Source organism: Mercurialis annua, linkage group LG7, assembly GCF_937616625.2.
Source record: "Mercurialis annua linkage group LG7, ddMerAnnu1.2, whole genome shotgun sequence".
In the NCBI taxonomy this organism is placed as follows: domain Eukaryota; kingdom Viridiplantae; phylum Streptophyta; class Magnoliopsida; order Malpighiales; family Euphorbiaceae; genus Mercurialis; species Mercurialis annua.
Genome location: NC_065576.1, coordinates 44,673,888 through 44,745,976, shown reverse-complemented (window position 1 = coordinate 44,745,976; position 72,089 = coordinate 44,673,888). Strand labels below are relative to the sequence as shown.

The 72,089-nt window shown below is 33.3% G+C and overlaps 5 protein-coding genes and 1 long non-coding RNA gene across 7 annotated transcripts; 4 read left to right on the top strand and 2 right to left on the bottom strand.

Moving 5' to 3' along the window:
- Window positions 1–7,515: 7,515 nt before the first annotated feature.
- Window positions 7,516–8,049, bottom strand: LOC126657244 (uncharacterized). Its single transcript, XM_050351907.1, has one exon. It carries the CDS (start codon window positions 8,047–8,049, stop codon window positions 7,516–7,518), a length of 534 nt encoding a protein of 177 aa, XP_050207864.1.
- Window positions 8,050–29,696: 21,647 nt separating this feature from the next.
- On the top strand, window positions 29,697–33,546 carry LOC126657404 (glucose-6-phosphate 1-dehydrogenase 1, chloroplastic). 2 transcript variants are annotated; one of them, XM_050352081.2, is made up of 10 exons: window positions 29,697–30,062; window positions 30,917–31,113; window positions 31,202–31,296; window positions 31,381–31,495; window positions 31,629–31,834; window positions 31,911–32,060; window positions 32,155–32,275; window positions 32,355–32,584; window positions 32,698–32,898; window positions 32,975–33,546. In XM_050352081.2, exons 1-10 carry the CDS (start codon window positions 29,852–29,854, stop codon window positions 33,228–33,230), a joined length of 1,782 nt encoding a protein of 593 aa, XP_050208038.1. In that variant the 5' UTR covers window positions 29,697–29,851; the 3' UTR covers window positions 33,231–33,546. The 2 variants fall into 2 exon arrangements, with proteins under 2 accessions (XP_050208038.1, XP_050208039.1); XM_050352082.2 differs by having other exon boundaries at window positions 29,698–30,062; window positions 30,920–31,113.
- Window positions 33,547–44,705: 11,159 nt separating this feature from the next.
- Window positions 44,706–48,742, top strand: LOC126657405 (transcriptional regulator STERILE APETALA). The gene is made up of 2 exons (XM_050352083.1): window positions 44,706–45,088; window positions 47,215–48,742. The coding sequence occupies exons 1-2, from the start codon at window positions 44,849–44,851 to the stop codon at window positions 48,340–48,342; spliced, it is 1,368 nt and encodes a 455-aa protein (XP_050208040.1). The 5' UTR covers window positions 44,706–44,848; the 3' UTR covers window positions 48,343–48,742.
- Window positions 48,743–55,178: 6,436 nt separating this feature from the next.
- On the top strand, window positions 55,179–57,011 carry LOC126657243 (pectinesterase PPME1-like). The gene is made up of 4 exons (XM_050351906.1): window positions 55,179–55,685; window positions 56,163–56,366; window positions 56,517–56,758; window positions 56,852–57,011. Exons 1-4 carry the CDS (start codon window positions 55,179–55,181, stop codon window positions 57,009–57,011), a joined length of 1,113 nt encoding a protein of 370 aa, XP_050207863.1.
- A 5,041-nt stretch (window positions 57,012–62,052) lies between these two features.
- On the bottom strand, window positions 62,053–63,494 carry LOC126657406 (probable aspartic proteinase GIP2). The gene has a single exon (XM_050352084.2). The coding sequence runs from the start codon at window positions 63,458–63,460 to the stop codon at window positions 62,168–62,170; it is 1,293 nt and encodes a 430-aa protein (XP_050208041.1). The 5' UTR covers window positions 63,461–63,494; the 3' UTR covers window positions 62,053–62,167.
- Window positions 63,495–69,978: 6,484 nt separating this feature from the next.
- LOC126657409 (uncharacterized) lies at window positions 69,979–72,008 on the top strand. Its single transcript, XR_007633323.2, has 3 exons — window positions 69,979–70,199; window positions 71,151–71,264; window positions 71,800–72,008. It is a non-coding gene; the product is annotated as an uncharacterized LOC126657409 (long non-coding RNA).
- Window positions 72,009–72,089: the final 81 nt, after the last annotated feature.

Sequence of the window (72,089 nt, the reverse complement as noted above, 5' to 3'; positions counted from 1 at the left end):
TCTCAGCCTGCATAGCTTGCTGCCAATGAGTTGATTTTGCTGCTTCATTGTAAGTATTGGGTTCATGAGAAGAAGAGATAGATAAAGAGAAATGCTTCTGAGTTGCAGACAAGTTATCATATGAAACTGCAGAAGCTAATGGATGAGGGCTAGATGTATGTTTGGTTTGGACAGTATAGTCCTTTAGATAAGAAGGCAATGTAGAGATTCTAGTTGAACGCCTGAGAATAGGAAAGTCTGCTTCAGTAAACATTGAAGGTGTAGGTTGAGAGCTGGTTTGAGGTGATGATGGTAAAGATGGATCAGTAGAAGCAGACACAGGTAATAGATCAGGACTTAAATCTGGTGGAGAGTGTGGTTGAGGAGAAGAAGAGATGGATTGTGAGAATGGAAAAATTGTTTCATAGTATATCACATCTCTGGAAATGATAATGGTTTTAGCAGCAAGATCATATAGAATTGAACCCTTAGTGTTAGGAGGATATCCTAAGAATACACATTTAGCAGCTCTTGAGTCAAATTTTTGCTTGTGTTGAACAACATTTGCAGCAAAAGCAAGGCAACCAAAGACCCTTAAATGACTATAAACAGGAGGTTTATCATATAGCATCTGAAAAGGAGTTTTTTCTGATAAAACAGGTGATGGAGTCCTGTTGATCAGATAAACTGCATGAAGCACAGCATGACCCCAAAATCTCATTTGAATATCAGACTGGAACTTGAGAGCTCTTGAAACATTGAGGATATGTTGATGTTTACGCTCTACAACACTGTTTTGCTGAGGAGTGTAAACACAACTTGTCTGATGAATAATCCCATATTTTTGATACAACTCAGTAAATGAGAATTCCAGACCATTATCAGATCTAATAGTCTTGACTGTTGTATCAAAATGATTCTGAACATATGTTATAAAGTTCTGCATATGACCTCTTGTCTCTGATTTATGTTTCATAAGAAATATCCAAGTAAACCTTGAATGATCATCCACTATGGTTAAAAAGTATCTAAAACCATGTATTGAATGAGTAGAGACAGGTCCCCAGATGTCAATATGAATAAGCTCAAAAACTTTATTACTTGTACTTGAACTAACAGGAAATGGCAGTCTTTTTTGTTTGGCATAGTGACATGTATCACAAACAGGAATTTTTGACACTGAAATTGAAGAATCTAAGGCTTCTAAAGCTTTTATTCTACTAAAAGATAAGTGTCCTAGTCTATTGTGCCAAATAACAGACAGGTTCTTATTTTCTGCAGTATGAACTGCATTATTACAAACTGGAACAGAAGTAACTTGATCACTTTGCTTTAGAACATATAGTCCTTCAAGCTTTTTAGCTAAGCCAATCATGCTCCATGAAGCCATCTCCTGTATTAGGCAGGAATCATGATAAAGAATTAGACATAATTGTCTATTGTCTGTCAATTTTCCTCCAGAAATCAGGTTAAAACCAAATTGTGGCACAAAAAGTACATTATGGAGTATCAGTTTAGGTAATAACTGAATGGTTCCTATCTGCTCTACAGGGATCAATTGTCCATTAGGTAATCTAACATGCATGTTTGTAACATGTTTAGATGATTGAAAATACCTAGCATTGCATACTATGTGGTCAGTTGCCCCTGTATCCAAAATCCACCTATTTTTATAGGAACTAGCAGCAAAAAGACATTGATGGATGATACCTGAGCCTGTTGATTCCTGCTTGAAATTTGCTGAAAGAGAATTCACATGTGCAGTACTGTGAGAGGATCCAGTATTTTCACCCTGAATTAATGCCATGAGCTTTTGGCATTGTTCATGAGTGAATGGAAAAATAGTTCCAGAAGAACTTGATGAATCCATACTTTCAGTCTTGAGAGTCTGCTGTGAATTATGCTGATAATTCTCATTTCCTGCAATCTCATTGCAAGTATGATTATCAGGTATGTAATTGTTGGTGTATTCAACCTGGTTTGCAAAAGTGCTTTCTGGCCTTGGTTTATATGAAAAACCAGGCGGATACCCATGTTTTCTATAGCAGATATCAATGGTATGCCCTGTATTTCCACAATAAGAACATAATTTTGGTTTTCCTGAAGGAACAAAGTTACCAGGTCTGTAACCACCTCTGCTGTGATAATTTCCTCTTCCTCTTGCATAACAGACACTGGATTCATAGTCATTATTAAAACTAGAGTCATTAGCTCCTCTTGAGAGAAGAACATTAGAATCTACTCCATGCTTCAAGTTTGATCCATTGAACTGTCTTTCATTCTGTATCACCATGGCAAACACCTTGTTTATTGGAGGCAAAGGTTCAATCATAAGAATCTGTTGTTTTACATTTCCAAATTGATCACTTAGGCCTTTGAGAAACTTTATAACTTGATCATTTGAATGATTGCTTCGAAGTATATCTGCCACATTACAAGTACATTTTGGTATGCATATGCATACTGGATCAGGTCTTAAACTCATCAGTTCATCCCAAAGTGTTTTGAGATGAGTATAATACTCTGTTACTGATAAAGAATTCTGTTGAAAAGCATATATCTCCTCCTGTATGTCTCCAATTCTGTATGAATTTCCTTGAGAGAATCTATCTCTCAAATCTCTCCAAATATCTAAAGAAGAATCCAAACAAGAAACACTTTCTGCTATTGTTGCAGTTACTGATCTGTAAATCCATGACATTACCATTGTATTACACCTCTCCCAAGCTGGAAAAATAGCATCATTTTGATTTGGAGTAGTGATTGAACCGTCCACAAACTTATACTTATTCTTTGATATAAGTGCCATTTTCATAGATCTAAACCATGAATGGTAATTACTGCCATCAAGAAGGTTAGAAACAAGAATCAACGAAGGATTTTCATTTGGATGAAGAAAGAAAGGGCTTGATAAGGTTTCTTCTGGTCTAAAATTGTTGTTTGCCATTGAAAAATGATTATGTTGCTTTGTATTGAGAAAGAAAAAGAGTGTTTGTTTGCTGAGAAAATTTCAAGAGTGTTTGTTTGCTGAGAAAGTTTCAAGAGCATCAAGCTCCGATACCATAAAAGAAAGATTGAAAGAGATAACAAATATATTTCAGAGATTGATTGAAATATTCAACAACTGAGAATACAAGCTTACATTTCCTTTTATAGAACAAGGAATATGATTCTGTTACTAACAACAGAATGCCAGCTAAGTTACAGCTAAGAAACTTACACCCTAAGCTACCTCATTGATCATACTAAACTCGTGTGTGTGATGTTGACATTCTTATGGATCACGAGGACTGCCAGCTCATCAAAGGAATGAACCAATCAGCTTGCATCACTTGGATTACAAACTCTCTTCAGTAGCAAGTAACACAGGTAGCAGTAGAAGTAACACAGGTAGCAGTAGTAGCTGTGATAATTTAGACTAGTTTAGCTAATTAAATCAAAATCCGATTGCTATCCTGATTAAAATAGATGCATAATCCATTTATTAATCCAAAAAAGTCGTGTGTCAGATATTTTTTCCGTAAACAGATTCAAATCGAGAAAACCAATTAACCGAATCAACTGGTTTGCTTCAGGTTTGGTTTGAAAGATTCTAATCTTTTTATAAATTCGGTCATATGTTTGTAGGACCGATATTTTGTTAGAGAGGATATATAAGCATATTGTTGTCTGGTTGGAGGCTATCTCTTTGTGCTTGTGACTGTTTGTAGAAATTTCATTAAAAGCTTCTTAACATTTTAATTTTAATTTATAACTTAAGCCAACTAATGAGATCGAAGGTTGTTATGAAATAATCTTAAAAGATTTTAGGAAGTCTACGGGATATACATAAGTGATAATAAAATTATTAATTTTTGCGTTAAACAATAGAATAAAATAAACAAATATTATGAAATATATATATATATATATATATAGCGTTCAAGGATTTTTAAAAAGAGGTTTATTGTTCCTAGTACAATTCCGAGTGAAATAAAAGATTCTTGTTGGATGGGAATATGTAAAAACTAAATCAAAACGAATAATCAACCTAAACAGATAAATTTAGATCGGTTCGAATCGATACTATAAAAAGTTTTATTTTTTTATTTGGTTTGATTTAGAAAGTAAAGAACAATTAGTGAAAAACCAACTGAAAAACTAAATAAAAAAGTAATTGAACCGACTAGCTCGATTCTATTCATTTTAAATTTTTTTTATAAATTTAATTTGATTAAAGAAAAATGCACCCTATTGTTGGATGCTCTTTTAGCCACTATATTCCCAGCTTGAACGCATTTTGAGAATTATTATAGTAGTTCACAACAAATACCAGGAAGCTGTTAGGTAGTCTTAAGTCTTAACTATAAAATTGACTTGTATGCTTCTGGAAAACTTCTCCACGGTCAAGCAGCTAGGTAGTACCGACGAGGAAAAAATATATTTTTAAAAAATATATGTTAAAAGTAAAATTTAAAATTTAAAATTTTCAAATTTTCAAACATTTTTAAAATAATACTTAATTGAATAAAATGTTCATGCTATCTAGACAAATAATAAATTCTTGGTTTTCTCTTTTTTTTTTAATTATCAAAATTTCAAGTCGTGCCAACATAAAACCATTTTGAAAAAATTGGTTTCTAAAGCATAATTATTCAGGAAGTGATAACTAAATTTGTTTAGTTTGTTTTTTTAGCTTTCCACATTTTATTTTTATTATATAAACAAAACAAAAAATTCTTATCAATTAATTAAAATAACTAAATTTAAAATATTACTACAATTTATTGTTAGGAAAGTAAAATTTATATAAAGCTTTTTTAGGGAATTTATTTTTTTAATAAAAGAAAGAACTCTCACTATTTTGTACGACGAAAACCCACTTTTCTGAGGCAAAGTTTACGATCATTGCCGAATTTCATAATGTAAATAGTCTGCAAATTTACCTGGCAAATGGTTTAACAATCTAATTCTGACCACTTTATTTTTTTAAATGGACTTAGTTAGAGTTTGAAACCGTGGTAATGTTAGATGGTGAGACTTAAACCACTAATTTACAATTATATTTTTAAAAACTTTTTAGTCAACTTACAATAATCAAGCGAGTGTCGTGTTGATCGCTCATCGTCTCGTTATTATAGTGTTTTTTTCTTTAAATTGTATGCTTACAGTGACATGATTGTCCTAATAATATCTACATTCAAAAAGAATAATAAAATAATGAGGACCAACATGAACAACAACAAAGGTAATCAGGGGTTTTTGATATTTGGGTGCCTCAAAGGCATCCAAATTTCCGAATCAATGCCTCTTTCGGAAATAATTCCGAAAGAGTGCCTGGACCCACATGTTCCGCATTCTAGAAATACGGAACATGTGGGGTTCTGCATTCCTAAAATACGGAACACCACTAATTTGGGTCAAAATTAGTGGTGTTCCGCATTCTAGGAATGCGGAACCCCACATGTTCCGCATTTCTAGAATGCGGAACATGTAGGTCCAGACACTCTTTTGGAATTAATTCCAAAAAAGACACAACAATGGAAATTTGGGTGCCTATGAGGCACCCAAATATCAAAAACCCGGTAATCAGATCATAGGCATGCAAAATAGTAAGAAATGACTAGACTGGAGTTTATCACATCCAAATAGGATCAAATTAGATTTCTGGTAATCAGATCATAGACATGCAAAATAAATCCTTAAATTAAAAAAAATCAAATAAATTTTAAATAAAAATTAATTAAATAAATATATTAATTAACTTTTATATTTTTTAAAAATTATATAAAAAAAATATCGATCTTTCCAACGCCTCCTACGATTGAATGCACCACCGCCTTCGTCGGATCCGCCGCCTCGATCCGCCGCCACTCGTCTTTCACGGGAAAGACGAGCTCTGCAACATCGTCTACCATGGGGGAGATGAACTTGGCAACGGATCTGAGGGAGGCAACGAAGGTGTCGGAGGCACTTTTAATTTAATTTATATTAAATAATTGTTTTTTAATTTGTGGAGAAAATGGTTTATTTGGGGTATCTATAACATTAAATACTATTTAGAATATATGGTAAATATGAAAGACTTATTTAGAATGTTATCTAAATGAAAAGAGTCTAATTTAAAACTTTAAAGATGATGTTGAAAGTTAAAAAAAATGACCGATTTTTAAAATCATGATGCTATAAAAAAAAAACGGTAGTTTTTAACACAATTAAACGTATGTTGGACTAGTAATCCACAATAACCTCTGAGAATGTTTGTAATAACGTCATAATTTAGTTTTATCAATTAGTATTATTGAGGTATTTTATTTGGATAATTTATTAAACTGAACTAATTGTGATAATAACTAGACCATAAAGATTTAGCTTTTATTATAAAAAAAAAAAAATAGACCATAAAGATGTTATAGTTTAAATAATATAGTCATTCAGTAATTAATAGTATGTGTTTAGTTTTTCTTGCAAATGTTTTTTTTTCGATCACAAAAAATAAAAAACAATTAGATATATCACAGTTTTTAGATCCTACGCTTACTTTCTTTTTGCCATTTGATCTTTTCACTTCGTGTCAAAATTATTTTTTAAAATATTTAATTTTTTAAATATAGGTCCCTCCGTCATAAAGATATTGACAGTGGAAATCCGAATAAAAAACTAATTTGGGAATTTAATTTCTATAAAAAAATAAAAAATAAATTTTAATAAATCAGAGTTAAAAATAATAATATAAAAATTATTCAAATCACACCAATGACCCATAAAGTACCCGCATTTCAATTCTGTAATAGATGAATCTGATGTTTTTTTTTGATCAAAATGAATATGATGTTAATAAAATACAAAATATATGGATTTAATGTTAATCTATAAAAAATAGGGTTAATTCCACAAAATAATCACGAACTTTATACAAAATTTTATTTTAATCACGACTTTTAAAAGTTGCTATATAAAACCATGACCTTTTATTTTTTCAAATCTATCACCGATTATTTTCCTGTGTATTTTTACTTTTTTTCTTTTTTATAAATCAACCGGATTTCGGTTGCCACGTCAGCAAAAATACACTAAAAATTAATTTGATGATAAATTTGAAAAAAAATAAAATTTCATGGTTTTATATGACAACTTTTAAAAGTCATGATTAAAATGAAATTTTTTATAAAGATTATAATATTTTATGAAATTAATCCTAAAAAATATGAACATTTAATACTAAAAAGTGAACAGAGTATGAAGACCTAAATATGTATTTTGCGCAACTTTTAATACTAATAATTAATGTTTCTTTTCAGCAGTAATTTCTGCCACATTAATAAATAATAAGAATATGGTCCACTTACTATATTGTAGGGAATTCAATTATGCATTCATCAGTTTGCTTATTCCTTTCAATTTCAACAAAACTGCTTCTTAATTTTCTAATGCTGGTAGGCTAAGCTTTCATTTTTTATTTCTCTCAATGCAACAAAAAACTATTATTTCTGTTAAAAAACTGAGATAATCATTTATACACAAGATAATCAAAATTAAAAAAAAAATACCAATAATTTAGGAAATACTAAGTTGTTTTCTCATTTCCCTGATAAAATCATCACATTTCTTGTTCAATTCCTCTGCACTAAGCAGCTCAATCTCTTCTTGTTCTTCAGTTTCTTGATCTTCAACTTTCTCAGCAACCAAACACTTCTCTTCCGTTTCTTGATTTTCTTGAACTTGCATGGCCACTTTTTCCTCTGCAAAAACTGTCCTATTTTTGATCTCTGATGATGAAGATGGTGACAATTCAATTGATTTCTGTAAAAATTCTCCATTCTTTTTAACGGGTTTAATCTCTAAATCAGAACTGCCCATTAAACCAGAATTCTTGACAATCAAAACAAGAATCCCATTACAAAGAAGAAACATGTAGTTTTTCCCCAGTTTGCAGCTAAAGATTTGCATGAAGTTGAACAAGATTGGCAATAATGAAGAACAAACTAACAATAAAGAAAATAAAATGATTAAACTAAATAATTTAGTGGGTAACTGAAGAAATTGAAAATTGTTGAATTTGATCAGTTTTTGAGTCTTGACTGGTTCCATTTCTTGTTTTCAAGAAAAAAAATTTGTTTAAGCTTTTTTGGGTAGATGAGGACAATAGAGAGAAAGGGTAATGTGAGACTGGTTTACAATGTGGGTACTTAATATAAAGTGTTGAAACTATGTGGTTTAATTATGTTTTGACAGAATTGCCCTTGGTTATTTGATCATGGAATTGAAAAATGATGGGTAGTTTAGGTACTTAACAAGTCAGTCAATAGATTTATAATTTTAAATTTGGTTGTCTATTTTTCTTTGTTGTTGTTAGTGATTATTTTATTAGTAATTAGAGGAGATGACAATTTCATAGCATTTCACTAGAAGTTGGAGTGAATCATCAAATAAATTACACTGAAAGAACAAATTTTAGATTGATGTTGAGAGGATTTTTGGTGACTAAATTTAAATTTAAATATTGTAGTGATTAAAAAAAATTATGTTGAAATAAAATTAAAATTTTAAAGAAAACATTGAAATGTTTTAAAAATTTAGTGATTTTTAAAATTAGTAACCCGAAACATCACATTATTTACCTTAATAGATGGAGATGAGTCGGTCCTTACTTTTTTATTAGAAACTTTGCTAATCATATAGGAGTATTTGTTTCAAATAGATTTTATAACTTCGGTTAGAGATTCACGTTCCTATGCCAATGTGGTTAATAAACGTTCAATTGAATATGTCCCATCAGAGCCTTTGGCTAGACCTTGTTCATCAATTGTTACGGTGAAAATCTTATCAGACCTGCTCAACATTGCTTCATATCTTCTGAATCATGGGATTATTTATGATTCCTTTTCATTACTTGGAGGAAAGTTTGTTCTATTGAACTTTTTCAATCATGGGGACAATGAAAATTTTAGGAATATTTTTCCTTCACTTACAGACTTCTTCATGACTATAGCTTCTTGGGATGGTTTGTTTTCGTCAGGGGAGAGATTTGCTTGGATTAATATATTTGGTGTGCCTTTGATCGCTTGGGAAGATCAATTCTTTACTTTTATTGGTGATAAAGTTGGGAGTGTTGTATCCCTTCATCCTATGATATCCAGCAAGGAACGTATGGATTCAGGGTCTGTTCTTATTTCGACGAGTTCGAAACATATTGATTGTGATTTTCCAGTCACTGTTCATGATCAAGTTTTTAATATTCAGGTTATGGAATCAGATATGCCTGTCCTGTGGAATAATAGCTGCGACGTCTCCTTTTCTTCCTCGTCGGATTCAGATGATGAGCAGTCTCAAGGAGCGAAGGACAATGACAGTTCTCAGTTTGCTACCCCGTCATTATCGACAAAGGAAACAGTGAAGGAAGTAGATGGGACTCAGTTTACAGATATGGTTATTGCAGAGAGTAACCAAAGGAACTCATTGGGTGAAAGCAGCCAGACCAATTCAGAAAACTTGTCGATCAATTCGAAGGCAACGTTCCCTAATCCAGATCTATCTTACATCACTCAACGTAAGAAGTTTAAAGCTATTCCATCCAAAGGTTCATTACAGACTTGTTCTCTCCCTTCATCAAGTCTTGCAGTGGAATCAGATGGTCTTATTCGAGGTTGCCTTAGACAGATACCTGATGTTATTGTTAACCCGATAACTAGCAGCTCGAATCTTGAAGTGCAGAAAACATGGGAAGCAGGTTTACAGTGTGGTCTCTTTGAAGCTAAACATCAGAGTGGAATAATCAGTCTTCTTTTGCAAAGAATTAACAAGGAGTCTCAGGACATGAACCATTAATAGGTTCTTTCCTTTCAAGGTTTTTTAATCTTTGATGTCTGATTTATTCAATTTTATATCGTGGAATTGTCGAGGGGGTGTGTCTTTTTCCAGGAAACAAAGGATTATTCGTTCTTTAATTTCGAAAAATAGGATTTCGCTTGTAGGTCTTATCGAAACTAAGAAAGTGCAGGTAGATGATTTTCTCATTAGTCGTCTTTGGCCGAATATGGATTTCAGTTATTGTTTTTCGCCTTCAGTTGGGGCTTCAGGAGGTTTGCTTTGCATTTGGGACAAACATATTCTTACTGCAACCAGAATTTCTATCTTCTCTCGTTGGCTTTGTATTGATTTCGATCTCCGTGATGTCCGAATCCGATTTTTGCTTGTTTATGGCTGTTCTCTTGCAGCAGAAAGATTTATTCTTTGGTCTGAAATTAGTCAAGAATTACAAACTGATAGGTTGTGTATTATGGTGGGAGATTTTAACGAAATTCTTCATCCTTCAGAGAGATACAATTGTAATGGTTTTTCCACAGGCATGAATCAGTTTATGGATTTTATCAACAACTCTAATCTTGAGGAAGCTCCTCTTCAGGGACGGTTTTTCACTTGGCACAATTCAATATCTCGTTCGAAGATAGATCGATGTTTTCTTTCCTCGGATGCTTTTGTTACTTGGCCGAATTTATGCCTTCATGCTCTTCCGAGAAATTTTTCAGATCATTGTCCTATCATGTTTATTTCGGCAATCGCTTCTAATTGGGGTCCGAAGCCTTTTAGATCAATTAACGCATGGTGGAGCAATTCATCTTTTCTTGCTTTGATTACGGATACTTGGAGGGATCTTTCTCTTAATTTTCCTAGGGCTAATTTGGTTTTTAAACTTAGGGAATTGAGAAAGATTATCAAAGTTTGGAATGTCCATTCTTTTGGTAATCTGAATTCGAAAATGGAGACTGTTCAGGTTTCAATTCAGGCTATTGAGGCATCAGCAGATTTCAGAGATCTTACTGCAGAAGAGAAGGATGAGCTGATTTTTTTACAATCTGAATTTTACAGGGTTTCGAAACAGATTGAGTCGTTATGGCATCAAAAATCAAGGGTTAACTGGAATGTTTCTGGGGACAAGAATTCAAATTTTTTTCATACAGTTGCTTCTGTTCATGCTAAGAACAATTGTATTTCGGATATTATGGTAGAAGGAGTCACTTATTCAGACCCTGAGGATATAAAATATAACATTCACTTGTTTTATAAACAACTTTATCAATCTAGAACTGAAGTGTGCTTCACTCTTGAGGGTCTTCCAATTCGGTCATTAACAATGGAGCAAGCTGTTGGTTTAGTTTCTTCTTTTTCGGAGCAGGAGCTTTTTTTAACTTTGGCGGATTGTGATGATAATAAAGCGCCGGGTCCTGACGGCTTTAATTTCTTTTTTTATAAGAAAGCTTGGGCCATTATCAAACAAGACTTTTTAGACTTGTTTTCTAGCTTTCATCGATCTGGAACTTTTCCTGCAGGTTTGAACACGGCTTTTTTGGTTCTTATTCCAAAACTGAAAGGGGCCAGAGATATCAAAGATTTTCGACCCATCAGCCTTATCAATGGTGTCTTTAAACTTCTATCAAAGGTCTTGGCTAACAGGTTATCTTCTATCCTTCCCCAATTGATCTCTGACAACCAATTTGGTTTTATCAAAGGAAGGAATATTCACGATTGCCACATGATTGCTACTGAGTTGATGCACCTAGCAAATAAGAGGAAAGACCAGGTTTTCTTAATCAAACTTGACTTTAAAAAGGCATTTGACTCTATCTCTTGGAATTTTATTCTAAAAATGCTTGCGAGGATGAAATTTGATAAGTCATGGATCACTTGGATTGCTTCTTTCTTTTCTTCTGCTCAGCTTTCGGTTATGGTTAATGGTTCCCCTACCAAGAATTTTAACATGGGTCGAGGAGTTAGATGTTGAGAAAAAACCCAACTTGTAATAGAGTGGACCTAAGTCCGAGTTATCGATCCCACAAGGAGTGAATTCAAGAGTGATTAGCGATGAGAATGAACTTAGTTGCGATTCAATTCGTTTAGCAAGAGAATAAGTATTTTTTTCTTAATTAACCAATCAACCAACTACTAAAAACTAATGCTAATTTAGGAATTAACAAATTACTAATTTTAAAGAAACGAGTAAACGCTATAATAATTAACGAAATTCAAGTGATAAAGAGGTTTGGGAGCTAATAATCCTCCTAGGTCATGCAATCAAGGGTATCGGGTTTAGGGTTCTAAACGAGGGCCGAGCGTTCTAAGATCGCAACTCCCGCTCTCTCGAGCCTCTAAGAGCTACAAAACCACGACTAAACGAGCTTAACCTACTCTCGTAGCACTAAACGCAAATAGAGGCAATTAACAAATAATTCACAACTCATAGGCCACCTAATTACTAACCCACTCTCATGGTGTTACTAATTAAGTCTCTAATTAATCAAATCCAACTAATAAACCCTCTCTCAAGGTGAGAATTAATTTAAGAACAATACTTAGGTAGCTAATCTAAGCAAGCTTTAGGCTCCTTAATTAGAACAATCAACACAACCCCAAAACCCTAACCCAATCATACACAACTAAGATTCAAATTAACCCCCAAACATGGAGTTTAGCCAACCATGGTGAAGATAACAGAAATTACTAATTTATCAACAAACATTAAGCATCTATTACCATTCATAATGAGTAAAAGACAATTACCTTAAGTAGAGCTTGTGTGTAAATAAGAGTAGTCACTAGATAATGAAGCTTGAAATAATAATAAGACTTGTAGTAGAAGAAAAATCATAAAAGAAACTAAAATCTGGAAATTACTTCATAAGAACAAATAAGAACAATTGTAGATCTACAAAAGGAAATAAAAAGTACTATATTTGGATTTAAAATAAAAGTGTAGTGTGTTTTACCCTAAAAACATAAAAGGCCTTATATAGCCAAGCCAAAAGAGGCTAAATGACAAATCCACTAGTACAAAGGTTTGACCAAAAGGGGAAAATGGGCCCACTAGCACACGGATCCAAAAAGATTTTCTTCTCCAGGTTTCCTTCATGTCTCGATCGAGAAGCCTTTGTGAGGGTGCTTCTCGATCGAGACCCTATTTTTAGGTAGCTCTCGGCTTCTTTTGGAGACCTTGGTCTCGATCGAGAAGCTTAGAACAGGGGCCTTCTCGATCGAGACCTGCATAAAAAGTGGCTTCTCGATTTGAAAGCCTTTGTCTCGATAGAGACCTTGGTAAACCTTGGGTCTCTTTCAATCTTGCGTCCTAGCTTCCGTCTTCTAGATTTCTTTGATACTTCGCCCTTTATTGATCAAAAACCTTCATAATCGCTCCGATTACCTGAAATTGCACGCACACGTAATAAGGCATACAATTGCTTTAAAAACGCATATAAAACGTTCGAAGCGATGCTAAAAAGACTCGAACCGATAGGAGTATTCCACTCCTATCAAACCTCCTCACACTAAACTCTTGCTTGTCCTCAAGTAAGAAGAACAGCTATGGAACAAAATCTTAGCAACAACTATACTCCCAATTTATGAACACGCAAATGCAACATCTAGTGTCAACAACTCACGAATCATGCAAACAAATGAGGAATGCAATAGCCAAGACATGAGGAATATGGCACTTTGAACAATTCAAAAAGTTTAATAAATCTTTCAATTGGCACTTACGAGAGCACTATCATTTAAGGGACATGCGATATGTTGGTCAACTTAAAACATGAGCACCATGTCAATCACCCAAGAGCATTAAACACGAGCACAATTATTTCTCACATGATTTCTCTCTTTCGCACAAATGTTTAAGGTAAGAAAATGCAACACACAATCACGGAATTCCCATAGGTTTGCTCATAGTCCTAGACTCCACTACTAGCTCGGTAATTGATAATTATCATATGGACTTGTAAGGGTTGTAACGTGGCCAAGGTTCGGGGACGGTTTAAGTTGATATGTAGGCTAAAAACTTGACTTGAAACTAGGTGATACTCTATCATCGGCCTTAGGTTAGCTTGGAATTTTAGCACATTTGAACTCTTATTGTCCTCTAATACCCTTATTTCTTTTCTCTTCTTGCTTTTCTATCCTTTTTTTTTTTTTTTTTTATAAACTTTATTTATTCTTTCTTTGTTTTGTTTTCTCTTTTCTTCTTTAGGCATAGACTTTCGGCTTTTAAACTCGAGTTCAATCTATCTTGTTTCGTCAAGCTTCTGTATTAACCTCCTCACACTAGTTTCAAAGTCAAGTTTTGGGTGGTTTTAAGCGGAAATGGAGAATAGGATTGCTTAGGTGACAATGGTGATATCAACAAAAACAAAGTTTTAGGCTCAAGCTTGTGTTTCTAGAGGTACAATGGTAGGCTTTTAAAGTGGGCTCTAAAACAATGGTTACTCCTAATGCCATAATCATCTAATCATCAATTACTCAACATTGCAATTTTGAATGGACACCGAGCAAATTCTAGGAATTCTCGGCAAAAAGACACTCACAATAATCTATTAGGCTCAAAAGTGCTCACATACAAAGTGGTGTTGTGCTTCAAATGCTTAAATCAAATGAGTTCATGCCAATGTATGTTCATATTCAAAGCGACACAACAATGTTCCAATCAAGGTCACACATCATGAATCCGCATCAAGTATCTCGGCCATGCCTAAAGATCATACAATTGTAAAACTTGCCCTAATGCCAACTCAACATGTCTAATTCTATTGCATTTCATTAAGCAAGCATAAACCGTAAATTGTTTAATTAGATAAAAACATTTAAACATTCATAAACCGGGAGATAATACTTGCTTTGACGAATTTTCTAAATTTGCACGGATTCTCATTCCATAATCGAGATTTCAAACAAGAGGTCACGGAGGTGACTCACAAACTAAAACAACTATCACAAACTAAAACAAACTAGACTCACAAGACTCGACATAAAGCGATAAAAGCAATAAAATAAAACACACTAAAACGAGATACAATCTTTGTTAACCCTCCTCACACTATTTCAAGCTTAGCCCCTAAGCAAGAAATAAAACAAAAACAAGCAAAATTGTATGAGTTGAGTTAGAAGGATGCAAATCTCGATTTAGTCGAACTCCGGAGGCTCGGGAGAAGGAGAAGGAGTATCAATCCAAATGTCGCCCGTGCCGTTCACATAGTCACGGAAATCGCGCCCATGGCGGTTCACTTTCGCCTTCAAACGCTCTTGATAATACTCCATCTTGCGCCACATTTTCCTTTGATCCTCCATAAACTGAGTTTGCGTCGCCATGAATTGGCGTTGTTCTTCATAGAACCCCATTGGTGGACCGTGACCCATTTGTGCATCCGCCGGAACCTCTTCGCCTTGGTTGCTTGATTCGACCGGTTCTTTCCCCGCTCTTCTCGATCTCGGAGGTGGTTGTGGTGGCTCCGGTGGTGCCTCTCCCGGATATTCCGCTTCTTCCCCAAATTCCGCTTTGTAAGCCGCCACAACTCCATGCTCCTTTATCCATTTCTTTCGTTGATAGTAAGGCAACATGTTATCTTCCTTTGCATAACCGGCTTTCTCCATGTGATCGTGATCGAGCTTCCTCGCCGGAATCGGAGTGAAGTTCGCAAAGGCTTCATCGGAAACACCCAACATTAAAGCAATCCGAGTTACCAACCAACCAAAACCAAGTTTGGTATCATCATTCGGCACATCCCTCAAATTCATGATCAACCGACACGCCATATTCAACTTGTAGGCCTCCACTTCCGGATGCATAATCGCATTCATCATAAGAACTTCGGTTTCTCCTATCTTGTTGTACTCATGCCTTCCGCCAAAAGTGTGCCCCACCCATTTCAAAATAATCACAAGGATAGAATCCTTCACATCAACCATTTTGGCCGTTTTGGCCTTGTAGCCCTCCATTCCCGACGCTTCCAACCAAACGTCTCCATAGCTAAATTCCTTTGGATTGTCTTTGAGTCCCGTAGTTGGCAACCCAAACTCCGCTTGTAGCATCTCCATTGTCAACACATACTCCACACCTAGGAGCCGAAAATGGAGTGTCAAATTGTCTTCACCTTGAGCTCGAAGCGTGGTGAAGAATTCCCATGTTAACTCTTCGTATCCGGTGGTTGTGCATTGCGACAATTTATACAATCCAAGAATTTCAAAATATTGTTTAACCCGAGGGCGTACCCCTAGCACGAGCATGGAATGCCAATCAAAGATGAACGGAATGGCAAAGACCCGCTCCTTGATTTTCTTGAATCGCTCTCCTTCCTCCACCGAACGGATTTGGAATGGAGAATCGTATTGTCTTGTGAGGGCCGCCGGAGTGGTAGTACCGACAACTCTTGACCCGGAGGCGGTTGTCTTCTTCCTTGAACGGATTGGTTGATGGCGTGGTGGTGGTGGTGGTGGTGGTTCAAGTTCCTTGGTGGGGAGACTAGCGGAATTCTTTTTCGACGTTCCGGATTTTCCCATGTTGATTTGTTGCACAAAGGGTGTTTGAATTTGTGTTTACTTTGATTTTTGGTGGTGGTTTGAGTGGTGTTCTTGTGGTGGCCGAATTTTTCAAGGGAGGAAGAATGGTGGATATGGTTTTTGGTAAAAGAGGAAAGCTTTTTAAAGAAGAAGAAGAGGTGGGTGTGTATTTATGGCAAAGTCATTTGTTTGAAATGGATGTGTGGGATTTTGACAACTCATCAATCCATGTACTTTGTGCTTCTTGTGAATGGCCGAGATCATGCCACCTCAGCAATCCATGTGCTTCTCTTTTGTGTCTCTTGGAAATTGCAAACTTTGACTGAAGTCAAAGGGCTTCTCGATCGAGACCTACCTGGGAAAGGAGTCTCGATCGAGACCCTATTTTTAGCATGCTCTCGGCTTCTCAAAGGGAGTAAGGTCTCGATCGAGAAGCCTAATCCCATGAGCTTCTCGATCGAGACCAGGGCAAAATCTGTGCCATGGTTTCTCAATGCAATCCTACACACCACAACGAAAAACAAATACCCCGGCATTATCTTGAATATAAAACGATAACTGACGAAGAAACTAACAAAAACAAAACTAAATTTAATTTAAACAAGGGAAATGAATAAACACAAATAAAACTAACCTCTCGGGAATGCCTCCCGAGTGCGCTTTTTAAGGTCGAAAGCTTGACCATCAAACAATGAACTCAAGTAAGAGTAGTGAAAGATATCTCATCTTCCACTCGGTTCGTTAAGGGCCCGAGATACGGCTTACACCGGTGCCCGTTAACTTTGAAGGTCTCGCCTTTAGAGTTCTCCAATTCGACCGCTCCATGACTCGCCACATGCTTGATTTTGAATGGACCACTCCATCGGGATTTGAGCTTACCCGGAAACAACCGCAAACGAGAGTTATAGAGAAGGACAAATGAACCAACCTCGAGCACCTTGGGGGCAATATGGGCGTCATGCCATTGCTTCGTTTTTTCCTTGTAAAGCTTGGCATTTTCATATGCCATGAATCGGAATTCATCCAACTCATTCAATTGAAGCAATCTCTTTTCCCCCGCCTTCTTGAAGTCAAAGTTTAACTTCTTAATAGCCCAATACGCTCTATGCTCGAGCTCTAGAGGAAGATGACACGCCTTCCCATAAACAATACGGAATGGTGACATACCGAGTGGAGTCTTGTAGGCCGTCCGATATGCCCACAATGCGTCATCCAACTTCAAGGACCAATCTTTCCGAGATCCATTCACCGTCTTCTCGAGAATTCTTTTCAACTCACGGTTCGAAACCTCAACTTGGCCACTCGTTTGGGGGTGATAAGGTGTGGCGACCCGGTGATGCACATTATACTTCCTCATAAGAGCTTGAAATTGCCGATTGCAAAAATGCGAACCACCGTCACTAATAACCACTCTAGGAGTCCCAAACCGATTCACTAGCCGCTTAAGAAAACTCAACACCACCTTAGCATCATTAGTGGGCAAAGCCTCCGCTTCTACCCATTTCGAAACATAATCCACACATACCAAAATGTATTGGTTTTTGAATGAAACCGGAAAAGGCCCCATGAAATCTATACCCCATACATCAAATATTTCCACTTCTTGAACCGAAGTCAAAGGCATCTCATCTCTCTTCGAGATGTTGCCTACACGTTGGCACCGATCACAATGGTCAACAAACTCCTTGGCATCACGAAACAAAGTTGGCCAAAAGAACCCGCTCTCAAGCACTCTAGCGGCGGTTCTTGCCGAACCATAATGTCCGGTCTCATGACATGAACTCAAAATGGGCATCATTTCTCCCAAAGCCACACATCGTCTCAACATCCCGTCCCCACAAATTTTAAACAAGTAGGGTTCATTCCATAAATACCTCTTAACATCGGATAAAAACTTCTTCCGTTGATGCGATGTCAAGTCCGGAGGCATGACTTCCGATGAGAGATAATTGGCGAAATCGGCATACCACGGCGTTTCTGCTTCCCGAATCATCATAAGTGTTTCATCCGGAAACCGCTCATTAATCTCCATACCGATAGGAATCGGCTCCGGGTTTTCAAATCTTGATAAGTGGTCCGCTACCACGTTCTCCGTGCCCTTTTTATCCCGGATTTCTATGTCAAACTCTTGCATCAAAAGTATCCAGCGAATAAGTCTTGGCTTGGCGTCTTGCTTAGTAAAAAGATATCTCAAAGCGGCATGGTCGGTGTAAATGATGGACTTTGATCCGAGCAAGTATTGCCGAAATTTATCCAAGGCAAACACTACCGCTAACATCTCTTTTTCGGTAGTAGTGTAGTTGAGTTGTGCCCCCGCCATCGTCCGGCTAGCGTAGTAAATCACATGCACCCGCTTGTCCTTTCTTTGCCCCAACACGCAACCCAATGCTTGGTCACTAGCATCACACATTAGCTCAAAAGGCAAACTCCAATCCGGAGATGAAATAATGGGAGCGGTCACAAGTGCCGATTTTAGCTTCTCAAAAGCATCTTGACAATCCTTTGTGAAGTCAAACGACGCATCTTTTACTAGCAAACTTGTCAATGGTCGAGCAATCGACGAGAAATCTTTAATGAAGCGCCGGTAAAAACCCGCGTGGCCCAAAAATGCCCGAACTCCTTTGACCGTAGTCGGAGCGACTAATTTTTCAATAACCGCTGTTTTTGCCCTATCCACTTCAATTCCCGCCTCCGATATCCTATGCCCGAGTACAATGCCTTCATCCACCATGAAGTGGCACTTTTCCCAATTCAGCACTAAATTTGTCTCCACACATCGTGCTAAAACCCGCCTTAGATTCGCTAAACAACCATCGAACGAATCGCCAAACACGGAGAAGTCATCCATGAACACCTCCATAATATCTTCAATCATATCGTTGAAGATTGAGGTCATACACCTTTGAAATGTGGCGGGTGCGTTGCATAGTCCGAAGGGCATTCGCCGGTATGCAAAGGTACCGTAGGGGCATGTGAAGGTCGTCTTTTCTTGATCTTCCGGAAGGATTAAGATTTGATTGTAACCGGAGTACCCATCAAGGAAACAATAAAACTTGTGTCCCGCTACCCTTTCCAACATTTGATCAATAAATGGTAGCGGAAAATGATCTTTTCGGGTTACCTCATTGAGCTTTCGATAATCGATGCATACACGCCAACCGGTTACCGTCCTTGTGGAGATTTGCTCTCCTTTTTCACCTTCCACCATTGTCATACCGCCCTTTTTAGGAACACATTGAATGGGACTAACCCACTCACTATCCGAAATTGGGTAGATTATTCCGGCGTCGAGGAGCTTGACGATCTCTTTGTGCACTACCTCCTTCATATTCGGATTCAATCTTCGTTGCCTTTGAGCCGACTTCTTTGACTCGTCTTCGAGATTAATCTTATGCATCACAATTTGAGGACTTATTCCTCGAATGTCGGAGATTTGCCAACCCATTGCTAACATGTGCTCTTTCACCACTTGCACAACCTTCCTTTCTTGATCCTTAGAGAGCTTGTTCGAGATGATTATCGGCAAGGTCTCGTTCTCCCCAATAAAAGTATACCGGAGGTGCGGCGGTAGCGGCTTCATTTCAACTTTCGGGGGCAATTCCGAGGATGGTGGAGTCACACCATTCTTTTTGTTCAAATTTTCCGGCTTAGGTTCCTCTTCCTCGGTGTATTCATCATCCACAACCCCGGAATGAAACGTGACACTAGCAACACTTGGAAGTTCTGCTTTCATAATCTCAGAGGAGGTCTTGATCGAGACACAGGAGTCTCTATCGAGACCAGGCATAATTTTGCCTTGTCTCGATAGAGAAGTCTCAATCTCGATCGAGACCAGTGGTCCTCTGAGATACTGAGAGCAGCTCTTTTTTGGGTCTTGATCGAGAAGCATAGATGGTGGGGCTTCTCGATCGAGACCTGCCTCTGAATAGCCAAACTCATCGAATTTCCTTGTAACTCCCCGGTTTAATGAATCCGTATTTTCCTTCAACTGATCCTCCACAATTTCATCAACCAAATCAATCCTCATGCAATCTTCCTCCTCGATGGCATTCCGCATCACTCTCTTCATATCAAACTCCACACGTTCCTCATCAATTCTTAAGGTGAGCTTGCCGGCATGAACATCGATGAGAGCACGCCCGGTGTTCATGAAAGGGCGACCAAGGATCATAGGGCACTCTTTATCTACCGCATAGTCTAGGATCACAAAATCCACCGGAAAGATGAATTTGTCCACTTTGACGAGTACATCTTCCACTATCCCATACGGCTTCTTGAGAGAGTGATCGGCAAGTTGCAATACCATCGAGGTGTGTTTTACCGGTTGATCACCAAACAAGGACCTAAAAAGAAACAATGGCATCAAATTAATACTTGCCCCAAGATCACACAAACAATTTATAGCATTCATATTTCCTATGGTACAAGGTATAGAAAAACTCCCTGGATCCTTAAGCTTTGTTGGTAGGTTGCTTTGGATTATAGAACTACAATTTTCCGTGAGCGGTATTGTTCCACCTTGCTCCCAACTACGCTTGTTCATAATTATGTCTTTCAAGAATTTTGCATATTGGGGCATCTCCCTTAGTGCGTCCGCCAAGCTTAGATTAATTTGCAACTTCTTGAAAATCTCAAGGAACTTATGAAACTTTTCGTTCCCTTGAGACTTCCTTAACCGGCTTGGAAACGGAACCGGTGGTACAAACGGTGGCGGCGGCGGTGGCCTCACATAAGGCTCTTCCACCTCGATAACCACCTCCTCACATTCCTTTGGCAACTCTTGACTTGAACTTGCTATGTCAATCACAACTTGAGGCTCATCCTCCTCAACAACTTGTCTCTTTCCATTGGCTTTCTCAAGGTTTCTCCCGCTTCGGAGCTCTACCGCTTTAACATGCTCTCTAGGATTGTTCTCCGTAGTAGACGGCAATCCCCCTTGTTGTCTACCTTGAAGCGAAATCGCCATTTGGGAAATTTGAGTTTCCAAATGATGAATGGTAGAAGCTTGATTCTTCTCCCTTTGCTCCATTTTCTCTAGCTTCTCTAGCACCTTGGAAAGCACATTTCCCTCATCCATATTCTTTTGTGATTGGAATCCCGGAGGGTGTTGAGGTCTACCACCATAGTTGTTTCCTTGCCCTTGATGGTTAGGATAAGGGCCTTGATAAGGACCTTGTTGTTGGGGCCTATTTCCTCCTTGGAAACTAGGACCCGCTTGTTGATTTGCTTGCACATTGCCTTGGCCCTCTTGATTCCTCCATCCGAAGTTTGGATGATTCCTCCATCCGGGGTTGTAGGTGTTAGAGTAAGGGTCATTAGCTTGCCTTTGTCCTCCGATGTAGTTGACTTGCTCACTCAAGGCTTGACCCGTAACTAGGCATTCTCCTCCCGAATGGCCAAAATCACCACAAAATTCACAACCTACTTGAACATAAGCCACCGGAGCGTTTCTTTGCATAGGAGCGACTTGTTTCTTGAGAGCATCCACTTGAGCTTGAAGCGAAGCATTTGCGGCTTTTATGGACTCCATCTCCCTCACTTGATCAAGAGTCATGAGTGACTTTTGAGTAGGTGGCGCTCTTCTTTCCATAGGACCCCAAGTACTACTAACCACGGCCAATTTCTCCACCAATTCAAGGGCTTCCTCATAGGTCTTTTGCATAAGTGAACCCCCCGAAGCCGCATCGATAGTAGCTCGGGTAGTGACATTTGTCCCATCATAGAAGATTTGTATAACATGCTCTCTATTGAGCCGATGATGGGGTACACTTCGTTGTAAATCCTTGAACCTCTCCCATGCCTCATGAAGTGACTCTCCTTCAAATTGGACAAACTCAAGTATGTCTTTAGTCAACTTTGTAGTCTTGCCATGAGGGAAATATTTGTTAAGGAAGGCTTGAGCCAACTCCCTCCAATTGTGAATGGACTCATTAGGTAGAGAGTGCAACCAAATGCTAGCCTTGTCCCTCAAAGAAAAAGGAAACATCCTAAGCTTAATTTGGTCCGCCGTTATCCCATGAAGCTTGAATGTGTTTAGAACACCCAAAAACTTGGCGATATGCTCATTAGGATCCTCATGACTCAACCCAAAGAAGGCACAACGATTTTCCAAAAGTTGAATGGTACTCGGCTTGATCTCAAAAGTTGCCGCTTGAACCGGCATTGCGAAGCATCCAAAAGTTGCATTGTCCACATCCGGCAAGAAAAACTCACCCAAAGTTTGTCTTTGTTGGTTTGGCACTTGTACGTGCGCTTGGGGTCGATCAACCCTTGGGTGGTCTTGTTGCCTTGGTCGGTTCACATTCCCTAATGGAGGAGCGGGTGGATATTGTTGTTCCCCTCCATCCATTAGAGGATTGAACCTCCCCTCTTCATCATAATTGTTTCCCTCGTTATTCATAACTTCGGGTATACGGGCTCTTCTTCTTACACCTCTTTCGTAGTTACCGAGGTTATCTTGGAACGGTTCTAGTGGTAGATTTGCTCGTCGCGTATTGTGCATACACAAAAATCAAATTCCCTACACAAACAACAACAAGAAAACCGAGTGTAAACCACGAAAGATAATTAATAACAATAACCCAAAAACAGAAAATAACGCTAACTCGACCGAACAATAACTAATTTCAATCAATCAATAAACACTCGTCACTCCCCGGCAACGGCGCCAAAAACTTGTTGAGAAAAAACCCAACTTGTAATAGAGTGGACCTAAGTCCGAGTTATCGATCCCACAAGGAGTGAATTCAAGAGTGATTAGCGATGAGAATGAACTTAGTTGCGATTCAATTCGTTTAGCAAGAGAATAAGTATTTTTTTCTTAATTAACCAATCAACCAACTACTAAAAACTAATGCTAATTTAGGAATTAACAAATTACTAATTTTAAAGAAACGAGTAAACGCTATAATAATTAACGAAATTCAAGTGATAAAGAGGTTTGGGAGCTAATAATCCTCCTAGGTCATGCAATCAAGGGTATCGGGTTTAGGGTTCTAAACGAGGGCCGAGCGTTCTAAGATCGCAACTCCCGCTCTCTCGAGCCTCTAAGAGCTACAAAACCACGACTAAACGAGCTTAACCTACTCTCGTAGCACTAAACGCAAATAGAGGCAATTAACAAATAATTCACAACTCATAGGCCACCTAATTACTAACCCACTCTCATGGTGTTACTAATTAAGTCTCTAATTAATCAAATCCAACTAATAAACCCTCTCTCAAGGTGAGAATTAATTTAAGAACAATACTTAGGTAGCTAATCTAAGCAAGCTTTAGGCTCCTTAATTAGAACAATCAACACAACCCCAAAACCCTAACCCAATCATACACAACTAAGATTCAAATTAACCCCCAAACATGGAGTTTAGCCAACCATGGTGAAGATAACAGAAATTACTAATTTATCAACAAACATTAAGCATCTATTACCATTCATAATGAGTAAAAGACAATTACCTTAAGTAGAGCTTGTGTGTAAATAAGAGTAGTCACTAGATAATGAAGCTTGAAATAATAATAAGACTTGTAGTAGAAGAAAAATCATAAAAGAAACTAAAATCTGGAAATTACTTCATAAGAACAAATAAGAACAATTGTAGATCTACAAAAGGAAATAAAAAGTACTATATTTGGATTTAAAATAAAAGTGTAGTGTGTTTTACCCTAAAAACATAAAAGGCCTTATATAGCCAAGCCAAAAGAGGCTAAATGACAAATCCACTAGTACAAAGGTTTGACCAAAAGGGGAAAATGGGCCCACTAGCACACGGATCCAAAAAGATTTTCTTCTCCAGGTTTCCTTCATGTCTCGATCGAGAAGCCTTTGTGAGGGTGCTTCTCGATCGAGACCCTATTTTTAGGTAGCTCTCGGCTTCTTTTGGAGACCTTGGTCTCGATCGAGAAGCTTAGAACAGGGGCCTTCTCGATCGAGACCTGCATAAAAAGTGGCTTCTCGATTTGAAAGCCTTTGTCTCGATAGAGACCTTGGTAAACCTTGGGTCTCTTTCAATCTTGCGTCCTAACTTCCGTCTTCTAGATTTCTTTGATACTTCGCCCTTTATTGATCAAAAACCTTCATAATCGCTCTGATTACCTGAAATTGCACGCACACGTAATAAGGCATACAATTGCTTTAAAAACGCATATAAAACGTTCGAAGCGATGCTAAAAAGACTCGAACCGATAGGAGTATTCCACTCCTATCATTAGACAGGGTGACCCGCTCTCGCCTATGTTGTTTGTTCTCGCAGTTGAAGGTCTGAAAGCCTTGTTTGATAGAGCGGTTGCTGTTGGCTTGATTGATGGAATCCATGTGGATGGATACTCGGACCCGATTACTCTCCTTCAATTTGCGGATGATACTCTTCTTTTTTTGCCAAATGACTTGGAAATGGTCAGAAACTTACTTCGTATTCTTCGATGTTTCGAGTTAGTTTCAGGGCTTGAAATCAATTACCAGAAATCTTCTATTATTGGCATTAATGTGGAAGATTCTGCTTTATCTGAAGCCTCTAGGATCCTTAATTGCAAGATTGAACAACTTCCTATTACTTACTTGGGATTACCTTTATCCCTTAAGCCAGTTAAAGCTAAGTCTTGGGACCCTATTGTCAGTAGTTTCTCGCAGCAATTAGCAGGATGGAAAGGTAAGTTATTATCCCCGGCTGGCAGACTAGTCTTAATCAAATCGGTTCTTAGTAGTTTGCCAGTTTACTATCTCGGTTCTTTTCTGATCCCGCAATCTGTGGCCCTTTCTTTAGAACGGCTAATGCGCAGATTTCTTTGGAATGGCTCGACGCTTAATTCAGGCTTTAGCAAAGTCGCTTGGCTCGATGTTTGCCTCCCATTTGAGCTTGGGGGATTGAATATTACTCCTCTCAGGATTAAAAATCAGAGTTTGCTTATTAAATGGATTTGGAAATTCATGCATGTTAACAATAATTCTCTCTGGTTCAATGTGGTCTCTTGTAGTTCGAGCATGGTTCATTGGTACGATATTGAGGATATCAATCCAAATTGTTTGTCTCATCTGTGGCGGGGTATACAAGTTGGTTGTGTGAAGAATCATTCAGTATGGGATATTTTCAAAAATGGGTTACACATGTCTTTGGGGAATGGCAAAACTATCAGATTTTGGTTAGATATTTGGAAGGGTTCGGCACCTCTTCATTCATCTTTTCCAGCATTATTTTCATTATCTTTGAAGAAGAACTCCTTGGTCTCTGATTTCTTTGATACGCAGAATAACAATTTTACCTTCACTTGGCGCCGTCGTCTTCGCATAGGGGAGCAGGAGCTGCTGTCTTCTCTTCAAGATCTGTTGACTCCAAGTAATTTATGTGTTGACAGCCCGGATATGCAGCACTGGTTCGGTAAGAATTCTTACACTCCTTCTGGATTTGTTTCTCACTATACATCAGCTTACTCCTCTACTCAGCTGCATTCGTATGGTCGGTTTTGGAAGTTCAAGGTTCCTCCTCGAATTCTGTTCTTTTTGTGGTTAATGGCTAGGGATAGAATTTCTTCTAACGCCGTCTTATTTCATCGAGGAGTTCTTTCCCTTAATCAACTTTCTTGTTTGATTTGCATGGAAGAGGAGACAAGTAGCCACATTATTATTCATTGTCGCTATGCTTGTGATGTATGGAATACAATTTTGAGATTGTGTCATGTGTGCTGGGTTATACCTTCATCTTTAAACATTTTCTTTGATTCGTGGAGTATTATTTCAAGCAAGAGATACCGCCCTTTGTGGCAAACTATTTGGATGTTTTGTGTTTGGGAATTGTGGAAAGCACGGAATAAGAGGGTTTTCAGACATGAGCAGACGGATATTGATTCTCTAGTTTTCATGAGAATTTGCAGAGCAGTAACTTATTACAAGGACAACCATGCCGGCTTTACATTTTCCGCTATGGATGTTTTCAGAAATTTAGATTTTTTCTGTAACTCTTTTTAGCTCTTTGAGCTTTTTTTGCCTATCTCTATTGTGGTAGAGCTTATATATCCATCATTTACCAAAAAAAAATAAATATAATTTTATCTAATTATTTAAAATTTAAAGAATTTTTAATATTAAATAAATTTATTTATATATAAAATATCCAATTGTGACTTGGGGAGTGTCCACACTTGTCCTTGTAGCTTGATTGTATGTTAGCCATTGACCTTTGAAATTTGAAGTTAATCTTGGAATTGCTTTACTACTAGTCAAATAAGTTTTTTGTTTTTGTAATTGCAATTTGGGACCGAGTCAGCGAGTCGTCTAATGAGTGTAACTGATCTAGAAAAGAATGAAAAATGACAGAAACAGGAGAGTAATTTTGGAATTTGGATTTTATAAAATTACCTTCAACAAGGGCACCATATAATAATAGTAGTTTGTTTAAGTGTCATAATAAATAAGTTAAAATATTCAAAGTACATATTAAATTGAATAGTAAATGAAACTAAGCTAAGAATATTGTTAACTTTTAAGTTAAATTAAAATTATTAGAGAATAAAAATATTATGTCAATTTTTAATCACTAAGCCAAAATACATACCTATTGCATAATCTCTTAACATGATGGAATTTCTTGGTTAAAATTTAAGAGGATTTATTTGTTGACTAAATTATTTCTAAAAATAGTTAATTAAAGAGTTTATCTATATATTTATGAAAACTATAAGGATTATTTTGTACTCCTCCGTCCCACTCTAATTGATAAAATAACTAAATTATAATAACCAATACAAACTAATAAATGACATAGATAGTTACTTTTATACCCCTCTATTGATAATGGAGCTAATTAATGCTATTAGTATATTAGTCAAATTCTCATTAAATATCCACCATTTTTCCATAAAAAATTTAAATTTAAATGAGAGTAAAATGGAAAGTTAAAGGAAAAAATTATAGTTATGTTAGTTTTGTCAATTAGAATGGGACACCAAAAACTCCATATTTTGTCAATTAGAATGGGACGGAGAGGGAGCATCTTTTTCCATAGTCTTGCTAGATAGTGTATATATGCAATGTTGAGAACAATGTAGTATTATTTATTTGAATTTTTTCATGAAAATAATTAACAAAATGATAATATTTATAAATGAATAAGATATGTTTTGCTTTATTTTGAAAGAAAAAAGAAAATCAAGGTCTTTCTTTATTATTATTTGGTCATGTATTTTATTTAGAAAATAAATCTAAAAATAGAAGTTTTAGTGCAGGTTTAGTTGCAATTGACTAGTTCTTCTGGGACGAACTGTGAGTTTGAAAGGTATGCATGCAGCTCGGAGTGGTTGGAAGGGACTTGCCTTGTACTTGCTTTCACATTTCTATTAACTACCATCGAGATTTCAGTTCTATTATATAACTAAATAACATTTCCTTTCTAAATTGATAAATAGTTTAGAACATATACAGGTTTAAAAAATTTAAATTTTCAAGATAAAATGAGTTAATACATGAAATAATATCATACTTGCCCTCATTTAATATAGTGGTAATTTTTATCTTTTTGAAATTTTTGTTGTCTTTCCAAAATATATTCTATAATTAATGAGCGTATATGAGACAATAAATTAATAAAGTAAATATCTAGGCTTATAATTTGAAATATAAAAAATTGAAATAGTGTCTGTCAATTTGGGATGGATTATTAATGAGTATATTAAAACTAAAAAATATAGTTTTAGTGATCTTCGTACCATTTGTATCTAATTAAAACTGAATTTTCATAACGACTTATATCAAAATAATAATATCATACTTGCCCTCATTTAATATAGTGGTAATTTTTATCTTTTTGAAATTTTTGTTGTCTTTCCAAGATATATTCTATAATTAATGAGCGTATATGAAACAATAACTTAATAAAGTAAATATCTAGGCTTATATTTTCATCAAAAAAAATATATAGGCTTATAATTTGAAACTGAAAAAATTGAAATAGTATGTGTCAATTTAGGAAGGATTATTAATGAGTATATTAAAACTAAAAATGTAGTTTTAGTGATCTTCGTACCATTTGTATCTAATTAAAACTGAATTTTCATACGACTTATATCAAAATAATAATATTTCACCACTGAACTGTAACTCAAATGTTATAACTTATAAGTGTTGCGCATCAATTTGCTAAGTAGTGAAATTTATTGCTCCCACAAGCGCTTCCTCTTCCGCTAATTATAGGAGGGAAAATCTCAAACTGAACTTATTTATGGTATAGTTTTGAAAATTTATCAATCTCTAGCTAGTTCTCTGAAATATGCACATCCCTAAAATTTGGATAATTGATTTTGAAACTTACTATACTATTCTCTTTATGTAGTCTGATTATCGAAATTTAAAACAATTTAATTAATTACCATTTTCACATAATTTTTAGAAATTTCAGCTGATTTATACTTATGTGGCTATCGGTTGTACTTTAATTTCCTCTTACATCTACTGTTTACCATGTCAATTTTCTTATTTTTCAAAATTTAAAATTTCAGATCACATAGGTGTAAATCTATTAGATTTTATTTTAAAAGCCGTCTAAATTACTGAAATATAATATAATAATTGATTTGTAATAGTTTAAAAAAAATTGATAATTAAACTGCAGAAAAAAAATTACCGTAATTTACAGAATCAATAACCCCCTAATTGCTTGTATCATCAAATAATAATCTTTAAGCAAGGACCATGTAGAAAGAATCTCTCATCCATGTCATTTTGATACTCTTCTTCCTTGAGAGCTCTTCTTATTATCTCTGATTCTCTGAGCTAGTGGGTTCGGCATACTACAAATCAAGATCCATGAGCCCATATGAAAACCTTAGCAAGATATAAAGCCCAAGCAACAAAATAAAGCCCAAACCACCTTGTTCTTGTTTGAAGAGTTTGTGTTGTGAAAAGCTGTAGTCCTACATTTTTCAAAATAAAAAATTTGGATACACTTTTCAAGATAAATTATGAATTTTAGATTGTTAATTATGATTTTTATTTTGATAATTGGGAAGAAAAAGCGCTTTCAGAAGGAATTGGACCCACAATCTTGACAATTTATATCCAACATTTATACCATTTGAATTACAGATCGTTGTTTCATTATATTTTTCTAGTGTGTGAAAGTAGTAAAATAGTGTATAACTTTTTTTAAGACGGAAGGAATTCTAATTATCAACATATAACTGGAACCTTTTTTATTTCTCTCAATTATGGAGGAAAAAAAATAGTTATAATGCAAGCAATTTCTTCAAATTGCCAGATTGTCCTTTATGTTCTTTTTTTTATAAAATTATCCTTTATGTTTATCAGCACTTGTTATCCAAAAAAGTGTAAATTGTAAAAAAAAAAAAAAAAAAGGAAATAATAACGAGAAAATGTAAAAAATCGTAGACCTCATATACAAAATCTTGAAACATTTGAAAAGCAGGTTCCATTAGCGGGTCTCTCAAGCAATGGATAAAAATCACATAACTTCTGATTTTTGTTTATCTTATTTGGTATTTTCTAAATACGATACTCATTCTTTAACTTATGATTCATCATCCTTGTAATTAATAATCTAATCTTCATTCATTAATCACACTAATTATGGCAATAAGTTTGATAAGTACTGCATGTTCATCTTCTTCTTCAACAACAACTAACTTATCTTCTTTCAAGAGTGAGACAAAATTTCTTACATTTTCATTTCCAAGAAAATTACGTTCGGCTACATGGGTATCTCAGCTTCATTCAAGAATCCATTTTTGCCTCAAATCTTCTAATGGGCATCCTCTAAATGCTGTTCCTTTGCATGATGGTATGTTCTTGATTTTTGTACTATAAGTTGTTCAATTTTTAGTTTTTCTAAATAATATTAGCCAATTTTAGTTTGGTTTATTGTAGTGGTGTTGATTAATACTGGGTTTGGAATGTCATATGTTAGGATATCATAGGCAATAAAATACAAAATTAAGCTCAAATATACATCAGAATTAGCTAGAGTGTTATTGTCTGTTTTCTCTAGTCTTGTTTATGAATTTATCAAAATCTACAATTAAAATGTTAGGTGTGTGGAAGAACTTTCATGTGTGATGAAAGATTTGTAATTATGGGTTATTCAATCCATACTCAGTATGCAGTCTTTTAAAATTTGATGTTACAACTTTACCTCCGCAAAGGTTTTATCTCGCCCGTGGAGATTAGTTCGGATGTGGAAGGGTTAAAAATGTCGTTTCGTAGTTGAGACTCGTCCAGAACACCTCATGTGCAAAATTATAATTCTGGTAAAATTTGAATACGAAAACCTATTTTAACATTGAGAGAACTAATCAATTTTAGTTAAATGGTTTCATAACAGTGGTTTACAATCTTACTCTGTATGATGATTGATGAGAGATCACATGGCTATACCTTTTAAAGTTAGAAACTACCCTCGTTTTTGGAAAAGTTCTTAGGCGAACCCTGTTTAGCATGTAATAGCCTCCATTGATTGATTGGAGATTTTTATCCAATTACGCCATGTGCCATAAGCGGAAAATGTTCATAATCCTATATGGTGAATTGATTATATCTATAGATTTATCCGCTTTTTGTGTATGTTCAATTTGTGCCATTCTTTTTTGTTTCTTTTGTTGTATTACTTAATTCTGATGCTTAGATGGTCATTTCAAGTAGGTGTGCTGGAAAATCATGTCGCTAAAGAACACATTGAACCTCCGAGGAAAGAGGAGCCATCTATCCCTAACTCTGGAGGTGAGAAAGTAGAGTCTACTCTTAGCATTACTGTTGTTGGAGCATCAGGAGACCTTGCGAAGAAGAAGATTTTTCCTGCACTTTTCGCTCTATTCTACGAAGATTGGCTACCTGAGGTAATACATATTGTTTCTATTTCAGATTAGTAATTAAACTCATAAATGGATGGCTGCTGACAAATTTCTATTTTGTGTGTGGTTTAAGAACTTTTCAGTATTTGGTTATGCTCGAACTAAGTTAACTGATGAGGAGCTACGGAACATAATTAGCCAGACTTTGACTTGCAGAATTGACAGGAGGTTTCATACATTGATAAACCATTTTTTATTAGTTTTACTTAGTTATTTGATCTTCCTTTTGTGCTAATCGTAGATTCGTAACAGGGATGATTGTGAAGACAAAATGGATCAGTTCTTGAAAAGATGTTTTTATCAGGGTGGCCAGTATAACTCTGAGGCAGATTTTGCAGAGTTGGACAAAAAGCTCAAAGAGAAAGAGGTAACGCGCGGCTTATGATACCTTGAGACTTTAGTAGGGAATCAAAAATTGAGAAACTTTGGCATTCTTTATGATTTTGTAGTTGAGTTGAGTCAATTGAGTGATGAGATTGGCATGAAATGTTCATTTTTAGGGTGGAAAATTGTCAAACAGACTGTTTTACCTATCAATCCCTCCAAATATATTTGTGGATGTGGCGAGATGCGCCAGCCGTAGAGCTTCTTCGACAAATGGGTGGACAAGGGTAATCGTTGAGAAGCCATTTGGTCGCGATTCAAAGTCATCTTCTGAGCTAACCAGATGTTTGAAGCAATATCTGACTGAAGAACAGATATTCAGGTTCAGTCTGTTTTTTTTGCTATACATTACATTTGTAATGTTTTTCTTAAAGTGAGAAGGTTTGTTTTTTTCTTAGGATTGATCATTATTTAGGCAAGGAGCTCGTCGAAAATCTCTCGGTGCTCCGATTCTCAAATCTTGTTTTCGAGCCTTTATGGTCAAGGAACTACATTCGCAATGTGCAGCTGATATTTTCTGAAGATTTTGGTACAGAAGGGCGCGGAGGGTGAGAAACACTCGGTACATGGTGGTAAATCATGATTAACTAAAATGTTTTTTAATGTATGAAATTCCTGAAACACTTTTGCATATTTGGTTAGCTACTTCGATAACTATGGAATAATACGAGATATAATGCAAAACCACTTGCTACAAATACTGGCATTATTCGCAATGGAGACACCCGTCAGCTTAGACGCCGAGGATATCAGAAATGAAAAGGTACTAATTTCGAATCAGAATCTCATTTTGATTCAAAATACTAGATTGAGTTGATGTTGATCTAGAAATGGTGATTCAGGTAAAGGTTCTGAGGTCAATGAAACCGTTGGATATTGAAGATGTGATAGTGGGGCAATATAAAGGGCATAGCAGAGATGGAAGATCATATCCTGGTTATACCGATGATCCAACGGTTCCAAAGGGTAGCCTTACACCAACATTTGCAGCAGCTGCTCTTTTTATTAATAATGCCAGATGGGATGGTGTTCCTTTTCTAATGAAAGCCGGTAAAGCTCTTCATACACGGAGGTACGTACAACTCTTATATAGATAGTCCGATTCTGTTCCATGCACACTCAATGACTACCTGAAAGAATTGGTGAAAATGGTTCTATGACCTAAATGTGTTTGTGATAATCCAGAGCAGAGATAAGAGTGCAATTCCGACATGTCCCGGGTAACTTGTATAAGAAGAAATTCGGAACTGATTTAGACAAGGCGACAAATGAGCTTGTACTTCGCGTGCAACCTGACGAAGCTATATATTTGAAGATCAACAATAAACTTCCTGGTCTTGGAATGAGATTAGATCGTAGCGATCTAAATTTGCTATACCGATCAAGGTAAGATGATCATAGAGATAGTATTGAGTGAATTGTAGTTGAAGTTGTTAGTTCAACTTGCTGCTTGAATTTGAAGGTATCCAAGGGGAATACCAGATGCATATGAGCGACTTCTTTTAGATGCGATTGAAGGAGAACGGAGGTTGTTTATACGAAGTGACGAGCTTGATGCTGCTTGGGCACTTTTCACGCCATTGTTAAATGAACTCGAAGAAAAGAAGATTGCTCCTGAGCTTTACCCTTATGGTAGCAGAGGTCCAGTTGGAGCACATTATCTTGCCGCCAAGCACAATGTTCGCTGGGGAGATCTTAGCGGTGAGCTTCATGAATAGGAATGAGCTCAGTATAGATAGTTGTAGATGATCGAAAGCTCGAGGAGGGGCCAGGGAACAGGATGGGCGGCTGCCCCCCAACCATCAGTCTCTGCAGTTGTCTTTAGTTGTTCTCTTACCCCTTATGTTATTATTTTCTCCTTTCATCGGCTCATGACACGCCTTTATTTAGTTACTAGCTGTATTTCCGCTCTTTTCATTTTCTGATTCCGCCACTGATTCAAAAGCATTTGAAGAATCTATGTCATCAGTAATGTATACTATTGTATATGTTTAAGATCACTAATGATTAAAATCTAAATCAGTTGTTCTCTTACCCCTTACATATACTACTGCATATGTAATATGCAAATGATCCCAATAGTATGTCTTTATTTTTATTTTTATTTCGAAAATATGTCTTTAGTTGTTCTCTTACAGTTACCCCTTATGTTATTAATTTTTTTTTGAGGAAATTATGTTATTAATTTTAGATACAGCATGCTTTTAAGTTATATGATACACATAAAATTATTATTTTAAGAACCGCACTGTTCGGTTCAATAAGTTTGACCATAAATTAGTGACACGTCCCATTTTTTCATTTTATAAAATTAGAAAAACGAATCAACCGGAATAAGTTTAGAAAAAACTGTCTGATAACTAGCAAACTATTGAACCGTTAAACAGTCATATTTTATGATCATTTAGTTTTCTAAGCAAAATTCAAAAACAAAAGGCCAAATCTTTTACAAAAGTTTCACAAAAATCTTGACCTTTTAATTTTGTCGATTTTGGCCAAAAACTGATTATTTGGTTTCACAAAAGTCCTGACCTTTTAATTTTGTCGATTTTGGCCAAAAATGGATTATTTGGTTTCACAAAAGTTTTGACCTTTTAATATATGTGCATGCCACATAGGCGTCACATAGGCAAATTGAAATCAAATTGAGAGTAGGCCACAATTGAAAACAAATAATTTGTTTTTGGCCAAAATCGATAAATTGAAAGGTCAGGACTTTTATGAAATTTTTATGAAAGGTTTGACCTTTTTACGATATTTGGCCGAAAAAGAATTATCTTTAGATTTTAAAAAAAATGTATAACTAAATTTTACTTTTTTATTTATTTACCTATATCTTATTCTTAACTTTTAATATGAAATTGAGGGAATTGTCATAGGAAGAAGAGCCCATTTATAAATATGGTTGTGGAAAGGTGGGCCTGGTTTGATAGGTGCAGTAATAGCAGTAGTAGTGATGCATCTGGTTGATACATAGATACTGCCACATTATAGAAACTAGACTAGCCTCATATATTAGCCCCTTAAAAGGGCTTTCATTCATTCCAAAACTAAATTACTCATAATGGTAAGTCAAAAGCTATTAAAATATTGAAAATATATGCCCTTTTTGATTTTTGGAATACAATTTAGCCCCCCAGTTTGTTTTATTTAACAAAAACATCCTTAAAATTTGTTTATTGAACAAATAAACCTTTACGTTAAAAATAGCATTTAACGGTACCACATGTCTTTAAGGAAAGATTTAAAAATGTCCTTAATATGTATAATATGTTTCAATTTAATCCTTTAAAAGATTTATATTAATAAAAAAATTAAATTAAAAGCCTGAATGGTATTTTTTCTTTCCTTTTAATTTAAAAAATTAAAATAAAAAAAAACCTTCGGCCATTGAAGGTCGTAGCCTGTTCTCAGGTGAGAATAGACCTTCGTCTGTACTTTACCTGAGAACAGACGAACGTCTATTTACTACCTGAGAACGTGTCATGTCTGTTCTCAGGTGAGAATAGACAGTTTGTTCTCACATCTGAGAACCGAAAGTCTATTCTCAGGTGAGAATAAGCATTTGTTCTCACTTAAAAATAAACCAGTGCCGCGGTTGTTTTCGGATCGACTGTGGTTTTAGGACCGGCGGTAGTTTGACCCATAGTGGTTTTGAAATTGCGGTGTTTTTTAAAAAAGGCCGGCGGTTTTCAGAATAGGTTCTAGTTGAATTAAAATTGGTTTAATTATTTTTATCTGGGTTTTTATTAATTTAATTAGATATAATTAATTGGGTTTGATTGGTTTAATCATATTTTGATTAGTTTAATTGTTATTTTATTAATTGTGTTTTGATTGATTTAATTAGATTTGATTGTATTTTATTTGATTTAATTGGGTTTAGATTGATTTCATTATAGGTTTTTATTAATTTTAATAAAAATGTTAATTAATTAGAGGGGGTGAAAATATGTTAATTTTTTTATAAATATAAAATTGATAAATATTTTAAATATTTATTTTATTTTGAACCTTTTTTTTAAAGACACGTCATTAGTTAACGGCAATATAGACGAAGAGACTTTTTTGTTCGATAAAAAAACCTGGGGGACTGAATTGTACCTCAAAAATCAAAAAGGGCTGAACTGTTTTTTTGAAAAACCCTTAAGGGTTATTTTATGCCTTATGCCATTTATATATATTTTTGACTTTTATACTAATATTAGTTATTTGTAAAAAAAATCCTATATCTTTATAAATAATTTAAAATCCGACTTTCCACATTCTACATTCTAATTTTTTATTTTTTTATTATTTGACAGTCAATTTTATATTTGGTGTCATTTTATTTTAGAAATCTCTAGAATAAATATTGTTTAATGAGATAAAATACTTTCATTTTATGTCATAAAATATTAAAAATTGAGATGCCGAAAATTTAACTAAATATACTTTAATAACATTATGTAAAGTTATAAAAAAATGTAAAGTTAATTGGATTTTAATTATGAAATGCATTTTTAAGATTTCTATTCGAGTCAGATATGTTCGTTACGGAAGGTGAAATTCTAATTCCAATTTTAAACAACTAATATGAGTATAGTTTGAACCCACGACTTCATTTAAAATAGGAAAAAGGATCATTCATGCCTTTAAGGTTTGGGGTTTGGATCAAGTAAGTCTTCAACGTCCGGAAAGGTTCACCCATACCCCCAACGTTTGTAAAAATGAACAATCAGACCCCTCTGTTTAACACCGTGTCACTCTCTTAAGATTCCGTTAGTGTGATCCTATGTGGCAGAGATAAAAGGATCATTTATGCCCTTAAAGTTTGGGTCCGGAATCAAATGAGCCCTCAACGTTTGAAAAAGGTTCACTTATACCCCTAACGTATGAAAAGGTTCACTTATACCCCCCAAACGTTTGAAAAAATGAACAATTTGGCCCCCAGTTTAACTTTGTATCATTACTTTTCAAACTCCATTAGTATGATCCTACATGGCTAATTTTTAGTCTTTTCCATTAATTTAATCATAGGCGACCGGCGTCGAATAATTAATAGGTAATAATTATCCGCTATAATTGAAGACGATTAAATGTAATTAATAATGAAACGTACACTATAAAAAATCAGTTTATTTATCTTCTTCATGTATTTCGATTCGTCAATTACATTCCTTCAAAAATTAGAAACCCAACAATTATATAAAGTTTAACTAAAAGGATAGAGGTTGCATTCCTTTTTATTTGGCGTTTCCGGCTAGTTTCATCAAATAAGATACAGATTAATGAAGATAATTCCTTATTCCATTGTTGGAGAAGGACAGTCTATCGATTTAGCTCGGTCTTGTTATAAAATGACTCTGGACTATTGTTGCTGAGAGAAAGACTGTCACCATAGAGAAAATTTTGCCGGTAAAATTTAGTCATGTAGGATCACGCTAACGGAGTCTGGGAAGCAATGAGACAATGTTAAACTTGGGGCATAACGGATCATTTTTTAAACGTTAGGGGCATAAGTGAACCTTTTTCAAATATTGAGGGTTTATTTGATTCCAGACCCAAACCTTAGGGGCATAAACGATTCTTTTATCTCTGCCACGTAGGATTACACTAACGGAGTCTTAGGAGCAGTGAAACGGCGTTAAACCGAGAGGTCTGATTGTTCATTTTTACAAACGTTGGGGGCATATGAGTGAACCTTTCTGGACGTTGAGGGTTTACTTGATCCAAATCTCAAACCTTAAGGACATGGATGACCCTTTTTCCTTTAAAATAGAAAACTATTTTATTAACTCATATGCGTGTTTGAATTAAATTAGTTTATATTTATATAATATCAATACATTTGTATTGATTCGAGAATTATTATTATTAAGAATAGATGAGCTTAGCGTGCTCTTTTTCCCATTTCCAGTCAAAGAAAAAGGACGACTCTGTAATATGGAGTCAACTTCTCTCTCCTTTCTGTGCGCTCTCCCCTCCAATTTATTAGAAGTTCAGTTTTAAGTTATTTTTTTCTTTTCACTTTAAATCTTTTGATTTAATTAGTTGAATAACACAAAAATAAATTAAAGCACAGCTAGGAAATATTAAATATTAGTGCAAAAGTGATGTAGTTATTGATTATTTTAATGTTTAATTTTAAATATGATTCACTATCCAAAAGTATTAAATTTTGGTGGTATATTCTCTACCATGAATAGATGAAAACCGTAAATTTTAACGTTTAAAATGATTGTAGGGTAAATGATAATTGAAATTCAAAATATCGCATCTTAAAAAAATTACGAAGAAAATTATTAATTCTCACAATGATTAAAAATTTGATTTAAAGTTGTTTATATTAAATTGTTTATTTATTTAATGGCGATACGATCAATCAAATATTTTATCAAATTGTTTGAAAAAAAAAGGTATGCACACTTGAAGGTTGGTAAAAAAAGTTTCATCTTTTAGTTTTTAGCAATTTTTTTATCTAAAAGTATATTTTTTTATCATCAATCGATGACAATTTGACAATTTTATATGAACGAACAATGCAGAATTATGGCGTTGGATCAAAAATTATAACGAAAATAAAATAAAAGGTGATGTGTTTTTATCAACTTTCAAATGTGGTGCTTCAAATGTTAAAAACATAAATTGTATAATATTTTAAATAAACACTAATTTGTATCAATTACTAACATTATTATTCTAAATTAGTGACTTTTATGGTATGATTTATAGTAGGCTTAATGGTAAAAAAACCCCAAACCTTTACGACTTGTTGCAATTATATCCAAACCTTTTAATTTTTGCAATAATATCCAAATTGCATTATTTTGTTGCAATAATATCCAAATTGCACTTTTATGTGATTTTTTTTGAGTTTTTTGCCATTTTTTGGGATTTTAACTATATTATCATACATCAAAACATGATAATAGCCTAATATCTTAATTGAAAACAACAAGTTTAGCCATCAATTTGACTATTATTGCTACAAAAAATGCAATTTGGATATTATTGCAACAAAAAAATGCAATTTGGATATTATTGCAAAAATTAAAAGGTTTGGATATAATTGCAACAAGTCGGAAAGGTTTGGGTTTTTTTTACCATTAGGCCTTTATAGTATTAATTTAGCATGCAAGTACCATGGAATGACTAACATTCTAATTACATATTTATTTGGATTACTAGTTAATTTTTCAGTATTTGAGAGTTGTGAAAGGTTAAAAATAAAAGGGTGTTTTGCATGAAAATTAAAAAAAAATCAGCCTTGAGTTTTGCTTGCATCAAGTCTCTAAAAGCTTAAATTATTTCATTGGAAACTTGTAGTATTGGTTTCTTTTGAATTCTCTTTTGATTTTTGAAAATTGTAATTCTCTTGTTGCATTTTTTTGTCGTTCATATCCTTGTGGATAATTGGAATATAATTATAATCTACCAAGAAAAAAGTTGCTTGGACACAAAAGAGGTAAATAATTACCACTGAAAATTAAGATATTATCTATAGAGATTCTAATCTATCCAACAAATTGTACTTACAGCTTCATAATCATCACAACTGATATTTGCCCCTCGGACATGAAACCACTCCAAATCTCTGCTCTTCATTTTGTTTTGTCACGTTTTTCTCCTACATAATTAAAGGGTAAAACAATTTGGTAGTGATTCTTTTTTATTAAATAGCTATTAATAGAAACAAAAAATGAATCTAAATTTTACATGTGGTTGTATAATTTTATATTTTATTTAATAATTTATTTGCAGTTTTTTTTTGTTGAACCATAAACTTATACACACATCAGTTCCGCTATCAATTCAATTTTTAAAATAATGTAATCGAGTGTTAGCTTTTGATAGGGCTGGCGACGGCCCGGTTTGGTCCCGGAATCAGCCCGGTTAAATTCAATTTGAAACTGTTTAAATTTAAAATTAGGCTAAAAATAGTCTAAAATTGGTCAATTCTAAAATTGGAATAAAACCAATGAAGAATCGGGAGGCAACCTATTTCGGGACGCATTAATAAATTTTTAGAACTGTAATTGCTAGTTCTAGGTTTGGAACCGGCGATTCTAAACCAAATTAAAAAATAATTAAATTACTATTATATAAAAAAAATAACTAATTAGCAAAAATTGTTCTTCTTTCTATATAATGCTATAAATTTACCCTTTTTAGTAATATGAATATATCTTATTAACTATACAAAATTAATTACTAAAATTATTATTATTTTGGTAATACTAATCACTAAATATCCTTTTTATATCATGATCATATCTTATCATATTTATACCATTACTGAAATTTTATAAAATTATGAATCGGCAGTTTTGAACTGTAATATCGATTTTGAATGCTAGCCTTTGAAATTGTGGGATTGTCTAGTAAAGTGGTAGCCAATGATGTATTTATATATTGGGGTTTATTAGGGATTTTCAAAACGTTAATAATGCAATGCAAATTTGTTTTCTAAAAGGCACACTCACTCATACATGCCGCAGGTGGATAGTATTATTAGGTTCATGAATTGTCCTCAATTCTCAAATTATATAGGCAAAAGCTATTGTAAGGTTCCTATATTTTACCATTTTTAGTCATAAAGTTTCTTTTAAAAAAAATTATCTTTTCAATTTCATTATTTGCCAAACTTTAATTTTTATGTCTTTTTTATGACTAAAAAAATTATAAATAGACGGACTAGTAAGACACAAATAAGGGCAAAATTCGGCAAATATAATAATTGAAAAGATAACTTTTGAAAATAAAGGACTCTTGAATAAAAATAATAAAGTGCAAGAGCTTCAAAATGAATTTAGCCAATTATATTACTATTACTTTTTTTTTTGGTTTGATATTGAATGAAGCAAGAAAACAGGCACATGAGGAAATCTCGTTTTGACCTTTATTAGTAGAGTGAGGTGCGAGGTCCCCCACCCCACACCTGGGGGTACAAATACCTCAATTTATGTACTTCCCCACTTCCTTCTTTTCCCCATGTACTTAGTCCCCACTTTCATTTTTCGCATATTTAATTTAGATAAAATATTTTGGAAATATTATTAATTAATAAATACGAGTAATTAATTATAAACAAATTAGAACATAGTAGTAATCTATACGCATAAAAGATGTGCTTAGATTTATTATAATAGTATTTGATTATAAAAAGATTAAAATGTAATAATCTCTGTCCATATAAAATGTGTTCAGTTTCAACCATAATCTATACCTAGTACTAGTTGATATGTAATTTAACTCTCATACTTATAATTTTTTTGTATTTGTGTTATTTTCGCAATGTGAAATTATATTTAACACTTCTCTTCAATTGCAACCATGACTAAACATCTGTTTGTCACTTGAAATTATAACTCCTAATTTTTTTAATTTAATAAACACCAGTAATACCAGATTGGATCGCTGAAAAATAAATATCAATACAAACAACCAGAAAATTAAGAGCTTAAATCAGACCTGCTCTAATATCATATTAAAGATATAATGGATTAAGATAAGAATATTTAATTATAAATGGATTAGGATATAATAATTCACATGTATTTGATATATGTTTAGATTCAACCATAACTTAATAACTAGTTAATAGGTTGTTAAACCCTTACACTAGTAATTAGATTAATTATATTGCATATAGATTAAATACTTGTTCATCTATACCAATTTAGATTTGAAATAACCTTTTAATCAACTAACAAAATAATAGCAAACTTAACTCAACTTATAACAACTTCGCCAAACAAATACCAATTTAATCAAAACAAAACCAACGTATTAGAAATATTAAAACAGTCCTAAAACAACTCTTAGGTAGCCACTTAACATCCTAAGTAACGATTCAATTAAACTAAATAAACCATAGCAAATCAAGTTTGTAATTTAACAATTAGACCACCAAATCATTGAACACCTAAAGTATCACTTTCAAATTACTAAATCAGCCCTAGTAATATTATTTCCAGCCATATTAAACAAATCAAAAACAACAAATTAATCTTAGTAAATCCACAATTTGACACGCCTCTTAGATCTAGCCAATAATTTCAACATACCCAAGGTAAAGCCAATAACAACAAGAATATACAACCTTTAACAATTATATTCAGATTTAAATCAAAGTAAAAACAGAATTTTACATGTCAAATCATCCAAAGTGTTAATCTAGCACAAACCTAATAATCTTTTTAAAGAAATAGGATCACATACCTTTAGATTAGACAAAGAGGATCAAAATCCAGAATTTAATTATTCCAAATCAGCCTACAAACATAGGTAACAAAAAGCTTGAATCTACAAAGATAGAAATGAATAAACTACATATTCAACCACAAATAAATGATGAAAAGACTTACCAACGATCAAAATAGGACAACGAAATGTTAGGAAATGATTTAGATCCAAGCTCTAGCCGTTTTAGGTTTTCAAAAACCAGTGAAAAGGGTTTTAGGTTGAATAAGGTGATATTTATATAAAAATATGGAACTGAACAGTGTCGCGTCGCGCCCGCGACCTACCTATCTCGCGTCCGCGACCTACCTATGTCGCGCCCGCAAAAAGTTTTTGCCTAGGAGGAAAAATTCAATTTTTGAGTTTGAACTTGGGATCACCCCGGAAGCACGAACCACACCCAATACGTTTAGGAACAAGACATAAAAGGTATAGAACCCTCAAATCATGATTTCAAGTAATCAAACCAACTTAAACGAGTCCAAAGTATTTCGTAAACTTTAACGAAACTAGTCAAAAAATACGGGGTATTCTAGATAAATAACACGAAATGCAGAGAAAAAGAGAGAGAGTCGTATTGGTATTCGAATGGATTTTTGTTTTGGCTTGAAGTTGATTAAGAAGTTTGAAAATTTGATTCAAACAAATGGAAACACCTAATTGTTGATCATAAAAATGGTGATGTACTAATTTTGAGTTTCAGACGCAACTTTTAAACTTGAATTTTAATTTGGAGTAACCTGAATCAGATTAAGGGATTGGATGAGGTTCTTTTTGTAATTGTGTACTGCCCATGTGAATCGAAGTTGACCTGAGCAGCACCTTTGTTTCTATTTTTTATTTGATTATGAATGAATTATATGTAAACTAACGGTTTACTAATCATTTGCTGAGCATTGATTCAAAAGACAAATCCTATTAGATTTGAGCAATGAATTACCAATAATTTTGTAGTAAACTGTTTATAAACCATTAGTAAATCATTAATAAACCGATAGTAAACTTATAAAAAAATTATTTTTTGTATACCACGATAAACTTAAATTGTACATGTTTTGCTGAAACCGTATTTTTGCAAATAAAAACCGTATTTTTATAATATTTTTAATCTTTTAAGAATATTTTGCTATTTTATGGATTTTTGTCAAAAAAAAAAAGAACTCTTAAATCTTCTCCCCTCACTATAAATAAATGATTCTTTATGGTATAATTTTAGTTTTTATGTTATTATTTTCTATGCATTTGATTTTCTACTTATATGGTATTTTTTCTCTCCATATGCTAGACTATCTCGTCCCAACTGCTGGATCAACAAATTTGGAATATCTAGAGTTTTGTTTTTGGAAGATCAATCACTGATTTGAAAATTATACAGCTAGTTTATGTCCATTTAGTATTTTCTTATTGCATATTTTTAGATATGTAACTTATTTCATCAACCAGGTTAGATCTATTTATGATTTAGTTTTTTTTTCCAGATTTGTAAATAGACTGTTTCGGGTAGCACTTTAAGTATCTGAAATACCCTATGGCGTTGTTATCTACCCCCATGCTGTGACTGAATTTGAGACTTGTAAGCCATTCAAGACTTTTGTAGTTGATTTTATTATTAAAAAAAACTAGTCAAATGTCATAATTGGATTTAAATTTTTATAATCAATAGTATTTTTGTTATGAATTAAAAAAAATTATACCAAAAGTTGGAGATAGCATTTGATACAAAACTCAAAGCAAAGAAGAAGATAATTAATGAAGTAATTAAGATATGTTTAAAAATATGTAAGAAAGTACAAATTTTACAAGTTGTTGGGGTGAGGAAATTGTACGTGTTTAAGAGCACATAAAAACACAATGTCAAAATGAAATGTCCAACAGTTTCTTCTATGTTTCTCTACTCACTCTTCCTTTGCTCCCGCCGTCTTTGCAGGGCGGGAAACCTTCCAAAACGCAATCACCACCACTCATTTATACTACTATATGATAGTACTAATTATTTAAAATAATAAACAGATGAAAATTTTATTTTAATTTATAAAATTTGGTACTTCAGCTTTTATTTCTAATGAGAAACGGTGTACCCCAACCCAAATGATATTATTTGTTGTATTAAAAAAACAATTAGTGATGTTCTTTTATCCTTCAATAAGGCATTACCCATATGCATTATATTTTTTGTTCTACTCTCTATTCTCTTTTCAATGTTATTTTCTAATAAAATATATACTAAAAAAATAATTTAAATAAAAAAATATTATATATAAAATATTAGAAGTTAATATAATAAAAAGTATCAACAATAGATTTATGTAAAATTTAACATTTTTAAATAGTTGAAAGTGAGTATTACAAGATAATAGTATTTAACTTATCTTTTGAATAATTCTAAAAGAAACATTTTATTATAATTTTATTATATTTTTATAAATTTTCACTTATACAAATTCTCTTTATATCAATCTAAGTAACTCTTTGTTTATTAATTTCTGTCTCAAATACCTTTCAATTTTTAATAAAATTATAATTTTCATATTGATAATTTTTAATATTATCTTTATTTAAAATTATTATTTATTGCTGTTATTTTAAAAAGTGAATTACTCATAGGTTAGTAAGAGCATATTAGAAAAATAAAAATAAAATAAAATATTAATTGTGTTTTTTCAGACCGTGTAAAAATAAGAAATAAACAATTCTTTTATAAAAGAATTGTACTAAATATATATATATATATATATATATATATATATATATATATATTATCACTAGTGCCTACCTTATAAAGATGGATGAAGAATATAATATTAATTTTATTTACTCTAAACATATTATATTTAACCATTAAATTGAAATATAATTTAAAACACTTTTAATTTAAAAAATACAAATATTTTTAGGAATAATAAATTTAAAATATTACTATATAAAAAAAACAAGTATGAATATTATATGCATCTCCAAAAACACTCTTTTGGGACCCTCAAGTATGCGTCTTTATCTAGGCCTTTTTGTCCTTCCTTCTCACTTTTACACACCCCCATACCTTCTTCTTCTTTCTTTATTTCCTTCTTCCATTGATTCATAATTATTCAACTCTCATCAATTTATAAATTTAATGTCTTCATCCTCCTCATCCTCCTCCTCATCATCATCATCTGATAACGGCAATGGCGGTTACGGTGCACGAAGAGGAGGCAATGACTACGAAGGTCCATCAAGAACCCGTCCCCGTGCCGCCATTAATGAAGTCTGGCCCGAACCATTTGTCGAAGCTCTCGCTACTCAGGTCGCCATTGATGCCTCTCGCTTCGTCGGCCGTCTCGCTGCTGCTCAAGCCCTAGCCAATGTTTTTCAGGTCTGTCCTTTTTCTTGAATCTGTTAGCTTAGCACTGATGTAGGCAATAGAATAGAATCGTTTTGACAGTACAGAGATATAAAATCTTGGTCTGGTCAAACTTCTGTTTTGAAATATAATGCATATAATATAAAATGGTGACATGTTATAATGAGTTGGATGTGAATGGGCATCCAAGAAGAAAAAACTGCAAATTTGGAAGCAAGTATTTTTTTGATGGGTCCATAAATTTTAAACTCTTTTTTAGATATTTTATATGTTTTGGTATTATTATAGATTAATGAGTCTATTTTTGTACAATATTTTTTTTGCCAAATCTTGAAGAAAAGGACTTTTTAAAGGTTCAACTTTCCCTTTCTTGGCATGATCCTTTTTCAAGTTGTTCTACAATTCTTTGCCTTTTTGACTCAACTTTCTTGTTTCTCCATACAAAATCTACATTTACAATAACTAAAATGTGGATCAAACACTCATTTTTCTTTTCACATTTGCTTGATTTAAGGAATGCTAAAAATACGTATTGCGTTACAACCATGCAAAGTTTATTTGGATTCTTTAACAAACAAAACTAAGAATCTGCCAAAAGGGTGATATAAATTTATATATATCATTAAATTTAAAATAATACCAATGAGCTATAATTTAAATATTCAAATGAGATAGTCACCAAATATTATACTACTAACGTTGTTAATTTAATTTTTTCTGATGATATATTTTATTTAGAATAATTAATATTATCATAAAAACTAGAAATGGATTGGCATGAGTCAAAAGGCAGCATGTGCAAATGCCAAAAAGCACATGGAGCCCAATGCTGGTTTTATAAACTGATGTCTCCTTGTCACTTCACTGATAACACTTCTTCAGTTGGTGACTTCTTTTTTGTTTTTTTCTTTCTTCTTCTTCTTCATCTTATTTTCCATTTTTCTTTACATTTTCATATTCAAGAAATGACTCAAAACATTTTCTTTTTCTATTTTTAGTCCAATCTTCAGTCTTCCGAGTCAAAATTTGATTATATTATAAATTTCAGATGGTATAAATATGTGAAGAAATTGAGTCAAAGAAATAAATAGTATCAGAAAAAGGTAAGTTTAGAGGAAGATAGATATAGATTCGCTTCTTTTAACGAGACAACCCTTTCTTGGAAATGAAAGAAAGAGAAATCAAATATTATTATTATTATTATAGTATAATGTTTTTGTGGGAAGTCACGCTTCAACTTCCTATGTTTTTTTACATTTATATACATATGATATAAACTTAGGTTATGTTTTGTCATCTTCTTATTTTTTGCTTTATGTTCATCATGTTTATATATAGTTTTGTTTTGTATCATTATAGATGTACTTGGTAGTGTACTTAGGTTAAGAAAAATAATGAAATTACAAAAAAGATAGAGAGATGTCACAGTGGATTCCCTGATAGTAGGATGTAAATATATGAGATGGGTCTATGTTTTTTGTACTAGTTCTACTACATGTCTTTGTCTTTGCTAGTAGACAAAATTTATTTTCTTCATTGAAATAATAACACTTCTTACCTTTATTTAGAATTCTGACTGCTTCTGTGTTTCTGACATTCTGACCTCAAATACTCTTTTCTCTTGCCTGCCTCTAGTATCATCTGTAATTTCTATCGCCAGCTACTTCCATTGCTCTTTTTGTTTTTTTAAATAACGAAAATATTTTATTTGATCAAACATTAAAATATCATATAATATTAAAATAGTTAGAAATAAATTATCAGATATCTATTGATCTAACTGCAATAATTAATGATGCATTTTAGATAGAAGAATATTTTTATAATTAGTTGATAATGGTAAAAAAAATAAGTATTTTTTTAATTTAATTATATATTTCATGATAAATTATTATTTGTACAGGCAAATATTTTATCATCACAACTATAAAAAATGAAGTTTATCTCCTTTTATCTACTTTAATGATGTTAAATAAATTGTTTTTTCTCTCTATTTTTAATGTAAGATAACCTAACAATGAATATGTGTTGCTTTATTAATGTCCTGCTTTACTTGGTTATTGCATGTTATGCTACGTGCATGCATATGCATGGCCATCTTTACTTACTGTCTACGTGGTGCTTTACTTTCTCTTTAGGTTTGTTCCACGTGGCGAGCCATCTCACGCTCCGATCTCCTCTGGCACCGGCTAACTCGCAGAATATGGAATCGGATGAATCTCCTTCATGACACATGGCGTGAGGAGTACATCTACCGCCATCGGACGGCTAGAAACTTCCGCACTAGATCTTCATCGCACTTCACTCTACACTTTGATCCCTCTGACTTCGATGACCCTAATGATCCCGACGCGCTAATCTGTCGGTGTCTCGCACTTTCCGACCGCCACCTAGCTTGCGGGTTCGCAGACGGTGCTGTCCGTCTTTTCGACCTCCACACACTAACCCACGCGCGTACCTTCCGGCCGCAGCACCGAGATCGCATGGGCCGATTCTCCCGCGCCGTTGCCGGAATCGTCATCATCAACACGCGCTTAGTGTTCGCCAGTTTAGACGGGGATATCCACGTGGCAATCATAAACGGGAATACTTCTCCACGGAGGGTCCATTACGGTGACATGTTAACTGATGGAGTATTAATAGACTTTACAGGCCGTGGGCAGTGGTGGGTGGGCCTACACGCTGGAGTACCGGGCCGGGCCTTTCATATATGGAATGGAAACACAGAAGAGCTAACATTCGTAGGTGGGCTATTAACCGATCCAGACTCAGTAACGGGCTGGCACATGCTAACCGATTTAACCGAGTTACTAGGACGAGTCAGAATAACGAGTCAAGAAACAGCAATCGCAAGCACAAGTGCAAGAGTAATTTCATTTGATTTAAGAAACCAAGGGGTAATATTGGGAGAAAATAATAGAGGTGGATTTATAGTGAGTTGCTTTGACGCGTTCAACTCAGCTTACGTTAGCTTAGATAGCAGCGGAGTAGCTAGCGTGCGCAGGGTGGACAACTTAGAGGAAGAGATATGTAGATTCAACGTGAGGGTGCAGCGGGGAATAATCGGGTGTATTAACGGGGGATATGCACTAATGTGCGCCGGTGGGGTGATTAGGATATGGGAAATAGAGCAAAGAGGGGAATTATTGTATAGTTTTAGGGACAGGATAATGGGTGAGGTTAATGCAATGGTAGCAAACGAGAGACACGTGGCGGCTGCAGCATCGAGTGAAGGGACAATACATGTATGGGATTTTGGAGCATAACAAAGTACAAAAAGGGATTGTAACAGTAGTCAGTAGGTATGGTCATAGCAGAGTAGGACTCTTGACTTTTGATTAAGAAGACTAATAACTGACATTTTTTTGAAAAAGTTGAGTTTGACATGTGAAAAAGGGGAAAGATTGGATGTGGACGGGAGTACGATACGCTTTTTTGGGGGAAGTTTTTTAGGTCAAGATGGAAGTTTGACCTTTTTGGATATTTGGGTAATTATAGTGTTTAATTTGCAGTGGTATTTTGGAGATGTTTAGGGAATTTGGAATTGATGGGGAAAACATGTAAAATTAGGGGGAATGGAATTGAATTATCTCATTTAGTGGTACAATTTAGGACCTACTTACTATGTAATTCTTTCAATTTCTAAGTTTAAAAATTTAATTGCCACTTCTAAAAATACTAATTTATATTCATAAAAAATAAATTAATTTACACTTTTTCCGAATTTATTAATTATTTTTTTATACACATTTTTTGGATTTATAGATAATGTGTCTAAAGGATTACGTTTTTTCTTAAATTCCATTTTAATTGTTCTTAACCTATTGAAATGTTGTAATCTACTAATATTTTTTATTAATAAATTTATTTGATATCAGTATTGTTATTTGAAAATTTGAAAACAATTAATTTCTTTTTTTAAAAAAAGTAAAACAATATTAGAAGTGTATTTGATTATACAATGAATGCTGCTGCCTGCAAATTATTACTGTTACTAGTCGTAAACCCCCGCATTTGCGCGAAATTGAATTATTTAATTTAAATGATGATTTTATTAAAAAATACAAAGATTGTTAATAAAATTAATACATACTTTACATTGTATTTTGTATTGGGATTTGATTTATTTTTCGCTAATGATTATTTTTATTTAGTATGTTCAAATAATTTTGCGAATCGAATACCAAAATTCTCAGTATTTTACGATTTACATCAAAATTGTTTGTGTGATATGGTTCTTTTATAATTTTTAATAGAATTTATATTATTTTCCTATGATAAAATATGTGCTCGATAACTGCATATTTTTTTTTATAAGATTGTTTTAAATTAAAAAATTCTGATACTCTTTTTTGTATAACAAAAATCCTCTTTAATATAAAAAATACTATTGGAGATGTTCAGATAGTATCTTATAGATAAAGAGTAATATTTTTAATTTGAGTCCAATGAACTCTCTCATATTGACATTTAATTTTATTTGATTTTCACAACTATTAATAATTATATTATTTGTAGTTTCGTTTATTTTCATTTTTAATTCATTTATTTATTTAGTTTATATCAAAAAGAATTATATTCCAAAAGAAAAAAATAATCAACTTAATTGTCTCTATGTATGCACAATGACGGCGTTTTTAGTCCATCATGTGCTGGTATATAACCTAAAGGTAAAAAAATTAAAACTAATGAATATTATTAAATAAATTAAGTTATATTGCTAGACTAATGAAGACACTCTTGTGAATGTAATATGAATTTAAAATTTTATATGTCATAAGAAACAATTTAAACCAATAAAACATGATCTATAGTGAAAGCTAGTGTTAAGTTTCTTTTGAAATAAAGGTCTCGTGTACTTGCTTCGTGCTTATATCTCATGTTTGGTTCTTCTCCCTTACAAAACGTTAATATCTTCCCCATCATCTATTATGTGATTTTGTGTTGGTGGTATTTCATCCTTTATATCACATAAAATATAATTAGAAAAAAGAAAAAGAAACTTTAAAATACAAAACTAAAAGTAATTAATGCTTGTAAAAGCGCAAATTATTTGGACCGCAAATTTAAAAACTCCAGAAGCGATTAATTCATCATATGTTTGCCATAGAATTATAAAGGACATATTCAAAATTATATTTCACAATCTAATTCAAACAAACATAAATATTTAAGAAAACAAAACAAAACAAAAGTATAAAAAAATCTGTATTACGCCGATAAAAGGTATAATAGTGAGGACAATGTAAAGAGCTTAGGTTTAACATAAATAACGACATAACCAATTACAATAGTTGCGAGCAATTGAATGCACAATATCCAATAAACTTACTTAGAAAAAAATAATTTATCGAACTTGACTATCTCGGCGGAAGAATGATTGTTGTTTAATTCATTATCTGAAAGTTTAACACAAAAATTCTAAACATCATGATGAAGCTGATTTTCAGAATTTGTAAATGCTGATGTAGGGATTTTCTTTAGCCTTTCATGTTCACAGTAAATTCAAAATATTAAACTATAAATAAATAAAACAAACCCACACAATAAAGCAGATTTAATAAGTAGTTTATATAGATTAGAAATCTATTAAAAAATTTAATTAAAATTAAGTATTTTAACAAATGTGGAAACTGATGAGAATACACTATTTGGTGAGATTGAATGAGAGAGCTCCGTTTCTGCTGCCTGCAAATTATTACTGTTATTTTAGATAAATCTAATTGAAGCGAAAGAATAAAGAATGTCCTGCATATTTCAGTTTCTTTGTTATTAAATACTTCTTTATTTTCAAAATAATAGTTCACTTTTCATTTTTCATATAATTTAAAAAATATAATTAATATTCTAATTTTTTATAATTTTATTTTCTCTTTTCCTATTACACCCTTATTAAATATAAAAACTAATTTATTTTTTAAACAAATGACAATAAATAATACACTTTAAGTAAGTGTAGTATGGAGAAATCTATATTTTAAATAATATGAAAAAATCAACACTTTGTGATTTACAAAGAATATGGACAACTATTTAGAATAAAAATAAATTAAAAATAAACTATTATTTTGAAACGGAGCGAATATATAATTTTAGATTTTTAATATAGTTTTTTTTTTAAAATTCAATTCCTTAATCTTTGAAATAAACTATTTTTTTTATCTTGATATAAATGCATAGATATTAAAAAAATTAATGCAAACACCCACAAAATATATAAAAATTATTCTCATAAATTTATTATTATAAGTAATTATTATATTCAATATAAAAAAAGTTCAGATTTAAACTTTTTCATATTTTGCAATTAATAAACAAAAAGTTAACGGTAAAATATCTGATAATTAATTTTTAATAAATTAATAATTTTAATACTTAATATGTATTAATTATTAAAAGATCGATTATATTTTCACAAAAAAATAACAAAAAACTTTATTCACATAAAAAGTAAATAAAAGGGTTAGGGTTCTTTTAGGCTCAACTGATGAGGCAGTGCAGAAAATGTGATCCAAAGAATTTATGGGCTCTCGATCCAAATATCAAACAACACCTCTTACTCATTCCTCATGTTTTGGGATAATTGACAAATATATTTTGTTTAAAATCCCAAAATTATGCTGCATACTATTTTTCATTACCATTTCTACTTAGAAGAAATACAGGATTCTTTAGAATTTGATTGGGTTCTACATCATTTGGGATTTATAAAAAACGAGGAATAAACATATTTTTAAGTTCAGAACGAGCATGATCGAAAACTTAATTTTCAATAGCATTAGTAAGGTGGTGTTGTTTTATAAGCCGTTTCTCGGGTTTTTGACATTTTTGTGTCTCATAGACACAAAAATTCTATTTTTGTGTCTCATAGACACAAAAATTCTATTTTTGTGCCTCCCACCCCAGCCCGCTATCTGAGATAGCGGGCTGCTGTATTTTAGTACCAGCCCGCCATCTCATATGGCGGGCTGGTGACTGAACCCCAATCATTGGGGATCAGCCCAATGATTGGGGAGAGAGTTAATTACTCTCTCCCCAATCATTTGAAGCTGATTGGGCAATAATTGCCCAATCAGTTTATTTTTTTTTTAAAAAAAATTTATTTAACCAATGAATTGTAATTTACGTTAACTATTTTCGGGTTATTTTCGGACACTTCCGAGCGTTATTTTATAAAACAAATTTAAAGAATATTGTAGTTGATCTTTCAAACTTTATAAATGTCATTTGTAATTATTGTTTGAACCAATCTAAATTTAAGAAGTTAAGATTGACATTAATTTTGAAGATCTTACAAATGTCGAATAAAGTTCGAGTAAAAATGAAAGTCGTAGACGGTGGTGCGGACTATATTAATATCCAATTTATTTTGAGTTAGATCTATTTTAATTAAGTGATTTTAATAGTTAAATTTACCTAATAATGTAGTATTTGATTAATTGATTATAGGTTAAATTTTAGTAATTCACGCTTTTAGTAAAAAACACGACATTGCTATGCTATACTTTTTAAAAATAGATTAACAAATTTAGGGTTTATGATTTTGATTGTTATGAAGTGTTTTTACTGTTTTGTAAATAATTATAAAAAAGCCATATAAAGAAATTAAAATAAGTCAAATAATCAAAAATATGTGTACAACAATAAAAAAAAGCTATAAAATACAACTACATGTTTGTTCTATCTGGGGTCCGTAAGAGTGTCCTCAAGTTTCGACCCCTGTTCTGACGCCGACTCATCTGGGTATGAGTCAATGGCCGATAAGGTCTGAGATCTGGGCCGGAGCTGTTGTCGCTACCACTTGGACTGACCACATCGTCATCCTCGTCATCAGGAGCCTGTGAGGAGGGGTTCCCTAACCCCAGGGAAAATGAAGGAGGCGTCATGTTAGCAACATCACCAAGTGGAGGTGTGGGAGCCTGCAAATTGCTCACCCACTCATCAGTTAGAGAAAAATGCATTTGCGATGGGCTCTGAGTTGGGCGGGGAGAGGAGGAAGGCGGCTGTGGAATGTACCCCTGAAGAAGCTGGCTAAAACTACCTACTGCAGGCGTTTGAGGATAGGACAAGTTCTCTTCAAATAGTCCTCCGTACTGCTGGGCTGGAGGTGTCTGTGTCGGGGGTGGTGGCTGAAAGGGGGTAAAAGCGGAACCACGGTAAGTGGAGAAGTCCTGCGGTACTGAATAAGTCTAATTTTAACTTCTTAAATTAATGTCAATCTAATTTTAACTTCTTAAATTAACCTCTTTATTCGACATTTGTAAGATCTTCAAAATTAATGTCAATCTTAACTTCTTAAATTTAGATTGGTTCAAACAATAATTACAAATGACATTTATAAAGTTTGAAAGATCAACTATAAAATTCTTTAAATTTGTTTTATAAAATAACGCTCGGAAGTGTCCGAAAATAACCCGAAAATAGTTAACGTAAATTACAATTCATTGGTTAAATAATTTTTTTTTAAAAAAAAAAATAAACTGATTGGGCAATTATTGCCCAATCAGCTTCAAATGATTGGGGAGAGAGTAATTAACTCTCTCCCCAATCACACCAGCCCGCCATATGAGATGGCGGGCTGGTGCTAATTACGGTGATTAAGATAATCACCGTAATTAGCTACCAGCCCGCCATCTCATATGGCGGGCTGGTACTAAAACACAGCAGCCCGCTATTTCAGATAGCGGGCTGGGGGTAGGAGGCACAAAAAAAGAATTTTTGTGTCTATGAGACACAAAAATGTCAAAAACCCCCGTTCCTCCTATCTTTTTCTTATTCTGATATGGATATTTTTCAGAATTTGAAATTCTTTTTCCATTATATTTATTTGTTTTCTATTATTTGTAGTTGACCTAACGACGAATATTTTTTATCAAAAAAAAAATTCCAAAATTACTCATGTAACATTTATTTAAATAAATACAATAAAAAAAAGACATCCTAAATATCAACCTTTTTCAAAGATATATTTAAAAGTATATTAAAAAATATATTTTAGTTTGATTAGTAATATCTTTGCCATATTCATTTAAACCATTTCACCGTTAGAAAATGCCATGGGGACAAGGTGCAATTAATTAAGGTTTTGCAACAAAAATACCTCACGGGGATAAATAATGTATAGTAATATTATATACTCCCTCCGTCCCACTTTAGAAGTCCCATTTGACTTTACACACAGATTAAGAAAACATTAATTATTCTTGTCTATTTATGTTTTTTCATGTTTTGCCCCTATTAATGATAGTGGAATTTTTCATAGAACTCTTTTAAGATAACTAAAATAAGGGTAAAATGGGGTATTCAATGGAAAAATACTCTTAAAATAGTAATGAGACTTTTTAAATGGGACATCCCAAAATAGAATATGAGACTTCTTAAACGGGACGGAGGGAGTACTTTCTACGTTTTAAACTAATAGTCAATAATTTTTTTGTTCCAAATAATTATTTATATTTTTAATAAATTATAATTTAAAGTGTTGATTTTTTCATATTACCTTAAAATTTATTATTTAATGTCATTAGCCTAAAAAATAAATTAGTCATAAATTTAATAAGGGTATAATAAGTAAAATAAATATAAAGTTGTGAAAATTTAGAGCGTTAATTGTGTTTTTTTAAACCGTGAAAAGAAAAGAGTGAACTATTGTTTTGTGATGAAGGGAGTACGTCTTTGAATAAGTGAATATTAGAATATAAATATAATTTATTATTATCATCACTTATTATTATTATTATCATCATTACTAATATTTCTTTTATAAAAAATTATAGGTAAATAGCTTAATTCCTATCTTTAGTATGAAGATTAATTAACCATTGCACACGTTGTTCATACAATGGTAATTAATTAAATATCAGTTAACTAACATTAGATCACAAAAACATTTGTTTTCATGTTTATGTAAGTGAAAATGTACAGCCAAAATTCAGTTTAGAAAAAATAACGTAATTCACTAATTACAAACAAAACTAAGCGATGAGTACTCTAAATCCCTCCTATTTTAGATTTTAATAACAAAATTAACATATAAATTACGCAGATTAATGAGTGAATAATCACACAAAATAAAAATCTAATAAACTAAGATAGCACAAGAATGGCAATGGGGATGAATTTAGTATTCCTTGCTGCCATTCAATGTGTTATCTTTTTTATTTCAGCACTTCTGATCACCACCGTTAGCTGCGACGACGCGGCGCTAATTCCGAGTTCCGATACGGCTGTAAACGACTGGTTTCAAGCGAATGTGAAGCCGTTTGCGAGCCGTAAAGGAACCCTAGATCCTGCCCTAGCAGCTGCTGAAGCTAACCCTAAAACAATAAAGGTTAGAAAGGATGGAAGCGGAGATTTTAAGACAGTGACCGACGCTCTTAAGAGCATTCCGGCAAAGAATAAACAGAGAGTGATTGTGGACATTGGTGGTGGTGTTTATAATGAGAAAGTTACCGTTGAAGTTGGTAAAGATTTTGTTACATTTATTGGATCTTCTAAAGATAAACCAACTATTGCTTTTGGTAAAACTGCTAAAGAAGTTGGAACTGATGATAGTGCCACTTTGATTGTTGATGGTGATTATTTTGTTGCTGTAAATTTGATCATTCAAGTAAGTATTCAAATACATATAATTATGGTTCGAACTCGAGATCTCGAGATTATGAAATTGCTTTAGCCGCTCCGTTAGTAAACATTGGGTGTGCATTCGGTTCAAAAAAAATAAAAATTTGATCGAACTAAACACTTTTTTAAACTGTTTTAAATATTCCGAACCAAAATAAACATGTAGTTTTGGTTTGATTTGATATACATTAAAAGAGAACCAAAATTATTTTACTTTCAGTTTCGAACTAATTTAAAATTTATAATTTTTACTATCTCAAATCAAACCAACTTGTATTTATGGGTCAATTTATATAATTGCAAAGAATGAATGTTAAACCGTACTAATTGAACAAATTACAGCATAAATACGCCACCTTGATATTTTTAGGCACCAAAATGGTACTGTAACCATGATTAGATTAAGAATTAATTATTTGATTCGATTATTCAGCTTAATATTTGCTTCAATTTGATGGTTTAGAATACTGCACCAAGGCCAGACGGGAGACCAAAAGCTCAAGCAGTTGCACTAAGAATTTGGGGTAACAAGGCAGCCATTTATGGCTGCAGACTTCTTGGATTTCAAGACACTTTATGTGACGACAAAGGCCTCCATTTTTACAAGGATTGTTACATTGAAGGCACAGTCGATTTCATTTTCGGACGCGGAAAATCCATGTTCCTGGTACGTAATCATGCATACATTACATTTCGATATTTCATTTCCATTTCCGAAAACGCTTCTGAAGTTTCAAAATTATTTTTTAACATTCATAGCCTATTTTTGAAAAAAATATTTAACATGTAGTTAACACTCTAAAAATTGGGTATGCAGAATACTGAAATAAAAGTGCTAGAGGATAAGCTTTTAACAGTTATAACAGCACACGCACGATCAACAGCTAAAGAAGATACCGGATTCGTATTCGCACACTCGAAGATAAACGGAGACGGGACGGGCGCGTTCCTAGGACGAGCTTGGATGGAAATGCCGAGAGTTATTTTTGCTTATTCTAAAATGAGTAGAGTCGTCAATCCGGGTGGATGGTTCGATAACTTCCATCCCGAAAGACAAAAGTACGTTTTCATACTTCAAAAATCTTGATTTGTCAATTTAGTTTAATTTGTTTTGGTTTACTAAAATGTTTATGTATGTGTTGTGTTTTGTAGGACTGTGGAATTTGCAGAATACAAGAGCACCGGACCGGGTTCTGAACCGAGTGGGCGAGTTAAATTCACGAAACAACTCACAGATGCAGAAGCTAAAGCCTATCTTACTCTTGGCTATATTCAAAGTGCTCAATGGCTGCTTCCTCCACCAGCTCTTTAAATTTCTGATCAATGTCTTGTGTTATTATTTATTACGTATTCTTAATTCACTAATAAATAAAACTTGCTTTGATTCAAATTGGTGGTGTTATACATTCTTTTAATTTCAAGCTTTTCTTTTGACTTCATTGCCAAATAATTCTAAAATAATGAAATATTTGTGAGATCGTTGGAAATCTGATTTCAAAATTACAATAATGTTCTTAATTTAATATAGTTAGAGTAATTTTAACCAATTCATAAATTAAAGAGAAGATTAGGATAATACTCGATTTTGCAAAATAATTTGATTTCCTATCTTAATAAATAAAAGATAGAGAAAATACCTCATAATTCTAATGATTTTATTTTTTTACTCTAAAGCATATTTATATTATAATTATACCTACTTTCTATTAATTTTTTACTCTAAACATCTCATGTAACAGCTGTCATATTTTTACTTTTTTTTTCTTTCTCTCTCCTCTCTCCTCCTCTTCTTCTTCTTCTTCTTCTCCTATGTTTTTTTTTCTTCGTCAATTTTCTTCTTTTTCTTTATTTCTTTTTTCTTCTCCATTTTTCTTTTTTCGCCGTTCCTTCATCGCTTCGTCGGCGTTTCTTCATTGCTCCACCGTCGCTGCATTATTCATTCATATTTTATTTTTTTTAATTCATGGTGATTATTGCGATTTTTTAACATTCAGATATAAATAAATTACTCTAATTTTTTTTTCAATTTTAGATCTAAAAATCTAATTGAAAAAACGATTTTCTGATGAAAAACGATTTTCTGCACAAAAAACAGCATCTGATTATCATATGATTATCATAACACTGTAGAAAAAAATTTATAAAAAAAACAGTATTTGATTATCGTATCACTGTATTATCATGTTGTTATCATAACACTGCATTAAGAATGATTTTCTACAAAAAAATTGATTATCATGTTGTTATCACTGTATTATCATCTCGTTATCATAATATAATCATATGATACCAAGATGATAATGTTATGACAACGACATAATAATAAAATTATGATAACAGTATGACAATATAATACCTATATAAAAAAAATTACATAAAAATTATGATAACAACATGATAATGTGAAGAAAATAGTATGATAATGAAGTATAATAAGGTCATATTATCATACTATTATCGTCACCTTATCATCTTATTATCATAATTTTTTTGTAATTGTTTTTTTTCATACATGTATCATATTATCATACTATTATCTTCACATTATCATCTCGTTATCATAATTTTTTGTAATTCTTTTTTTCATACAGGTATCATATTATCATACTATTATCTTTACATTATCATCTCATTATCATTATTTTTTTGTACTTTTTTTACATATAGGTATCATATTATCATATTATCATCTGATTATCATACTGGTGTCATGAATCTTTTTGTTATTCTATTTTCACGTACGTTATCATCTAGTTATCATAACCTTGTCACAATTCATTATCATCTAATTATCATACTCCAGTATTATGATAACGACATGATAATCAAACACTATTTTATCATACATTATCATAGATGTTATCATATATGTACCATAAATATTATCATCTCGTTATCATATGATAAAACATTATCATATGACGCTCTGTAAATTTTTTTTCATGTAAGTATCATATGATAATGTTATGATAACGATATATGATAATATTATGATAACGATATGATAATCAAACATTATTTTCTACATAATTTTTTTCCCTGCAATGTTATGATAATTACATGATAATATAGTGATACTCATATGATAATCAGAGGATGTTTTTCTATATAAAAATTATCTTTTCTGCAGTGCTATGATAATGTGATGATAATGCAGTGATACTCATATGATAATCAGATGCTGTTTTGTTTGCAGAAAATCGTTTTTTGTGCAGAAAATTGTTTTTTTCATCATAAAATCGTTTTTCATGCAGATTTTTAGATCTAAAGTTGAAAAAAATTAAAGAGTAATTTATTTAGATCTGAAAATTAACATAAATCGTATAAATCACCACGAATTAAGAAAAAAAAATTCTAAAACCAAATATGAAACGAACGGAGAACGACAGTAGAATGATGGCGGAGTGGCGGCGGACTGATGGTGGAGCGGCGAAGAAGAAGAGAATAAAAATGAAAAAGAAAAAAAGAAGAAGAAAAAAAAGAAGACAAAAATGGCGGAAAAAAACAAGCAGAGAAGAAGGAGAAGAAGAAGAAGAAAGAAAGAAAGAGAGAGAAAAAGAAAAAAGTGACAGTTATCACTTAGACTAAACAAAAAAGTGGTTAGAGTAAAATAATTATAAAAGTTAGGCACAATTATAATATAAACATGTGTTAGAGTAAAAAAATAAAAACAATAATAAGGTGAGGTATTTTCTTTTTTTTTTTCCTTATTGAGGTAGGAAATCAAATTATTTTTAAAAATAGAGTATTTATCCTAATTTTCTCTAAATTAAATTAGACCAAAAAAGAAAAAGCTTAATAGCTCAAAAAATCCCGACCTTTTAGCATCCTTTTCAATTCTACCCTGACATTGAAAACCGGTCAATTTTACCCTATTTCGCATTTTTCCGTTTCAATTGTACCCTAATTTTCTGATTTTTCACAATTGTTTTTATTTAAATGATGAAATCATTTAAATAAGGCTTAATTACTTAAAAGCTCCCCACCTTTAATTTTTTTTCAATTGCACCCTGACGTAGGAAAATTCTCTCAAAACCTCCCCACTTTTAGTTTTTTTTCAATTATACCCTAACATATTAAATTGACCTCTTTTCACATGAAAAAAATTTAAAATATTTTTTCATTTTTAATCTATATTCTAATTAAACACTAATATTATTAATAATTTAAAAAATCATTTTTCCTAAAATTATATCCAATAACTTTTTAAAATCAAAACTATAAAAATTTCCAATTTAGAGTACAATTGAAAAAAAATCTAAAGGTGGGGGGATTTTGAGAGGATTTTCCTACGTCAGGGTGCAATTGGAATGAAATTTAAAGGTGGGAGGGTTTTGAGAGAGTTTTTCAACGTCAAATGCAATTGAAAAAAAAAGGTGGAGGGCTTTTGAATAATTAAGCCTTTAAATAACTAAGTTTAAAGATAAAATTAAATTTATTTTCATTTAAAAAAGTACAAATAAGTCTTTTATTTTTAAAACTAACATAAAAACTATAATCAAATTAAAACTAAGTTAAATTATTAATTAAATTAACGAAATCTAAATAAATTTTCAACATATACAATTAATATATATATGCTAAATATGGAGAACGTTTTTTAATTTTTTTCAAACGAAAAAAAAATTAATTTAATATTTCAGGATACAATTGAAACACAAAAATACAAAATAGGGTAAAATTAACCAATTTTTAATATTAGGGTAGGATTGAAAAGGGGTTAAAAGGTTAGGATTTTTTTTAAGACATTAGGCCAAAAGAAAATCACATGACATATTATAATTTAAAGAATTGAAAACTAATTGTTTCCATGTAAAACCAATTGAACACATAAATAAAGGAATAAAAAAAGTTCATTTTGGGGTTTTTGACGGATCTATGCCTACGGGCTTTTAAAAATTACAATTTCGTGCCTGTTTGAGAATTAATCCCAAATTTATGACTGGGACCACTTAATCCGCGATTTAATATCGCGGATTATGAGCTGATCCGCGATATAATTTTACGAATCATATTAAGTAAGGTTAATACCTTACTTAAATGCCATCCGCGATTTAATATCGCGGATGGCATTAACAGATTCCCTGCCATTGGCAGGGAATCTGTTGACCGTTGAAAGCACAGCTTCCAACGGTCAAAAATTGAATGCAATCCGCGAATTGATTTCGCGGATTGCATTCTATAAAATGGGGGCTCAGCGCCCTCATTTTCCTCACACCAAAGAAACTCTCTCAATAATTATGTCTCAAGCGGTTTTAGAGCGGATTTTATTTTTATGGCGGTTCGATTAATAATTTATTTTTGAAGAGTATTATTATTTTAGCACTATTGGAGGAGGACTACAAGAGGTAAATTTACTTTTCATTTTTTATTGTTATACTAAATTAGAAAAAAATAGATTAATATAACTTAAATGTTAGGTTTTTAATTATTTATTAAGTATTTGTACGTTAAAAATATACGAGGTGTTAGTATAAATTATTAATATGTCATATTTTTCAATTAGTTATTATTAGCAAAAATAATAGGTGTTATTGTAGTTTATTGAAAAATTGTAATTTAGTGAAATGTTAAGTATGTTGATTTTAGAAAAAAAAATAGTAAAGACTATGAAAAAAAATGAAAATAAAATGATTGGGTAAATAATATCCAATCATTGTCTCTCCCCAATGATTGGGGAGACAGATTACTGTCTCCCCAATGATTGGAGAAAAATGCAATCCGCGATTTAATATCGCGGATTGCATTAATCTGGGTTAATTACTCAGAATTGAGTAATTAACCCAATCCGCGATATTGAATCGCGGGTTGCCACACAATCCGCGATTTAAAATCGCGAATTGGGTGGTCCCAATCACTAAATTGGAATTAATTTTCAAACAGACACGAAAATGGAATTTTAAAGGTCCGTAGGCACAGATCCGCCAAAAACCCTTCATTTTGCTCCTTCATCATGGGACAAAAGATCTAACAACGACAGATTTGTGTGGTTTTCAGTAAAAACACCTTCAAATTAGGCATTTTGAATAACAACACCCTCGAATAGGATTTTGACTCATTTTATCTATTTAGCTCTAAATGGTCCAATAGTTTATTGTCATCTCAGCCTCAATTGCTCCAATTATTTATTGCCATCTCAACAAAGGGGGTCTAATAAGCAAAATTAACCAGGTTATGAGTGGTTTTGTCCAAAAATATAATTAAGATAGCCCCGTTGGCCGTTAAAATCAACTTTTGTTGATAAAAGAATTTTATATCGTGCACAATATAGAATTTGCTCGCCTCCAACAATAAATTATTAATGGTTATAATTGAGCCGAGCCATGCTTGAGCAGAAAACAATGATTAAAAACTTTAACTAAAATAATCATCCACAATATTATTTTATTTATTCATTCTAAGAATACAACTTGGCATGATGCAGAATATGAAAAATAATCGAAAACATAAAAAAAAACATCAAATTGATTATTTTAAATTTAAGCTAGAGCAAGCTGTGTTCCTTGTAGCTGAAAGATTAGAGGTAAATCCAAGTCTTGAATTTGCAATATCAAACTGCAAAAAGTTTTCTTCTAGTTGATACCCGCCGATTATAACGTTAGTTATTCCTCGTTCAGTTCCACCGTCGAGAAATGCAAAACACACCGTAAAAACATCAACGGTCACGATGGAATTCTCACCGGAGATTCTCCATATCACCTCACTTTTACCGTCCACACTTCCCAGCACCAGGTCGATCGGAGCCATGTCCTTAGCAAAAGCTTCAGTGCCGAGTGTTCTATAGCATGCATCAAATGGAACCGGCATTCGTGGGATAACTTTAGTCCATAAGTTCAGGTTCTTGGTAACAGCTTTAAGAAGAACTTTATAAATGGAACTATGCAACGTAGTGTAGGGTTGAATAGTGCTGAGCATAGTCCCGCCGCTACCGTCTGGTGCAATGGAGAGTAGAGTTTTGTTTATTTTGAGTTCTTTTCCGTTGAATCTGATGGATTTTAGACCAATGAAGTAGTCAGCTGACGGTTCTCCGTAGTATATTGCAGCAGCAGTAACGCCGTCAGGATTCAGAATAAGCGGAGTATAGAGAAGGCCGGTTGGATATGGCCCGTCGCCGATGATTACCACACCGTTGGATTTGGTGGAAGAACTGAGGCACATGGAGAATTTCTTGGAGAAACCAAAAGCTGAAGAAGAGTAAGCCGGAATAGAAATGTTGCTTCTTCCGAGGCCAGCCACGCCTGTAACTCCGTCGGCAAGTTTGTCTAGCACTGATGTTGAGCTGCAAACGAAAGGAAAATCAGGGATGGAGACGTTTCGGCCATTGAGAGATCGAAAAGAAACGATATCCTGACGAATATCACCAGTGTCGCTAATGAATGCAACTCTGTTGTCAGGAAGATGTTGGCATGTCCTGTTTGTGCAGACGGGTGCTTTAGGGTTTGGCTCGCAGTCGGAAATGCATGAGCCTGAGTTGGAAAGTGAGCAAATCGGTGAGTTACACTTGACTGGTTTAAATGAGGAAGAGAAGTAGCCGGTTTCACAATCAGTCCAAATGAATCTTCCGCCGAGATCGACGGTTAATTTGACGGCGACAAGCGGTGTTCTTTGGCTGATTTGGGTGGTGTGTTGAAGACTCCATTTGTCTTTGGTGATTGAAAGGACTAGAGATTTTGGATGAGATGGGAGTGGTTTGGAAGTTGACGGAGAAATGAAGAAAATTAGAGAAGAAATGAAAAGGAATGAATGAAATAAGGAAGCCATTTTTGACAAGCTCTGAAGCAGATGCAAAATTTTATAGTAGCGTGTAATGTTATTTTAATAAGCCTGATAATTAATTTGCACATGCTTTATCTCCTTAAAAAATTGTTTGGAATTATGGGATCCAGAGAGGAAGAACACTGGAAGCTAGTAGGGCAATGCATATCCTGAAAATCCGAGAGTTAATGGCATTTGCCTTCAGAGTCAACGGACTTTAATTTTAGTAACAAATATGTCATGAGGTGGCAATGTCTAATTGGTTCCAAAATACATAAGACACAGCACACCAAGTTCTTTTTTTTTTTTTTAAGGAAGCACATTAGTCATTATGCATATGAAAATGGTGGGACAATTAATAAAGATTCACATCATAATAGTGTAATACGTACTCAAGGGTAGGGACGGGGTGGAGATGGGCGATGGGGAAGCCATCTTCATCCCTATCTTCACGTCGAGAAATTTTCAATCCGTGTCTGTTTAATTGATGGAGATGAATTCATTTCCATACCCGTTTCTATAAATTTTTCATACCAATGGAATCTTATTTCCGTGTAAATTTTAAAAAGCTAATCTTGTTTTCATACTAGATTTTTGCAGTTTTTGTTAGTTTTTTTTTTGATGAATAAAAATATATTAAAAGCCACAAGACGTGGCAAAAACCCAAACTTAAGTTTTCGCACAAAAAAGAGGTACACTCATGGTGGCACACTCTAAGCTACAACTTAAGAAAGAGACTACATCAAGAATCCGGAAAAAGAATACAATTTGGATTTCTAAAGAAATCCAATCCAGAATAAGAAAAACTCCTATCACAAGTTTTAAACAACCAAGCTGCCTTGGTAAAACAACTGAAGATCACCGCATTTTTGTCTGACTCCTTGTTATCAAAAATTCTTCCGTTCCTGCACTTCCAAATTTCCCAAGTAACAATCATCCATAAAACCTGCCATAATTTCCAATAACGACCTCTCGGAATACTGTCCTGCCACTGAGTCATAAAATCCAAAAACGAAAAAGGAAAAACCCAAACCACATCAAGTTTCTGAAGGATACCACACCAAATACTTCTAGCAACTCTACAATGAATAAAAATGTGATCTTGACTTTCAACGACGCCACAAAGAGAGCACAGGGAGTTATCCGTTGAAATAATAGAGCGAATAGTCAAGAATTGAAGAGAAGGAATTCTACCATGAAGTGCAAGCCAAATAAAAAACTTAATTCTAGGGGGCGCGAAAGAAGTCCAAACATACTTGAACGGAGTTAAAGATCTCTGCGTTACTCGATTAACAAATTCAAAACGAGAATCAACGGCTCCAAAATGACGACCATTGGCAGCAGCTCCATGAAGAAATTGGTTCCCTGCTTCATCAAGTAAAGAAAAAGGACCTGTTGCATTATTAAAAATACCATGAAGTGATGATTGGTCATCACGTTGCCAATTATTTACTCCATCCACAATATCCATTACACGTGTCATACCAAAATTAGGGGTATCAATATTATCTGCCAAACCATTATTTACTACACCAACATAATGATCATCCCATTGAGCAGAAATTTGAGGATGGAGCAGGTGTCTTTCATTTACGGAATGGACAGTAGCCATGACATTAACGTGCAACAGGTCTGCTCTTGGTAGCTCAGTATCTGCAGAAACATTTACCTGAGAAAAAAGCTTAGCAGCAGCTAAGAGTTTACAGAAGGAAGCTGCAGTGAATGTTCCTGAAGCAGAGTTCCAAGATATGGTGTCAAAATTGTTGTCCCGTCTTGCTATACCATTAAACTGGTTCTGAAGATCAACCAGTACATAAGATTCTGCACCCCTCAATCGTCGTCTCCATTTCCAACCATCTCGCCAAATATGATAAATAGAAGCATTCTTTTGGTTTGAAAGATTAAAAAGCTTTGAAAAACGTTCAAAAGCTGTCCCATTTCCCATCCAATTATCGAACCACAAAGAAATAGTATGCCCATCACCCACTTTATATCGCACATTATCAATAAAGATATTCCAGATAAATTTGTCATTACAGCAACTCTTTTTGATACCCTTCCAAATATTAGAAGTTTTTTTGGAATCTCCAAACAAAAGAGAATCCCAATCCGAGAGAAGAGAGCAATTTGAAACCACAAGGTACCAAAGAGAGTTCCTGTCACTAAAACGCAATTTCCAAACCCACTTAAATAAAAGGCTTTGATTTCTCACCCTAAGGTTAGAAATACCCAGACCACCATTCTCTAAATTTTGACAAATTACATCCCAGGAAACTTTACAAAGGGCTCTAGATGAAACATCACCTTTCCAGAGGAAGCGCTTCATATAAGATTCCAGCTTACTCTGAACCCCATACGGCATCCTGAAAACAGACATAAAATAAACCGGCACACTAAACAGTACCGATTTAATCAAAACTAACCTGCCTGCCGGAGAAAGGAGAGAACCCTTCCACAAAGCAAGCTTAGCTTTGAACCGGTCCACCACATGATCCCAAAACCCTGTAGCAAGTTGCCGTCTCAACAGAGGCAAACCAAGATACTTAATAGGAAGATTCTCCACCTTACAACCCACCACATTAGCTGCAATCGCCAACTCACTCTCATTAACATTGACTCCCATAATTGAACTTTTATGAAAGTTAATTTTCAGACCAGAAACAACCTCAAAGCACCGAAGAATCCTCGTCAAATTCTTAAGTTTACTAATATCATAAGGGATAAAGATCAGAGTATCATCTGCAAACTGCAAAAGAGATAAAGGATCACACCTGTCTGTAAAGAGTAACCTGTAGTAAAACCCATCTGACAAGACGTATCCAGCAAACATTTCAGACCCTCTACTGCAAGAACAAACAAATATGGAGAGATAGGATCTCCCTGTCGCACACCCCTCTGCAGCTGAATAGGGTTAACAGGGCTCCCATTCACCAAAATAGAAGTGATAGCAGATGAAAAACAATATGACATCCAGTCAAGCCACATCTTAGGAAAGCCCATACAACGCATTACCGAAATCAAGTAATTCCAATCTATGCTATCAAAAGCCTTCTGAAAATCAATTTTCAGCACCAACAACTTATGTTTCCGTCTATTAGCCATGTGAAGTATCTCATTAGCAATCATAGAGCACTCCAGAATGCTCCTACCTTTTAGAAATGCATGCTGACAATCTGAAACAACAACAGGTAAAATAGGAGCCAAACGGATAGATAGAGTTTTCGATAGAAGCTTATAAATACCATTCACAAGGCTAATAGGTCTGTAGTCTTTGAGCTCAAAAGACCCGATCACCTTAGGTATAAGAACCATAAATGAAGAGTTGATTCCCTTAGGCAGTAAACCCGTCAATGTCCAAAACATCTCGACAATCTCTCTTTTCATAATAGGCCATGCTTTGTGATAGAAGTAAAAGTTAAAACCATCCGGCCCTGGTGCTTTTCTTCCACTACAAGAACAAATCGCTGCATATATCTCCTCCTCATCAAACTTTTTAAAATTGTCACGATTATCCCATTTTTTAATATTCAAATTTTTTTCTAGCATTTAAACTAATCCTGCATGTAATAACTTAGAGTTAAATTCAAAAAATGGCTATAAAATGTTCTGAATATTTCAAAATGAGTTAATTCTGACGATTTTAAAAGGTATAACTGATAAAACCAATAAAGGTTTGGTGTTAAAACAAAATTAGCCCATTTTTAAACACTAGTCTTGTTTTACGTGCTACGCACGTGGCTCGTAACGTGACTCGTCAATTCATGTATTATCATTTTAAGACAAAATTAAAAAAATCAAATTAATTTTTTTTTATATTTATCTTTCTATTTTTACACATGGCTCGTGATGTGATTCATTAGTTTATATTTTATAAATTTTATTATGAAAATAAAGAAAAAATTTTAAAAAATATAACTTAGTAAAAAAATTGAGTAGTTAGTTGTTTGTTATTAGATTAACAATACTATAAATTTTATTAATAAAATTATTTAATCATTGAAAAGCTCTGAATGGACCGAATAATTAAATCGAATGTAAAGTTATTAAATGTAAATTTTGTAGTATAAAGGTATTTGAGTGCTTTCTAGTATTATAATGTTATTCATCATTTTATAGTATTATTTTTTCAGTCTATGTTGATATTCATATTTTTTTTAGTCTATGTATATATCTGTATATTGGTATTTTCATACTAAAATAGTCACAAATAAGGATTAGGAGTAGTATTTTTAAATCATTAATTTTAAAATAAAATTAAACTGAAGAATGTGTAAAATTATTAAAATTGTAAATTTTTGTAAGCTACATATGATAGACAAATACTATAAAATAGGTGAGTATTTTAATTATAGTAAAAGCAGTTTAAATTAGCTAATATTTTGACAATATTATCAAATAATTATTAAAAATTATAGCAAAAAATATTAATGTAAATATAAAGATTTTATGGTTATTAATTAATCACTAAAGATATACAATTAGAGTCCTAATTTTATATATTATATATCAGAGACATCCTAATTATAATAGTATTGTATTATACAAAATTTACCTATTTAATTGGCTTTGCACTCAAATTATTCCGTCTACTTACTGAACTATAAATTTATTTTCTTTGGTTTATATTGAATGATGAGACATTTCTAATTTATAGGTAAGACATCAATCCGGTTCAAAGACGTTTTTATATGTTCTATCTTTTCACTTTAACATGCAAACTGCGAGTGTTCATATTAACTGTGTTGCTAGTGTAATCAAACCAAAAGTTTGATATCCCTATTAATTAGGAAAAGATTAGCTTCTATGCTCAATTAGCATTCCTCCTCCATGATATAATTTTATTTTAACTAAGACTCTATTTTAATAATTTTCAGTAATTAATTAAATAACTAATTTGTTAATGACTATAAAACTGTTATTTAATATAAATTAAAAAGGGTTATTTCGTAAATTTGCTTGTTGCCCTCATCCGTACTTTTTTATATAGTATAGATGATGATTTTTATATCTTGTTTTTGTTATTTCAATAATAATTATTGTTATTATAAAATATCCTAAGCATTTGGAAAAAATGGATCGTACTTTTAACTATAAAAAGTACTATTATTTTTCATTTTAAAACATGAAAATTCATTCTTCATTTTTGAATTTTTAAAAGATACAACTAAATGTTAAACTATCAATTATATTCATATTTTTTTTAATCTTTTAATAATTATGCAAATACATATAATATTAAGTTTTTGTTTTTGAACCTAACTAATAAAATTAAATTGAGTAAAAGTATAAACTATATATATAATATGTAATTATATGGGGTCTCCATGAGGACGAGAACGGAGATCCCCATGCCGTAAATGGAGAATAATCTTCCGCCATGTACCCATATTGGAGGTAATTGATGGAAATTTTCCTCCCCATTAGGAGCAGATCTCCATAGAGAACGGAAAATCCCCTCTCATTACTATCCCTGCTCAAGGGAAGTAGGAATTTTCATTTTAATAAAAACATAAAATAAATTAGAGATGAGATGCTTTGAATTGATTTTTGGGCTTAAAATTAATAGCCAAAAGTCATCTATTATTGATATTAATGTTGATCCTGTTCTTTTATCTACAGCGTTTGAAATTTTGAATTGCAAAGTGGAGGAGCTTCCAATTACATATTTGGGTCTTCCTTTCTCGGATAGATCGATGGGCATTAGACTTTGGGATCCGGTAGTCAGTAACTTTAATTCTCAGTTATCTTCTTGGAAAGGAAATCTTCTTTCTCCAGCAGGTCGTCTTACTCTCATCAAATTCGTTTTATGCAGTTTGCTGGTTTATTATTTATGTTCTTTTTGTATCCTTCAATCGGTGGTCGAGTCTCTTCAACATATCATGTGAAGGTTTCTTTGGAACGATAATGTGGATAGTCAGGACTTCAATAAAGTTGCTTGGAAAGATGTGTGTGTTCCTTTTAAAGCCGGTGGTCTGGGAATTACTCCTATGCGCACTAAAAATTTGTGTTTATTGTTTAAGTGGATCTGGAAATTGATGACATGCGATAGGAATTCTATTTGGTTTACTGTTTTTTCGAACATCTCTTCTTGTGTTTCTTGGTTTGACATTGAGCACTACTAGAATTCCTGTGATTAGCGACCGAAATTAGCGACGGACGGTAATTCCGTCGCTAATTTCGATAATACCGACGGACTTGGCGACAGACACAATGTCCGTCGCCAAGTTCTCAAAATAAATTGGCAGGAGCTCACCCGCCATTTTTTCCCCCTGTTTTTAGCGACGGATTCTAAAAATCCGTCGCTAATTTTTAGGAGCTAATGAAACGCAGAGTTTCATTGTTACGTTAGCGACGGATTTTCATAATCCGTCGCTAACGTAACAATGAAACTCTGCGTTTCATTTAATGTCTTACATTAGCGACGGATACGATATCCGTCGCTAATGTAAGACATTAAACGGGCAGAAGCCCTTTCCCTTCCCCATTATTTTCTTTTCCTTTTTTTCATACCGCCGTCTGCCTCCAGTCCATACCGCCGGTCCCTTCGTTCACCTTCAGTCTACCGCCGGTCCCTTCGTTCCCTTCAGTCTACCGCCGGTCTCTTCGTTCACCTTCCTCTCCGCCGTCCTCCACTTCCAGACGTCGCCGTCCTCCACTGCCAGACGAAGCCCGCCGTTCACCTTCCTCTCTGCCGTTCGACGCCGGCACCGTTTTCCGCCGTCAGCCACCATCCGCTGCAGTAGAGGTAAGGTTTTATATATTTATTTATTTCTTTATTATATTTTCAGATTTAATATAGGTTTTTAGATTGTAAATTAGGTTTAAAATTAGGTTTTTAGATTGTAAATTAGGTTTAAAATTAGGTTTTTAGATTGTAAATTAGGTTTAAAATTAGGTTTTTAGATTGTAAATTAGGTTTACTAATTTAATAAAATTAGGTTAATATTAGGTTAAAAGTCAATTAGGTTTTAATAAATTAGGCTAATTGTTAATTAGGATTTATTAAAATTAATTTTAATTAGATTAATTTTTAATTAAGTTAAATTGAAATTGTTTGCATTAAATTTTGAAAAATTAGATATGTTATTATTTTAAATAATAATTAATTATGTTAATTGTTAATTAAATTATGTAAATATATTAGACAATGTTAGATAATTAAATTATACAATTCAATTTAGAGTTTAGTTAACATTAATTAATTTTTTTTAGTTTGTGGTGTAGTTATTATTTAAGACATTTAGTTATTTATTTAGTATTATTACGATATTAATTATGTTTTGTTTGTTTTAGTATTTTAATTAGGTTATGTAATTAGTAATATTTTATTAATTGATGAACTTTTAAGTTTATTAAATTATATATATGATTAGGTTAATTAAATTGTTAATTTGTAGGTTAAATAAATTATAATTAAATTAGAGTAGATGTTTTATTAGAGTTAATTGAATTGTTTAATTTGATTACGTAATTTATTCTTAATTTGAATAATTTGAGATGAAATGGTTTGTTGGTTATGTTGGAATATGTAATGTTTGTTTGCAGGACTTCCCTGAAAAATGGGTGATGCTCATTTTAAGGGGAAGTGCTGCCGAATTTTCAATAAGTATACAATAACTACTTTATAACTAATAGTGTAAAATTAATTATTTAATTAATTGTGTTCTACAAAACTAATATAAAACTATTATATTAGGTTTGTGTCTCGCTGACGGTTGCTGATAGCCGCTTATCATAGCCATTGTTGTCTGTTTACACCGCGTCTACCGTATCCATATCTCTTTTTTATTGCGGTTCTGCTCTTCAACAAGTAAGTGTTACTGCATTTTTGTTTTTAATTTTTATTAGTTAGAGTAAATTCAATAAAAGTTAAATTTATTTAACAAAGATTTTATTCCCACCGAATAAAATCTTACCTAGCCGTAGAAACCCGTCCCGTGTGTTCAAGAGATTGAACGACACGGGATTGTACGTGTGTACAGTTCGTAAAATTGCTGTCGTCTGCGTAATTTGATCACGAAAAAACATATATGTATGGATATGGTATAGGAATATTTGGTAGTTTTCTGGCGTATGTTCTCCGGGTGGCTATTTAATATAGGCTATGTAACGCTTATTCCTTACGGAATATATAATTAGCGTTACACACCCTATATTATGTAATGCACCTGGGGAACGACGCCGGAAGGCTGCCGAATATTTTTTCCGTATTCATGCATATATCGTGATCGAATTATGGGGCGCCAGTTTTGCGAATGGGATAGGACCCTACCCTTTTAGCAGTCAATTACATTGACTTTGCTACATTGAGCTTATGAAACAGTACCTAATTGTACGTCCCCCAGAAATGAATCCAGACCGCAGTTGGATGTATACGAGGCATGACAGAGGCTTCCTGCCGCCAGATTTTTTCCCTAATCTTGAAGAGTTCGTGAATTTTGCCGTACAACATCCCGAGTGTATGAGTGGGGAAGAGATAAAATGCCCATGTTCTAGGACAAAATGTAGAAATACGAATTTTCGAGATGTCGAAGTTGTGAAACTATATGTCTTGCAGTCTGAGTTTGTTCCAGATTACTATGTCTGGATTCACCACGGTGAAGTGAATGTACCTCCTGTAGTTCAGCAGCCGGCT

What these genes read in the sequence shown, in the direction of transcription:
- LOC126657243 (XM_050351906.1), top strand. Translation starts at nt 55,179, where the DNA reads ATGGCAATGGGGATGAATTTAGTATTCCTTGCTGCCATTCAATGTGTT. An exon ending in GCGGAAAATCCATGTTCCTG is followed by an intron (nt 56,367 to 56,516) that starts GTACGTAATCAT and finishes TTGGGTATGCAG; the next exon opens with AATACTGAAATAAAAGTGCT. An exon ending in TTCCATCCCGAAAGACAAAA is followed by an intron (nt 56,759 to 56,851) that starts GTACGTTTTCAT and finishes TGTGTTTTGTAG; the next exon opens with GACTGTGGAATTTGCAGAAT.
- LOC126657406 (XM_050352084.2), bottom strand. Translation starts at nt 63,460, where the DNA reads ATGGCTTCCTTATTTCATTCATTCCTTTTCATTTCTTCTCTAATTTTC.
- LOC126657405 (XM_050352083.1), top strand. Translation starts at nt 44,849, where the DNA reads ATGTCTTCATCCTCCTCATCCTCCTCCTCATCATCATCATCTGATAAC. An exon ending in CCCTAGCCAATGTTTTTCAG is followed by an intron (nt 45,089 to 47,214) that starts GTCTGTCCTTTT and finishes CTTTCTCTTTAG; the next exon opens with GTTTGTTCCACGTGGCGAGC.
- LOC126657404 (XM_050352081.2), top strand. Translation starts at nt 29,852, where the DNA reads ATGGCAATAAGTTTGATAAGTACTGCATGTTCATCTTCTTCTTCAACA. An exon ending in TGCTGTTCCTTTGCATGATG is followed by an intron (nt 30,063 to 30,916) that starts GTATGTTCTTGA and finishes GGTCATTTCAAG; the next exon opens with TAGGTGTGCTGGAAAATCAT. An exon ending in AAAAGCTCAAAGAGAAAGAG is followed by an intron (nt 31,496 to 31,628) that starts GTAACGCGCGGC and finishes GTTCATTTTTAG; the next exon opens with GGTGGAAAATTGTCAAACAG.
- LOC126657244 (XM_050351907.1), bottom strand. Translation starts at nt 8,049, where the DNA reads ATGGAACCAGTCAAGACTCAAAAACTGATCAAATTCAACAATTTTCAA.